Here is a 72089-nt window from a genome sequence, read left to right as displayed (position 1 = left end):
GTCAAATATAAAACATCATTTATGACCAAATCTTTATTAGTATGTGTTTGGATGAAAATACATATATTATAAATAAAATAAAAATATAAGGATAATATAAATTAATTATATACAACATCTTATTTGTTTTTTTTATTCTTTTAAAATTTTTCCCTCTCACTTTTTTGGTCTGTTAGTCAAAAGTCTTCACTATTATAGGAAGGCTTTTTTACGTTGGTTATTTTAAACTTTTTACATCAATTATGAGGGGATCATAAATATTTCCACGTGGGAGTGTAAATTTTCCACATCAGTTATGTAATGGATGTGAAGAAGACTTTCCATGTTGGTTGAATCAATAACCGATGTGGAAAGTATGACATTTCATATTAGTTTTTAGCAATAACTGAACTTCCCCCAAACTTCATCATAGTCCCTTAATTTTAAATTACATTCATAAAGAAATAGGAAGGTACAAGAAATATGAAACTAACATGGAGAAAAGTTATTGATTATAAACAATCTTATGGGATAGCATCTATATTCATAGTTCGTATGCCCAAATCGTGATCTCTCTAGAAAGAGAAATCAATAAATGAAGGAGTTACCATCAAAATTATAAAATGATAATTTTGGAAACCTTTGAAAAACGATGTTTACAATAACTAGAATAGTTTTGAGAGTCGATTGTGTGCGAAAAAGGTGTTAGGTATCCCACAACACCTGTTCGTGAGAACAATTACCCAAAATTGACTAAACAAAATTAATATTGCCTCAAATATAAATTAATTACCCTAAATAAAACAAGATAAAAAGAAAAGAAGGAAAATAATTAAATTAAAGAAAAATATTATTTATTTACAAGTTAAACTTAATATAGAATGAGAATTTAGGGCCTTTGTACCCTTTAAAAAGATCAAAAATCACATAGTTTAAAGGAATCAAAGTCCATATAATTTAAGAGTAAAAATGTGTATAAATTTGTTTGTATTCTTTGAAAAAAATTTTTTAATTTTGAAAATAATTTTTATATATGGTTTGTATGTTTGAATTTATAAAAGAGATTTCTTTATCGTTTGAAAAAAGATTTAGGAGGAAAAACTTTAGATTGAAATTCTTAAAGATTGTAAAAATTTCATGCAAATATTAATTATTTATACTTGCATAAATTAATCTCACATGGTATAAAATATTTTTTCCAATCTTTTTATTTATTTATTTTTATAAAATAAGATCTTTTTTTAAAAAAAAATACAAAGGAGACTCAAGACTTAAATACAAATTAAGCATTTTGATTGGTATATTTGTGGTAGTTCATTGCTACACACAACATACCAATTAACTATGTACTTGTAGAGATTCGCCAAATCTCACATGGTAAAAAAAAAATAAAGAAAATTATATTTGAAGAAAATGAAAGGAGAAGAAGGAACCAAATCTATCTATCACATCATTATTCTCTTGAATCAAATATAATAAAATTAAGGGAAATGCAGGAAACTCCATACCATATGATTCATGCATGCATTTGGATATAAAAATAATTAGGAAGAATAACAGAGAAGTTCCCTTAATTCAAATTAATTACTACGTATCAAACTTTAGAAATTTGCAAGTTTGACTTTCAATTTTACAAATTTATTATAATGAATTTACAATTTGTCTTTCAAATTTTAACAAGAAAAACAAACTTGTTTTTTTCTCAATCATGTTAAAATTTGAAAGGCAAGTTATAAATTTATTATAATAAAATTACAAAATTAAGAGACAAACTTATAAATTCTTTTAGTTTAATATTTTGGACCTAATTTGAATTAATTGGTAATCTTAGGACCTATCAGTCATTCACCCAAATAATTAAGTGATAAGCCAATAATTAAGTGATATAGAACTAACAAGCCAATACACAAATTCAAAGCCCATTACCGGACACATCTTCTGAATGCTTTCACTTATGTTAAATACACAAGAAACAAGGAAATCAAGCTGAATATAGAAACAAGGGAGAATACTATGGCAGCATGTTTCACGAGGAGGAGGATAGTACCATGCAATCTTGAAGAAGCAATTAACGAACCATAACATGGCAAACATTTAGCAAAGAAATTGGTGGGATAAAACAATAAATGACTATGAACACTCTTAGACAAGAAAAAGGAAAAGGAAGATATAGCTAGAACCTTAGAAACATTTGCCTCTACCTCTTTGGGATATTCATTGGCATGAGAAAGCATCTAAACAAATTATGGAAGGCATAATGGTTGCTTCCAACAAATTTACTGTTCCTCTCTTCACCTTTCCCTGTCTCAATTTCTTTCAACCTTCACGCCTCCTCTCTCTATTTTTTTTCCCCTTCTGTTTTCTCCTCTCTGTTTTTTTTTTTGGGTGTCTTTTTTCCTCTTTTTTTTCCCTCCTCCTCTTCTCTTCTTTGTATAGTCTTCCCAAGACCAAAGCCAAATCTCCCATTAAATGTCATACCCGTAAAATTATTTATTCGAATACGAGACCATTGATGCAAAAAAGATCTCCTAAGAATAAAATCCTAAATTTAATTTAACTAAGGAAAGAACGAAACCTTCCTACCACATCTTCTAGCAATTATGATAGAAATTATCATTTATTTCTTTTTCTAATCCGTGTCTTGGTGTTTGTCCTTATTTGACAGTCCCATCTATATTCATATAATCTTCAAGGTGTCTCTATTTAAATGTTAAGCGCCAATGGAATTGAAGTCTGTCCTTATTTTGATTCTTTGTCATGATCTATTCACAGATCTCACGGGACAGGAAATAAATTTGTAAGTAATAGGAAGGTTGGTGGAAAGAGTGAAACGTAGAAAACATCATTAAGAAATTAATGTGTGTTTGGTTTTCAATTTGCTAAAAATTCATTTAATAAAAGTCAGTTATTATAATAAAATTTATATTTGAATATATTTTTTTAAAAATCAGTTTAGTAAACTGAAAGTTGTTTGGAAGCACTTTTGAATATATAATGATAAAAAAAGACATTGATTTATCATAATTTATAATTTTTGTTATACAAATATAATATATTAAAAATGTGAAAAAAATTCAAAATAACATAAAATTTAGGGAAAATTAATCTTTTATTCCTTCAACTTTTAACTCACTTGTAACTCAGTCCTTCAACTATGACTCACTGCAACTTAGTCCCTCAACTATAACTCGCTACAACTCAGTCCTTCAACTTTTAATTTACTATAACTCGGTCCTTATTTTTTATTTTTTTAAGAAAATTTTATCAAATAAGAGGGATTAAAAAATGCTCATATATTATTTTAAAATACCCTCTTCTTATTCATTAATGTGAGATATAAGCTAATATGAAAAAAAAATTAACAAAGGTTAAGGGACTAATTTGTAAGTGATTCAAAAGTTGAAGGACTGAGTCATAAGTGAGTTATAGTTGAGGGACTGAGTCATAGTGAGTCATAGTTGAGAGACTGAGTTACAAGTGACTTAAAAGTTGGAGGACTAAAAGATTAATTTTTCTTAAAATTTAATATGTTAAATAATAAGAATAAAAAATGTAAAGTATAATATTAAAAAATTATAATAAATAATTCAACAATCATTAATATTGAATGGCATACCTTATAAATAAGATTAAAAATATTTTTTCTTTTCTTTTTCATATACAGAAGGTTTACAAAATTACCTCCTCATAAATCTATTTGCCCTTGTGGCTAGCACTAAATTCAAATTCTAATAAAACAGAGCGTGCAATAAGTACTGTAAGAAAATAAGGGCAGTATAGTAAGTTCAAAAACTCAACACTAGAAAGTCAATTTGAAAAACTCCAAAAAGTTGAGTTCTCAAATCCACATTTAACAATTTTCTCAATGTACATTTAAAAAGTCAATTTGCCCAATCATAAAATTTTTAAACAATATCCTACATCCTAAAAGTGTAAAAGTACATCCCGAAAGTCAAAAGTCATATATCCAAACAAGCTAATTATTATCTTTACAAACAGGCCTTAAAAAGTTTGAACTTTTTTGTTGTGCTTGCAAGTTAAATACTTCCCTTTCATAGTGATTGCAAACTCATACTTCATCTGGTAAAATATGGTAAAACTTTATCCGGTCCCATTCTTTTGTAGTGTTCTTTCATGCAAAATATTCGCCTTTTTTTTCGGTTGAGAAATTTGTAATTGATTTTTTTTAGAAAATTACATATAAATCTTGTGAACAGGACTTATTTATAAATAAGTCTCACAAAATTCAGAAACTACAATTAGATCCCTTGAGACTTGAGTGTAATTTAAAATTTGAATATATATGTTAAATATATGTACATTACATCAGTTAAATAATTTATAATTACTTCATCAGTAATTTATAATCATAACTTTAATTTTTTACAATGACAACTTCATATATTCAATAATTAAACTGATTAATTTAACTATTGAATATGTGAGTTACAATTGTAATATAATTGTAAATTATAGATGAAGTAGTTGTAAATAATTAACATAAAATTTTGTTAGTAACACATGATTAATTAACTATTAAATATATGAAGTTATAATTATAAAAATTTAAAATTATAGTTGTAAATAGCTGATGAAGTAGTTATAAATTAATTATTTGATGGATGTAATATATGTTTAATAAGGGTATTATTATCTTTACAAGCTAATTTTAAATTACACTCATGTCTCAAAAGACTTGGCTATAGTTTTCAAATTTTATATGACTTATTTGTGAATAAGTTTATTTCATGAGATTTATATGTAATTTTTCTTTCTTTTGTTTTGGTTTTTTTTTTTTTGGTTTTTGGTTGACTAGCTGATTTAATGAGTGAAGTTTGTGACCATGAGGGATGCACCGAGCTTCCTCTTATTTACCTTTTTTTTAAATAAAAATATATTTGCTAAATAATTTAAAAATAAAAAATATAGAAGAAGAAGAAAGAATGGAAAATCATAAATAAGGGCATAATAAGGCTTACAATTACTAATTCAGATCATGAAATAGTGAGATTCAATTTAAAGACCATGGTCCTACTATACAATTTAAAAAACTATTCTTCTGAATAAGACAGCCCTCACATCACTACTGCTATTCTACTCAGAACACTGGAATTGCGTAAAAAAATTTCTTAATATTTGGTTGAGAAATAATTCTAATTATATGGAAAGATCTCTTACACTAATCAGCGGGGCATTAATTATAAGAAACAAATTACCTAATTTAACACACGTCAAAAAAGTTAAGATTAGTTCATACCTGAAAATTAATTCCATTTTTTTTCCATGGTGCTTATCATCATTTCCATCTTTTCATCGGGCCAAATCTTTCTATTCATAAATTAGGAGTATTTTAGAGAAAAATTATTAATTATTAATGACTCCTAAAATTTTGTAAAATGCCTTATATAAAGGGCACCGCAACCTTTAAAAATTTACCCTGATGCTCCCTCTATCCTTATATGTAAAAAATCTTTTAAAATTTTTTTATCTTTAAATATAAAAGGTTATTAGCATATTTTTTAATAAATGGATCATTATATTCTTATTAAATTAAAAAGAGAAAAGAATAATTTCTCTCATTAATTTACTTTAAAAAAAGAGATTCATTTTTTATGTATAATAATTAGAGACAAAATTAAAATGTTACTATACTTTTAATTAGATAACTAACTTTTATTAATTTACGTGATTCGATTAAAAATATTTTATATTTAGAGATGAGGGGAATAACTTAGACTCGCCAAGCTTAACTAAAAAGAAGTACAAGTGCAGAATTATATTTTTTTTGATATTATTTATAAGTCACTTTCAGCCTGTTTTAAGAAAATTAAGGAAAATCTTAAATCTTATTAACTTTGTCTTAAAATTTAATAAATTTTTACCTTTACTTCTAATAAGTATTCTTAAATATCATTATTGGTAATTTAGAGCAGTTAATAAGGGCAAAAATATAAATAAAAATATTAAAAATTGACAAGTGCCTTATAAATAGAATTAAATTTTTCTCTCTCTTTATCTTATAAATTGAATCAGAGGAATATTTATTAAGCTAGAAACAAATACTTAATTCAACGCGAAGAGGAGAGGAAGATCTGCAATTTGGTCCATGCCTTCGAATATTCGTCTATTTTTACAAGTTTTTTTTTTTTGCTTATTTTTGGTAATCAAGTCATTTCTTAGAATTATGAAATAAATGGAGTTCCTGTTGCCCTCTCATTTTCCGAGAACATCGATCAGTAGATTATTTATAATCTTATCGGGTCCCATCTACTCATAGTGTTTAATTATTGTGTGTGCATAATGTTACAGTATATAAGTGCGTGCGTGTGTGTGTATTGTGATGAAAGATAAGCATCATCATTTGACTATAGTATATGTTGATGCAAGAGACGCCATTCCTAGAGCTTACAAAGAATAGTTTTGCAGTATTTAGCTGTAAAGTCAAACTAATTTGTTATAAAATTCAACGATCAAAAGTTATTTCAAATTTATGATATTTTACAGTATAATAGTGCTTAACATTCCTAATTATAATAATTATTCGAATTCAAATATTTCGGGCCTATAATTATAGATATGTACAGAAAAGAAAAGGCTAACCTGCAGGTCAACCAGAAAGATCCACGAAATGCAACAGGTAGGTCATAAATCTTTACATTTATTGAGAATTCAATATTTATGTACATATTCTATGATTTTAAACTTAATAATTAATTTTAGCTCTCTTGTATTTTCACTAGTCCTATATATTCACATTCTTAAAAAATTTTGTGTATATGAATCGCCTTCTAATTACCGTACATTATTTCTCAGTCACGATGAGTTCTACATATGCAGTGTTAGTGTGTGTGGTTAGTGCGCGCGTGTCGAAGAGCCACGCGCGTGTGTGTTGAAGAGCCTAACATGAATAACGGAATTTACAAGTTTGGAGGACTGCTTCACTTAATGTAGCACTTGCATGAAGAGACTTTCAGCAGTGAATTTCTCCGACAATCCTAAAAAGCTGCTGCTAATTACCAAACTTTTAATAATGATCATTGCAAGTCATCACTGAACAGTTTAAATTTGAGCAACAACATAAAGTTCACAATTAATGACAAATTTTTAGAGTCAGCACAAAAAGTAATACTTTTAATAATAATTTTAACTATTATTATAAAAAATCAGACTTTCAACACTGACTTTTAAAAAGTTATTACTAAAAAAAAAATAATAATAAATAATAATTAGACATTATCATCATAATTTTTTATTTTTTTATTTAATCCAATATGTAACATTTTAAGGCATTAATTTTGTTGTATTACTATAACTGTATGATGAATAAATAAAATAAGATAATTATTTTTTATTTTACACATTTTATGGTTAAATTAATACTTTAAAATGAAGAAATTATTTAAGATAAAGTTAAAGTACTATTTAATGCTAATGAGCTGGACTAAAGAATTGAATCCAACCATATTATTTCAAGTCACTTTTGGTTATCAAGTAATATTCAGTTTGATTCGATCTAATTATTTAGGCTAGTTTGATTCATAAGTTTTGGTCAAATAATATCGAATCTGATTAAATACATATCCCTATATAAAGTAATAAATTCGTTCAAAAACATATTATTTGATATTTTATTTTGAAATGCATATAATATGGTAGTTAAATTTATTTTCATTTGTTTTATGATTAAATTAATATTTTAAATAATAACACTATTTGTTTATAATACTTAAACAAGTGATAGTTAAATTTAGTCATCAATAGAATGATACTTCAACTAATATAATTTTTATATTTAAATTTTACATTTAATACCAATGATAACTTTGGTTTTTATGATTAAACTTTGAATTTTGATATTGGTTTATAAGTTTCTAGTTCAATTATTGATGATAGGGAAGAGAAAGATAAGAAAAAAATAAATGAGATATTCTAAAATTATACTTTTAATTTTTAGAATATATAAAATATATCTATATGATGCTATATGATTTTTTTTTATGGTATTTCGAGACATGAATATAAAAAAAATTAGATAATGTAGTGTATAATTTTCTTATAAAGTTATCATTTAAAAATAAAAAACTAATTAAAAAATTAAAATGCAATCTAAAATATGTCAATTACTTTACTTAAGATTTTATTGTTAATTAAAAGTAAAAATAAAATTTTGATTAAAACAAGCTAAAAAAATAAATAATTATGATCTAATGTATAATCATGTATAGTTTTATTATTTATTCTTAGATATTTTTATATATTATAATTATAAATATGAATATTAAAATAAATAACAATAACTTGAAGAAGTAAAAATATTAAATTAAAATAAATAATATAAATGATGTTGTATCAATTATATTTGTAATTTATTGTAGACAAAATAAATAATATAATTCAAAATTCTAATAAATTGAAAAATTAAATTAAAGTATTTAATGATACTAAAAATATTTTATAACATTTAATACTTAAGATATATGTGTGTAATTGAATTATATAACAAATATTATCTATTCATATGTGTGTCTGTTTAGTTTAATATTACATATTTAACTATGCAATAAAGATTGCAGATTCATTTTAGTTTAATGGCAAAAATGTGAGATACAAATGAAAGGAATTCATGAGTATGAACCATGTAAAAAATAATTTGTGAAATGAAAATATAAGTTAGTGACATAACACTGTTATGGCATCGAAAAGTGATATGAGGTGACAAGTGGCAAGGTTCACTGACATCACTTTTCAGTGTAATTGGAAACAAATGATGTCATTGATGCTCAACTTTTAGCATAACTAAAAAGTCACTCCTATTGGTTGTTTCTACAGCAACTATTCCTACAATAACATTTGTCACTATTGATTATAATACTCTACTTTTTAAAATCATTATTTAAACTCTATCGTGGTAATTAAAGATTAAACTTACCATTTAAAAAGGTTACAATAATTGTGACAACCATAAATTTTTAAGTTAAAATAATAATAAATGAATAAATGAAATAATTATGATAAATTATATATATATAGTAATTTGTTTTGAATGCATTTTATTAATGTTTGGAATAACTATAATAAGGAGGAGTGTTGGTATAGTGAAAGTGGACAAATAATGTAATAGCTAAAGAGTTTAAATTAAGATTAAAATTTATGATTGAGTACTTGATTATATTTTAATAATTTTTGGAATAACTATATCAAGAGGAATGTTAGTCTTGTGAAAACTGTGATAAAAAAATAAAAATAAAAATAATCCATTAGCTCTTTGATTTTTTTTTTAAAGTGCGTACGCATGAGAAGAGTTTTGTCTTGCGTTAGTTTTAGGAAATTGCCATTTTTTCTTAAAAAATTTAAAAGTAAAATTAAAACAAGTTATGTATATATATATATATATATGAACGTGGAGAGGAGAGATCAAGATTTTTCTTTCCTTCCTCTTCTCTTACTGAGACACGGGAGATTCGAGAGAGCTCATCCACCGCTTTTCTTCTTCCTCATTTCTTCTCACCTGTCATCGGCTATCGGGAGAGTCACCGTCCGTTCACTGTTGTGGCGGTTCAGGGAGCTTGCGATCTTCCTTCTTCATTTTCATGGTTGTTGACTTCCTCCCCTGTGCAGCTCGTCCATTAACTACTCTTTCTTCCATCCGGCGTCAGCGTCTGTAGGTGTGTGTTGGAGGCTTCATCTTCCTCCTCCATTCAAGCAGCTATGAGTGTGAGCTATAGTATCTTTCCCCTGCGTTGTGTTGCTGTGATTCACTGCTGTAGGAGCTTCGCCGGACACCAGCTCCTTCTTCCCCTGTTCACACATCGATTTCCCATTTCTCTGCGTCTCTCATCTCTTTTCTTCTCAGTGTTCGCTGTCACCTCTGTCACACATCTAATCGCCGGCCACCATGGAGTGTTCGTTATGGAGGCATGCGTGTCGTCTCTTTGTTCGCTGTTCTATCTTCTCTATTCGCTAAACCATTTTTCTTTGCCCTTGTCTGTGCTGATGGTGGCTGCGAGAAGCTACACTGCCGGGGAGGTAGAGCATGAAGGAGTTTTGAGTTGCTACTGTTGGAGGTTTTTATCAACCTTTTCTCTTTCTTTCTTCATTGTGGCAATAACCAAAATTCTTCCCTCCTCTGTTGAGCTTAAGTTTGGATTCTCCTTCCTTTTTCTGTCTTTAGTTGGCATTATGAGGTATAGAAGCTTCAAATCATTTTCTTTCTTCTCGTTCCGTGTATGTGTGTGTATGTATTATGATTGAGATGGTAATTCTTATTCTTGTCTGCTACTGTAAATGTGGAGTAGGGGTGATAATTTAAGTTGAAATTCTTAGTATTGAGGAGATGATAATAATTGATAGATATGAGTTTATGGGAGAAGATTTTTTGAGGTTTATATGTGGCTTGTGGCTTTTGGCTTGTGGTTTGGATTGAGAACTAAGGAAAGCATTATATTAATTTTTCTCTCTTGCATATAAAGTGTTTGAGTGAAAATTTTTATATAAATGAGTGCTTAAACTTGACCAAATTAATTCTAGTTAAATTTTAATGTTTAGGTCACTTGTTTTTTTGTTAATATATGAACTTGTTAATATGTGTTTTTCTGTGAGGATATTTATGTGGTTGGGATTGTAAATTTTTCTTTGTTATTTGTTCTGATCTTGTGTATACTTGAGTTACAAGAGGATTTGAATATAATGAAGGTGGTGTGGCTTGAGTTTTCCTCCCTTAAAATTAAGTTGATTCTTATTGCAGAATTTGATTGACAAAATAAGTTAATTATTTTTTTATAGCTTCGGAAAATCAAGAAGTTGGCTTAATGGTGTATAGGTTAGAATTTGAACATGTTAGGTGAAATTTTGAAATTTTTAGATTAGTTTGGTCTTGAGACACAAGGGAACCTCGAAGAACTTTGTTATACTTGATGACATTTATGATATTGAATTAAAGGGGCCATAAGATTAGTTGTGGTTGTGTAAGGTAAGAAATTGTACTGTTTTGAATAACGCGTATTTTGTGAAGAATTATTGAAGAGCCTTAAGGATAAATCATTTATTGGTTATTAAGGGAAGGAGGCATGGTAAAGATGAATAAATCATTATAGGTGGGAGAAATGAACAAAAAGAATATAAATCTTAAATACAGATGGTGGGTTAAAGACAAATAAGGATTGAGAATTTTAAAAATGTTCTAGATTACATATTGGGTTCACAAATGTCAGTTAGAAATATATGAATTGAATTTTTATTAAAAAAAGATGTTTATTCTTTTGGTCTAGGTAATAGCATAGCCAAAGGGAACTGGAGAGGTATTTAAAAAGCATGTTATTAATTTGAGAGTTATCAGGTAAGTGGATAGCGTCCCAACTAATTTATCAATTAATTTTCTTACTGAAATTTATTTTGTTACATTGATTATTTTAATAATAATTATGTTGATTGATGGATACTTTGTCAATTAAATTTTTTCATTTTTAAGTTTCAAGATGGTGGTGAAAAATGATTCATCATAGCATATGAATATTTTACCCTTATGAGATATCTTTTCAGGATTAATAAAATTACTTTTCATTAGCATTAGCAACTTTTGACTATTCAATAAATGGAAGCTGAGCATTGGATATGAAATTTGGTTCTGGTAAGTTTTAATACTTAAAAGTATTCATGCAAGTTTGATTTTGAAAATGAGAACTATATCTTAAAAGTAATGGTTTTCTCGCATGTTTGAAAATGAATTTGAAGGGAACTTTATACAAAACAACTGGTTGCTAACGATAGTTTCGTTAGCCCTTGGTGCGCCATGGTACACCTAGCTAGCAGGGTGTTTGTAGGAGGTGTTAACCTCATACGATAGCCAACGCACGTGGAACGGAAGGATGGTTGTTCGTGAGCATCGTACTCACGTTTGTTTCGTGGGCATTGTACCTATGTTTGATTCCATGGCCTAAGTCGCGTTTGGTTAGTATTACTCTCATGGACTATGTGTCCACATTTATTTTGTGGCTTCGACTGCGTTTGGTTACTTACCCTCGTGGACTGAGTATCTATGTTTATTTTCATGGCATAAGCCGTGTTTGGTTAGTTACTCTCGTGGATTGTGTGTCCACATTTGTTAATTATTCTGATAAGTCCCTATAATTATGAATCTAATCGTTTGATGATTTCATATTCTATTGATTTTTATTTAGTAATTTGTTCATAAATATTTATTTCATTCATGTGCTTTCTTGAAATCAAGTGATATTATCATTTTCTATGATAGTTCAATGATTTGAGATTTTATTTGAAATTTATATAGCCATTTTATTATGAAGTTTATAAAATTTTTATGAAAATTTTGTCTATTTAACTTACATAACTATTTCAAACTTTTCATTTTATTTGTGTTCTACTATTTATTATTGGGACGTTATTTACTGAAAAAATTTTGGTTTCAAATGGTATAGTTGAACTCGTGATTCGTGGTATCAATGAGGAGTTTTATTGTTGAAATTGAAGCAGAAGAATTATTTTAGTCAAATCCTAATTTGATGAAAAATTTAAACTTTATATCTACGTTGGCGTCTGGCCTCAAGTGCTTAACATAGATTACAAATAGGATCCTCACATTTCTTTTAAAATTGAACATCTGATTTAATATTGTAACAATTTCTAATTGCTCTATTAATATGTTTAATGTATTAATTTTAGAGTTTCTCCAATCACGGCTTAAGGGATATAAGTTTTGTGCTCATATCCGGTGCCAGTCACCCCTGATTTTTAGGGTGTGACAATAATAGAAAGAAATTTATTATGATAAAAAAATGTCAACCCTAATAAAAAAGAATCAAACTCAATTAAACAAATATTTCTATGGTAGAAAAAAAATTTCTTTAAATAAAAAAAACCATTTCGAAACCAACTATCATCATAGAAAGGATCCCATCATGATAGAAAAGCTTTACCTTAGTAAACAAAGACTGCCATGGTAAATAATAATTTACACTAGTACAAAAAAAAAAAAAACTTTCTAAACTAGTTAAAAAAGCCTTTTAGAAAGTCTGTCGCTTTCTAAAATGGTTTCACAATATTTCTAAACCAGTTGAAAGGTGCTAGAAAAGGAAAAAACATTTTTTAAGGAAAAAAAAATCATTTCTAAACCGTTATAAGTACAACGGTTTATAAATTAAAAGTGATATTTTTTATAAAAAACTATGAGCATTTTTTTGGAGTGGAATTTTTTCTCATGAAAAAAGAATATCGGCCTCCTGAGGAGTCAGTTTGTCCTAAAAAATTTAAACTTACAAGAAACAGCGGGGACATTAAGACCAGCTACACAGAATTTTCGCATCTTCTCCTTAGCATTTACAAAACACTTACAAAATCATTTTTAAAGAATATATCCAAATACACCTTTCACCATTCACTTACAATATAAATGGTCCAGTTAAATAAACCTAACTGAATCAACAATTTGCCAGCAAGGAACAATAGCAATAACAAATAGAATTCCGAAAGCACGACAAATGGCACAAAGAATGAAGAATTTGGAGGTGATAATCAATAATAATTTAGCAGAGCCTGCATTGGGAGAGCACGCCTCATTGCTTCTGCCTCACTATAAAAAGAAGAAACAAATCATGATGCTGATTTTGTGACCTCTAATTCTAAAATAACAACAAAAAGAAAAAGAAAAAGAAAAAGAAAAAGAAATAGTCAGAGTATATCAAAAACAAAGAAACAAAAAACCAGAGACAACATGATTTAATTGTCACCCCATCAAAGCTAATTAACATGATATATTTTCAATGAATCAAACATTTTACATCATATTTTAATTTGATGTCTAATGTCAAATGCAGATATATCTTAGTTGGCTTTAATAAGGTGTGTACATACTCCCACAGTTCCACCATAATCATTAAGCACAACAGCCATGTGAAGTTTCCATTTATTGGCAACCCAGAAAATCTCATAATAAGCCAATGCAGGATGAATGATATCTATTGGCTCAATATCCCTTTTTTCAAAGATAAAAGTACAACGGTGTGTCTACACATGCACTTAAGACTAACCCCTAGCCTGGTCTGGGAAAAAAAAACTAGAAATAGAAACTGATAGCTAGCATTCAAAACTTAGGTAGTTAATTTTATCTGTCGTTGTCTCATTCTGGAGAAGAGAGAAAAAATTTTAAACACTGCACATAACAAAGAATAAGTATTTGTGAAGCAGAAGCAAATCAAACTAGGTTAAAAAAAACTGAGATTATTGAAATCCAAAGAGAAGCATTCAACCTCAATTTTAAAGAATAACAAGAAGAGAAAAGCATTCAAATTGTACAGTCACGGGCTCAATGAATATTATGAATTACTGTTATGCATATTTTGCTGTCACTCTCTCCCATTCTCTCTTTCTGCCTTTATTTCTCTCATTTCATCCTCATTCTCACTTTCCTTTTCCATTTCTTGTTCAATGCCTAGTGTTACAGAGCAAGGTTCCCTTATTCCTTGCATGCTTTCATCATAAAAAATTAACCAAAATCTCAGCAGAATTGCCTCAAGCAAGAAAGCCTTCCAATTAATAGTGGAAGATACTATGACTTGTACGAAAATTAATAAACACAAAGCTCTTCTATGAACAAATCAAACGAGGAAAATTGCGAAGCAATGTATAGAATCCCAAGATATCTTAAGATTGTTTTTCGAAAAGGAGATCATAGAAGTACAGAAGTATTCTTATATGCTCGTATCATTTGTGGAATTAACCTGTGTTTCTACCAACTCACAAGATCATTTTGTTCACCAAGGGCCTACCAAGAATCAAGTTAGTAATTATCCCATACAATATCCAACTTGTGAGGGAGTGTCATTTGTCACATGGTTTTTGAAGATAAATCTTGATTTATTTTAGTTTTTAAGAAGATTAATTTCCATTCGATAGCCTCTAAATTTTCCAAATGAACTACATGGTTAGGTATATCTATGAGTTTATTCAGAATCAGAAACTGAAGTTTATTAAAAGGGACCATCAGAGGATTAAATTTACAAGAACTCTTTACCTCAGAACTGGGAAAAATTGTCTCCCCACCATTCTTAACATTGGACAAATACACCAGACCCATTCTTTGATTAACCTCATCATGAAAAAAATCAAAACCAGATATTGAGCCCTACATGCAAGCCCGTGTTTTCGCCAGTTAATCGGAAAGGCTTCCCCTCAGAATATGAAATCCATGAGGTTGGATTCCCCAGACAAAGCCACGATTCATTACTGGAAAGAGAGATACATGGACGACGATGCACAGAACGGAGCACCCATAGATGGCGCTCCAACTGACTAACGAAGACTTTGCTCCACGGAGGACGGCCACTTCGTGGATGGCTGAACGAATGGTGATTTCCAAAAGAGACGGTGGAGATGGGCACCCACAATCTCCAAAGAGGATGAGTAGGAAGTGAAGCCATGGAAGTTGATGCAGCGCACAAGAAGAGGAAGAAAGGGATCGGCACCGTGAAGAGGAGGACTGGGCGACGAGTTGGAGGTTGGAAGTTGGAGCATGTAAGGGGCTGGCGATTTGGGTCATGACAATCTAGGGTTCACGATCACGACAGAGGAACTCGATAGTGACGATAGAGAGGAGAGAACGCGTGGAGGGCTGATATAATAGCACCATGCCTACTTAATTACAAAAATGTTATTAGATCTAGACCGATTATAAAATCTAGACCATTAAATCTAGACCATTACTAAAACAAAATGGTTCAGCTAATGGGATCTCATTTTCAAACAAAGTTTAAAATCCAATTATTTTGACAAAACATAATCAATCTGAAATCAGAATCCCAAGGAGAAAATTTCATCTAAAGTATTACATCTCTTTCATAATAGTTATTCAACATAGTACTTCAAATGTCCACCCAAGACATCAAATATAAACATATATTGGCTCTGGTATGTTACATAATGCTTTCAACTATAAGCCTTAGCTTATGAAACCTATTTAGGGTCCAAACATCATTTTCCAAACTTTCAACACCGCAACACAAACCAAAGCCAAAAGTTAGGGTGAATAACTTGACCATATGACATTCATTTCAAACAATGCATACTAATCAAAATATCAATCTTGTATAATATAAAAATTACAGTTAGTCACAGCCACCCAATACAATTATATATGGATATTTAGTGAAATGACATCTCATCTTCAAAGCACAATTTAAATATGTTAAGTCAAATGAGGCCATGGGTGTCAAACACTAATATCATGGCTACAATTTAAGTGAATCTCACCAAAGTCAAAAGTTAACATTCTATAATTAAACACAATAAACCCTAAGGTAGCAAATATACATCTACTAACAAATGGAGGCATAACAAAGATAGATTTGTCCCTACACCAAATAATAGCCTCAGATGCTTCTCTAGCTATACTCGACATTGTAAAAACATTTACTATGGGAAATGAGATACAAAGGTCCTAATAACCAAAATTATTATATTATAATGTATGCCATATAACTAATCATGCGACTGCTAAAATGGATATGCAAAGCAATTTCCAACCAATTCTAAACATAACAAAAAAAAATGCAAGACTATATCACCTTATCTCCTCCTTTCTCTGGAACCAAAGTTTATACCTAATGCCTAACTCAGTCAAAAGTAAGTTAGTTCAAGTGATAAAGTGCCACTCATGAATCAAATCAGGGCATACCATGTGTTATATATGTATATATATATATTGAATAATAAGTCTCTCAAATAACCTCCCACAACATAATGATTCATGTATATATGATTTTCAAACAAATATGAATTTCAAATAGTGATACATTCTTTCAAACATGAAATTTTATACCAAACATAATTATATATATCAATATTTTTCATTCCTCTAGCAATTTATTTTCAAACAGTAATTATATATTTCTAAAACATATATTTTCTGAAAACACTTGATTAAAATAAAATAGACATAACTAATCACACAAAATGCACTACAACATTATATAGTAAAGGTTGCCTCTGCTCCCAGCAATTAAATTTACTCATATACGTAGCTCTTCACCATAATGATCACCAATGTTACAATCTACATACATAATAATACTAAATATAATTAATACCTGTGATTTAACACTAATCTTAAAGTTAGGTTAATTAATCTTATTAACCCAACACCCCTCTATACACTTTAAATCTTAAACTTAATAATTTCTATTGTTAATTCACTTGTAATACACTAAATTTAATCTTCCATTAATATAATTAACCTCTTGGAAGCCTTAATTTTGCATATAATAATTACCAAAGATCTAGGAATTGCTTCAAGTCATAAGTTATCATCCCAATACCTTACAAACATTTTCTTCAGCCCAAATAAACTCCTAATCATCACAAGAAAACCTCAATTTTCTTTAAACTTTGTTTTCTTTAAAAATTTCAATTTACTACTACAAATAAATTTCTCCATCTCAATTACATTCCTATAATTCAATAATCTCATTTCACTCACTAGAACTATTAAATAACAATAATTTTCCGAAGTCATCATAAATCTCACAATTACAACATTTATAATATCTAAAAAATTCACTAATATTCACATTCAATAATAATTCTCAAAACCAATCCATTTACTCATCAATATAACCTCCATTAACCCAAAAAACACAATTAAATTCAAAATATGTCACCACCAAAATTATAAATCACCAATTTTTCAGCTAAACGCTCACTTTAATTCTTGCAATCAGCTAATTGGGCAAAATCTAAATTATACAAACTCTCATTTCCATATCATTAACTCTATTAAAATCTAAATAGTAAGTAAAAACACCCCAAGTATTTGAAATCTATCGAATTCTAAAATTTTCTTATCAAGAAATTAGAAACTAGAAAAAGAAAAAATAACTGGAATAATATTCATGAAACTTACATAGTTTTATAATGCTAAAAATCATTCTTAGAATATCCTATTATGAAGCCTCTTCGGACAGCTCATTTAGTAGTGTGCTTATTTTTCTTCCCCTCTCCTTGCTCGCATAGCACAGGAATGAAGAAGGCGAAGGTACTGTTCTGTTTCCTTTTCCTTTATGTTGTGATTGGTAGGAAAGACAAGTGAGGGGAGAGAAAAGTAGGGGAAAACAACATTTTTTACTGTTTGGTTACGGAGAAAAAAAGTAGAGAGAAAATAATATGTGTGTCCCCCATATTTTTACCTCTAACTTTTCTCTCCAAATATGAGAAGATTTTGAAGAAAAAAATTTATTTTCAAATTTACCCACTAATTTTTTTATTATTTCCTTTTGCTACTCTCTATTTTTATCATGATATTTGAAGTGTAGTAACATTTTAATTATGAACTTTTGTTAAACAGTCAGTATATTTAATTTTTAGACTAATGAGACAAATGCTAATTCTAAATTTTCATTTAAATACCTTATATTTATTAAATTATTATATATTTAATAATTTAATAAATAAAATTTTAAATTGGATAAAATATCTTTCATTAGCATTGAATAAAATAATTTTAAATTATCTTTTTGTTTAGTCAATATTATATGGTAAAAATTTTATATACATAATATTTTAAAATATTAAATTTTATTGTATAAATATTTTATAAATAATAAGGTTATCATTGTCCATATAAAATTAACAACTTTTCTCTCATCCTGTTTTCTCATGCTTGGCTAAGCACAATGAGAGAAAATTGCATCTCTCCACTGTTCTCTCCTCTGCATAATCTCTCCTCATATTCTCTCTTTTTCATTTTTCCATGCGAACCAAGCGCAGCATTAATAATGTATGTGTGTAAAACTCATTCAAATAACAATTGAAGTGGGCCATGGGCCCATTATTCATAAATCCACCTTTCATCTATTTTTTTTCCTTATCTCTTTTTTTTTTCTTTTCTATTATTTCACTCCACTTATTCTTCTTTTGAATAATTTCCTCTATCTTTATAATGTAGTGTTTTGATCTTATAAATACAGGATTGATTTCATAATGTTGGTTGCTAAGGATAGTTTTATTAGCTCTTGGTGCATTGTAATTAAATCCTAGCTAGCCTAGTAATCGTGAGTATTATAGTCACACTTATTATTTGTGAGCTTAGTACTCACACTTATAATTTGTGGGCTTTATACCTGTGCTTGTTCCATGACTCTTATCATGCTTGTTTTATGGCTTTTAGCTTCGCTTGATTAGTTACTTATTCTCATGGATTGTGTGACCCCACTTGTTGGTTAGTTATTCTCATAAACTTTGTGTCCATGCTTGCTAATCATTCTAATTAAGTCTTACTAAAGAATGAGTTTTGAATTTTCTTAATTTGATATTGTTATGTAAATAGTTATTTAGATCTTATTTGGATTTTATTGAATCACATAATTCCTAAGTATTTAAATTTTTTGTTTAAATTTAAAAGTAGAACTTAACTATGCAACAGTCCTTACCTCATCCCACCGAGGGTCGTTTGAATTGGAGCCTTAACTACTTGCATAGCAAGCTCAGCTTTCTCTAAGGTGGTACTTGGGTTATTCCTCACCCTATCGAAGAGGTCTTTTGGAATCTTCCCAACTCAAACCTCCAATCTCTACCACCTTAAGGAAGTTGAGATGAAGTCTAGTACCATTGAGTCAAATTGGTTTAGAGGTACTAGGTTCAACCTCAACTTCATTAAGTAAGAGAGGTTGGAGGATCAAACCTAGGGAGGCTCTCCTTACAATATTTATCGCAAGAGAATAATCTTACATACTACTGTGAGGAAGCCTTGTCTCCTGACGCTCTCTTAAAAGGGGTTGTCCGGTGTGGGGCCTAAGGGGAGGTGTGTCCAGCATGGCAAAAGTCTGAGGGAAAAGGCCCTTGGTAAGCTGGGACTATTACAAACTATTTATTAGTTGTTACTGAAATTCATACATTCAATGCTTATGTATATAAATAAACGCTAATGTAGGAGGCATGAGTTTATATCATTTCAATTGGTTGTTTTGTTAAGTTATAATAATTTGTTAATGTATTCTCCATTATTGTCTTCAATTATAAATTAGAGTGTTATTCACTAAAAATTTATCTTTGGTCTTAGATACTTAGCTGAAGTTAAACTTCCTGTTGACCATTGAGGAGTTTATTATTGACTAGAAGTAGAGAAGTTATAACATCAAAAAATTTAATTAGGAATTTAATTAATTAATTAAGAGGGTTTGATTAATAAATTGGATTGATTAAGGGTTAATGATTAAGGCTAGAAAGGCCATTTAGGCCTATTAGGCCCTTAAGAAGGTTTAAAATAGGGTTTTAGTGGCTGTTAGGCTGAATTTAGGCCTAGGTTCTTGGGATTAGTGAAGCTGTCCATTTTGGGCTATTTGCCAAGGCAAACAATACTTATTGTCGAGATAAGTGTACTAGAATTTTAAATATCACAGAATATGATCAGTTTTCATTTGTTGAATCGCCTTACTACTATATTTATTAGGGGTTCATGATGCATTTCATGTCTCCCAATTGAAGAAATACAACCCTAATCCGTCTCATATCATCGAGTCAGAGGTGTTGAATTATGTGAAAACCTTACTTATCTGATAGAGCCAAAGTAGATCATGAATTACGAGGTTAAACAACTAAGGAATAAGTCAATCTGATTAGTAAAAGTGGCATGGAAGCGTATGACACTCAAGGATGCCACTTGGGAGACTGAGAATAAGGTGCGTCATCAATAACCGCATTAATTCAAGTAGGTAAACCTTGTTGTGTTGATTGGTGTATTGAATGCATTGTATGATCTATGCCATGATTGATTATATGTCATATGCTTCTGTGAATGTCTCGACTATGTTGTTTGCTAGAATTTATAGGGCGAAATTCTTATAAGAAGGGAGAGTTGTAACATTTCAAAATTTAATTAGGAATTAAATTAATTAATTATAGGGTTTGATTAATTAATTGGGTTGATGAGGGCTTAGTGATTTAGGCTATTTTAAGCAGTGCCTAATTAAATTAATTAATTATTAGGCCACTAAGAAGGTTTAAATTATCCTTTCTGAGGCTGTTGGGCCGAATTTGGGCATAAATTCTTAGGAGTAGAAAACCTACCCTTTTTGGATTGTTTGCCATGACAAGTGTGCCAGAATTTTAAAGATCATAGAATACAATCAGATTTCATTTAGAAGTAAGTTTTTAAGGGTTTTTGGCTGTTGGAAAACAAGGGGCTTTACTAGGCTTTCATTTTAGTGGATTCTAGAAGTTTTTGAAGCATAAAAGTCCCTGGGTAAGCTTCCTTATCCCTTAATCTCTCTTCTTCTTATCTATACTGCACTACGGCAATATTCAAACTTTAATTTTAATTACAACAATTACTATAACCTTAATGAGGTCTATGGAGGCTAATAAATGCCTCTAATATTAAGTTTGAATAGTTGGTAGTATTTAATACCATTAATGAGGGATTTAGAGTTAATCGTAATGTTAAAAATTGAGTTTAAGTTAATGAAAAGTATTGGCAATTATTATTAGACTCATTAAAGGTTGAATAAGCTAATAGAAGTTAGTTTTGAATTGAGATAGGCTTAATTATGCTCAGTTATAGATTAAGCCTTAATCATGAATAAAAGTTAATTAATGATGATTAGTCATTAATGATGTTTTATGACCTTATGTGTAGAGCATAGTGTTCCAAAGCATACCTTGGTAGGAGGCTCCCTTTGAAATCTAAAGCTGTACTCTTAGGGTGGTAAACCTAAGAGTGGAGGTAATTGAAAATCTTGTCATTGCATATAGTTGTGTCTGTAAGTATGATTAGTCTAACATGTAATTAATGATATGGGATGATTGGCATGGATTTGCTATTATAATATAACGTTGAGCATGTTGTACAAATTATGACATGCTTAATTACAAGGCTTGTTTTATAATTATATTTCTATTGACTATGTGGAAATATTATCCTAAGTAGTAGGCCTAGATTGGCTATAAATGGATGTTGATGTTATTGTATTGAAAAGCATGCTCAATTTGTATGTGTTTATATAATGTGGTAGAAAACTTGATTTATTGGCATGAAATATGGTTAGGTAAGTTCTATTGCTAGACTAAGTTGATTATGGTTTGTTACACAATGATTTCAACTATAAGCTTTAGCTCATAAAACCTATTTAGGGTCTAAACATTAGTTTCCAAAATTTTAACACCACAACATAAAACCAAAGGCAAAACTTAGAGTGAACAACTTGACCACATAACATTTGTTCCAAATAATGCTTGCCAATCAAAACATCAACCGTGTATAGTATAAAAATCACAATTAGATTACAGTCATCTAACACAACTATATATATATATATATATATTTAATAAAATGACATCTCATTTTCAAAGCATAATTTAAATACTTTAAATCAAACCAAATGAGGCCATGGGTGTCAAACACCAATCCCATGGCTACAGTTTAAATAAATCTCACCAAAGTCAAAAGTCAACTTGCTCTAACTAAACGCAATGAACCCTAAGATGGCAAATATACATCAACTAACAAATGGAGGCATAACAAAGATAGAATGGTATCCTTACACCAAATCAAAGCCTCTAGTGCTTCTTTGGCTAGACCCGCCCCTATAAAAATATTAACAATAGAAAATAAGACACAAAAGTCCCATTAACCAAAACTAATATGTCATAGCGCATGTCATGTAACTAATCATGTGACAACTATGTGGGATATGCAAAATAATAACCAATTTAATCAGAACAAATTCCAAACAATTTTGAATATAACCAAACAAAAATATGCAATACTACCACCTTATCTCCTCCTTTCTCTGGGACTAAAGTCCATGCTTGAGTCTAACTCACCCAGCTAAAGGTAAGCTAGTTTAAGCAACAAAATGCCACTCAAGAATCAGATGAAGGCATACCACATGGTATATTTATTTCCAAATAATAAGTCTCCCAAATAACCTCCCACAACAAAACAATTCATGCATATATGATTTTCGAACAAAAATTAATTTCGATAGTGATGCATTCTTCTAAACATGAAAATTTTATATTAAACATAATTATACATATCAATATTTTTCATCCCACTAGCAATTTATTTTCAAATAATAATTTTACATTTCTAAAACATACATTTTCTAAACAACACTTAATTCAAATAAAATACACACAACTAATCACACAACACGCACTATAACAAAGTAGTAAAGGTTACCTTTGCTCCCAACAATTAAATTTCCCCATGTATATAGCTCTTCATCACAATGATCATCAATATTATAATCTACATACATAATAATGCCAAATATGATTAATACTTGTGATTTGACACTAATTCCAAGGTTAGGTTAATCAATCTCTTTAACCCAACATCCTTTCATACACTTTAAATCTTAAACTTAATCATCTCTATTGTTAATTCACTTCTAATACAATCAGTTAATCTCTCATTAACAAAATGAACATCTTGGAAGCCTTAATTTCACACTTAATAATTACCAAAAATCTAGGGAATGCCTCAAGCCACAAATCATTATCCCTATACCTTACAAACATTTTCCTAAACCTAAATAAACTCCTAATCATCACAAGAAAACTTCAATTTTCTCTAAAATTTATTTTCATTAAAAATTCCAATTCACTACCACAAATAAATTTCTCCATTTAAATCACATTCCTATAATTCAATAACATCATTTCATATGTGTGGGTGTAAAACTCATTCAAATAAGAATTGAAATTGCTGGAAACAAAAAAAGAATTGAAATCAACCGTGGGCCTATTATTCATAAATCCACCATACATCTTTACTTTTCTCTTATCTCTGTTTTTTGTTTTCTTTTCTATTACTCCTTTTGTTTAAAAATAAAAGATATTTTTTGAGGAATTGAATGTTTAAAATATAAGGTATTTTTTATTTTTTGAGATGTAATTATTTTTTTTTTTTTAAAAGTACCGCTATTAATGATTGACTTTATATTTATTATAGGGTATTTAATAGAGCAAACATAAAAAGATATGGTTAGTTTAAAAGTAGGTAACTACTATATTAGGAGGTAAGATTCGGTTAAAAATGCCTTATATTTTTGAATAGAGAGTGTATTTCACTTCACTTATTCTTCTTTTCAATAATTTCCTCTATCTTTATAATATAGCATTTTGATGTTACAAATTCTCTAATCTTCTTTTATAAATCTTTCTAGAATAATTTTTTTTAATATAGTTCATATCCATTAAATTTAAATTGTATGATTAAATTATCTTTAGTCAAATAATCTCATGATAACTTCCAATTACTATAAAATATTATTTAGAGTTGGCAATATGGTTGCAGGTTGGCCAACAGTGAATTATAGGCTTGGTAAGGTGGGTTAATATAATTCACATCTTGTGTGGGTTGTATTTTTATCAACTCACTAACCCACAGTAGGTTGGTGGGTTAGCCCAATAAAAAAATTTTTATAAATATTTTTTTCTTGAAAAATTATAAATTTATGATAATATTAGAAGCTTTATCATTAATTATTAGCATCACGTGATTACATATAAAAATATAATTAATATGTAAAAGTCAGAAAGTAAAACAAAAAGAGATACTCTCATTTTATATAAAAAGAAGATAAATAAGCTTTCATTTGAACAATTAGGACAGCATAAAGAATGTACACAGTAAGAGACTGTGCCAGAACAGTGGCAGAGCTACCAAAGCACAGAGTTAATTTACGAAATTATATTTTAAAATGATTGCATCTTTTTCTAAACAATTACAACTGTGATTTTATATTTTTGAAGTTAATTTCTTTTAATCCAATTCAATTGATTTATTCACTTTATGTCATTTTTTAATGACATTTATATTTTTTTTATTACTAACATTATCTAGTTATAAGCTATTTTTTAATGGCATATACAATTTAAAATAAATGGGCTAACTTGTCAACTCGTGAATTAACCCATTGTTAGTTCAAATTATGCGAGACGGGCCAATGACTGACCCTCATAAAAATGAATCTATTTTTTTGGCTTAGCTTGACTTTTTTCGTGAGTCGATGGGTTGAGCCTGCTAGCTCTAACCATATTACCAACTTTAATATCATTATACCTTTAATTTTGTGTTTTTTTATAAAATAATAATTAGATGCTTCAAAAATATCATTAGAACCAACTTACCTTGATTAGAATATTTTTTTCTCAATTTCATATTATATCTCATTAAATCATAATCCTAGGTGGCTCTATATCTCAAATTATGTAAATTTAGCTACCCTAAACCATAATTTACTCAATTAATCATATTTTAATAATACTTGAATTCTATAATTAAAAATTTGGATATTGTATTGATTCTTAACTTTTAGTAGCGATAATTTTTCCTTTCCACAATGACATATATTGTTGCCGATTGTGTATTTTTAATAGTAATTTTTGTTGTCATTGCAGATAGAATCAATGACAGAAGATCTCATGGTGATATTGCAAAGTTAATATTTTTTTGGTAGTGTAGAATGTTTTAAAAGAAGTAGTGACATGATTATTAGATTTATGGTTTAAGGAAAATAGACTTTTCATGATTATATTTGTAGTGTAGTTACATTTTGATGGTGGAGACTATTGGACCTAGTTTTGATGATAACAAATTAAAAAAAATTGTTTAACAAGATTAAATAAGCTTAATGAATTGGTAATTAAGGTGTAAATGAGCTATGAGCGTTTATCTTTGACAATTTTTCTAAGTTCTACCGGTATTAACTCTTCTCTACCAGTATCAATATGAAACCTTAAAATTTTCTAAGCCTTTATTTCGCAAAACTTTTTGGTTGATGTGTTTGATACTCACCAAAAATTCCTTTTGAGGCTTACCTCAGCATATTCCCTAATTCCATTCATTTGGGAAAGCCTTTCACTAGGTATCGAGCTTCATTTGTTCAAAGTCGTTTGGGCATTAGAACTCTATACAGGTATAAAAGATTATGTAATGATTGGTTTCGAAGGAAGACAATGACGACATATAAATGCCTCTATTTTTACTTTATCCTTGTGCCTCTAAATTCTTTGTCATTACCATTACTAATCCCTCATGTTTTATGCGAGCATTAATACTGGTATATCTAGCCTTCTACCGATACTATTTATTCTACCCATACTCCCATTCCAGTACAAATTGGTTTTTGAGTTAATGTCTTTTTCATAAAAATCTTATGGTATTTCACATCTCTACCAGTGTCGTTTTTGGGCTTTCATTGTCTTGTCACTAGTACAAAAATAACTTTTTACAGCGATTAAAAATGACTTTTTACAGCGGCTAAAGATGTGATGTTGTTCTAAGGGATGTAGAAAGTCTATCTTTTTACATCGGTTATAAATCCGATGTAACAATTAAATTTTTTACATCGGTTACAAAGCCGATGTTGAAAATTATATACAAGAAAATAAAAAAAATTTACTTTAACTTTTAACACCGCCCAACCGGTGTAAAAAGTACACTTTTAACACCGGTTGGGACCATAACCAATGTAAAAAATATTATATTCTACAACAATTATGGTAATAACTGATGTACAAAGTATTTTATTTTTTTATACTATATTTATTTTATCAATTTTGCCCATTCTGTGCATAAAAATTGCCAAATCAGACAACTCAATTAATTTATAATTGTTTATCAAGTATTTATCAACTATACAAAGCTATTTAACTATTAAAAAAACTAATAATTGTCTAAATTGTCAAAATTGCCATTTCTATGCATAAAAATTGCCAAATCAGACAGCTTAATTCATTTACAATTGTTTATCAAGTATTTATCAACTATACAAAACTATTTAACTATTAGAAAAACTAATAATTGTCTAAATTGTGTCAACTATCAAAATTAAAACATGTCTAAAAGTAGCAAAAAACTCACAAGTTCTCCACAAAATAGGTTGCCCAACGTATGCGGATGTCTTTAATTTCAGCTTCAGAAAATGCATCCGAATTATCGAACATTAAAATTTGATTCATAAAATAGGCATATTAATCAATCTCAAATAACATAATAAAATAAAAATTTTAAAATATATTTACCTCTTTTGTAAATTCAGTTATGCCTAACATGATAATATTGAGCATGTGTCTCATGACATATAGACCGCACAAGTTCGTCCTCACCGGTTGTCTATGACTCTATATAAGAACAAATCATAAAAAATTAGTAAGAAATCTTAATAATTGAACATATTAATAAAGTATAGCATCACCTTTGGCTCAATTGATGTGGGATCCTTGAGCTCATATCCATGCTTTTGTAAGATTATATTTTGATATATTCTCATTGCCCTATGATCAAGATTACCAAGTTAGTAAAAATATTCAAAAAAAATAAATTAAATAGTTTAGTAAAAGTATTCTTACAAGTCTATCGTCTTCTTCATTTCTTTCCCAAGTTTGTAATGGAGGGAGCATAACAAGACGACAGTGTTGCTTTTCATTGAAAGAACAAATAACTACCAATGGTCCCTGCTAAATATGATACAAGTTAAAGTAAATCCATATTGAAAAACTATTAATTATAAATTGATCCTTACGAGTGCACATATGGAGCCATAAAAATGTCCTTTTTGACTTCACATATTCTTTGTTGGAGGAACGCGGCCCTTAACTCTGGAGTATTACCTTTCTCTGTCATGTGATGAGGGCAAAGGAATCCAAACTTATCACCTTTGCCTGATGTAATGCACAAATGATGAAGATACCTACAACAATGCAATTATATTAGTTTACTAAACTTGATGATTAAGTTTACTTACAATAATGCAATTATATTAAAGAAAAATATACTTATATCATAAATAGTTCAATGTGTGGTTTGGTAAGCTGATTATTCGATAGAAGTCGAACCAAATCTTCTCATTCAATTGTCATTATCATGTCTTTCTTACCCATAACCTCCAGATCTATTTCTAAACTCTTGAATTCGAATGATAAATCATACGCCATTAAGATCATTCCCTAATGTGGAGTCAACAAGGGTTGTGGAAGCTTTGGGGGATTCGACGAGGAAAGCTTCTACATAATAAAAAAGCAAGAAATAGTTAATAAAAAACATATATTAGGAAGTTGCTACATAATAAAAATTCATAAAATTACGTACCACAGTTTGAACTAGATTCACAAGTCTCTTGAGCCATAGGATAAAATTGCCAACAACTTCAACCACAGTCTTCACCTCATCAGTAGGGAATGGAACCAAAGCATCTGGCACTTTTAAATCTGCAACCACCACTCTTACTTCATTATCTTGAATTTGCTTGTGGTGGATAGTTGACGCCAAGCTGTAGATGCTACCAAGAGCAACCAAGCGTTTATTAGGATCTTCTAGAAATATCTCACATGGTTCACCAATGTTGTCACCAGAAGGACCCTCTGACACACACTCAAGAACATTATTGTACTATGAAATGCAAGAGACATATGAACTGGTTCAACAGTTGTCTCCTGTCGTGAGCTCATCATGCTCATCATCTCCTCCTTCATTTGCTCTTTCATTTGTAAAAGCCAATATGCAAATAAAGCTTCAAACTCATCTTTAGTCTGCTGCTTCATAGTGGATATCAATGTATCAAGCTCTTCTCTAGTCACTACACCTCTTGAATTGGGAAGTGCAAGTGCTCTAAAGTAGTCCTTAATGCCCACACCATATCCAACGCCCCTCACACGACTCGGATGCTCTGGCTTGCTTGTAGCAACTGTTAAGATATCATTTCTGCCCTCTGAAATGAAGCTTCCTTGGGCTTGTTGCTCTTTAAGAGCATCCTATAATATAAAAATAATAATATTAATTAATAATATATACAATTATATAGAAATTTAAAAGGATAAGGAATAATAATTTTACTTACAATCCTCTCAGTAATCTCCTAGGCTGTCTCACTTATATAGCCTCCATTCTTGTACTGATGTCCATATCTCCATTTCTCCTCTCAAGAGACAGGTGATGGTGGAGAAAGGAGTATGGAAGGATTAGACTTGGTTTCTTCTTCTCTCTTCTTCTGTTTCTCTGCCATCAGTATATCATCAACTCTAGCATAACCTCCACGAGACAGGGTGTGGGGGCATTGATTCTGCCGAGCAATTTCTCACCCTTTAGCTCATTTTTCCTGTTAATAAATTGAATTTTAGATTTTATAATTGAAGTAAATCTAAATAAAACTTAAATAAATTAAAAATCAACAAACCAAAGCCTTTTCAAAAGTTTGAATCTTGACAAATCCTTCCCAAGTATCTTCATCAAGGAACTAGTATGTATCAAGAGGATTAGGACGAGCCTGACCCTCTGGCACCTCGATAAAGATATATCTTCTAGCAAAATCAGTCTTAAAATTTCTCCAACGTGTTCTATAGTAAGAAATCAACTTGTGTTGACAATCTTGATTAGATGGAATATCGTATGTGAGCTACAATGAAGACATAAGATAATAATCAATAATTGCCTAATAATATATAACCATAAAAAAATTTTAATTTTTAATTATTTACCTGAATACTTTCCCAAATATATTCCTTCACACGTTCTGGCACATCAGGCCAATCCTCAAACACAATAGGAGGCTTGATACGCGATAGAAGGCTAAGAAAACTAACAAACTTGACTTTATGTGGCCCTATCGAATTCCATCTCTAGTCAAATTGAATTGGTAACCTACGCCCAGTACTCCTACTTAAAGTCAGATCTCTCAATCGTGTGCCACGTCTCCCCCTCCTCACAGACTGGCTCTGACTCGGCTCATCACTAGGGGTGCCTTGATTCGGCTCCCTACTAGGACCAATGTCACTAATTGATTGGCTTGTAGTGAGCTGGCTCTGAGTGTCATCACCTTGATTCTCCATATTCCTATTAATTCAAATAAATGAAATTAATTAAAAAATAATCAAAGATAAGATAATTAAGAAAAACAATCTCATAACATAAATTTAATTGAACTAAATTAACATACTTTAATTTCAAAACTAAACTCATATAGGGATATTCTCCCATATCCCTTCATGGTGATCACTTCTTATGGCATGTTCATCATCTACTTCATTTACCACATCCAAAATTGGTAGCCCATTTGAGAAGTTAAGAGTTTCATAGATATCAAAATTTGATTCATGATCGTCATTACTATCAATCATCTTTTTTCCTTTAAGTGCTATTGACCAATTTTTATTTGTTGGATCCGTGACATGGAAAACTTATTTAGCTTGGTTTGCCATAATAAATGACTCATCTCTAAAAGTTAGCTTTTTAAGATCAACCATTGTAAATCTAAACTTATCATCACGAATACTATTGACGTCGACCCACTTGCATTTAAAAACAGGAATTCTAAATTTTGTATAATCAACCTCCTAAATCTCTTCAATAATCCCAAAGTAAGTTCTGGATATTAGTTTAGGTTTCTTATCTTTTGAACTAGAGAAGTGTACGGCTTCAGCCATTATCATAACTCCACTATTTTGCACCGTACTCTTCTTATCTAAGGACTTTATATAAAAGGAATACCCATTAATATCATAGGCACTCCAACATATAACATCAAAGTTAGGACCTCTAACTAACCATTTAATTGTTTCAGAAACACCACTTTCATTCAAAATTTTCTACTTGAACCAATTCATAAAAGTCCTATTATGCTCTTTCAACAACTTTTGTTTTGTCATTCTTATTCGATAATTTTTTGCCTTTAAAAGTTCTTTATGAGAAGATATGTAATCTTTAACTTCATCAATATTATTTAAGATATATAAATGTACTTCTTGTAATTCATCATGATTCATGCTCTTTACTGATACTCCACGTGTGCCTTAACCATATTGCCTTTTCTCATAACGAGATTTAGGAATTCCAATTGGTTCTATACTTGACAAGTAATCAGAACAAAACTCCATAGCTTCTTCAGCAACATATTTCTCAACTATCGATGCTTCAGGTCGAAATGGATTTCTGACATACCCTTTTAGTATTTTCATGTATCTCTCAACTGGGTACATCTATCGCAAATAAATAGCGCCACACAATTTTACCTCCCTTACTAGATGCACTATTAAGTGAACTATAATGTTAAAAAAAATATAAGAAGAAAGTGCATCACAAGTTGGCACAAGATAGTACAAGCTTCTTGTTCTAACTCTTCCAGTTTATGGGGATCAATAACTTTACTGTATATAGCATTGAAAAAGAAACAAAGTCTAGTTATTGTAAGTCTTAAATCTTCTTTCAATATGCCTCGAATAGCCAAAGATAATAGCTATTGTATTAAGACATGGCAATCATGAGATTTTAAGCCTACCAGTTTCAACTCTTTCACAGATACAAGCTTCATAATATTTGAAGAATACCCCGCAGGAAATTTGATTCCATGTAAATACTCACAAAAACTTGTTTTCTCATATTTGCACAATGTATGAGAGGTTGGGGGATAATAAGTTCGTTTACCTTCTGGTCTTGGGTGTAAGTCTTCCCGTATTCCCATTTCTTTCAAATCCAATCTTGTATTCACACCATCCTTAATCTTACATGGTATGTTCAGAAGTGTTCCAATAATACTATCACACACGTTTTTCTCCACGTGCATAACATCAATACAATGCCTTACTTAAGATTGTGCCAATATGGGAGGTCAAAAAAGATAGATCTTTTTTTCCATATGCTTTTTACACCAGAATTCTTTTTAGTCTTACTGAAGACAATATTAATGTTTTTCACACATTCATATACTTGATCCCCAGTCAAAGCATCTAGAGCATCATTGTGTTCTTGGTGACCATGAAAAGCTTTCTTCAATCTACGATATGGGTGATCTCATTTAAGAAACCTCCGATGGTCAAGGTAGACTGTCTTCCTTCCATGTTGAAGTTGATGGTAGTTTGTACTTTCTTCATAAATTAGACAAGCTTTATGACCTTTCATGCTATAACCAGAAAAATTTCCATATGTAGGAAAATCATTTATAGTACAAAAGATCATAGCACGTAATTTAAAATTCTCCTTCTGATTTGCATCAAACACTTCCACACCTACCTCCCACAATACTTTCAAATCTTCAATCAAAGGTCTTAGGTAAATATCAATATCATTTCTCAGTTGTTTTGGTCTCAAAATCAACATGGATAGCATCATGTACATCCTTTTCATACACAACCTAGGTGATAGATTGTAAATCACCAAAAGAATAGGCCATGAGCTATGTATACTGTTAAGACTACCATAAGGATTCATTCCATCGGTAGAAAGTCCAAGCCTCAAGTTCCTTGACTCATTGCCAAATTCGGGAAACAATTGATCAATTTTCTTCCATTGAGGAGAATCAGCTGGATGTCGAAGCTTTCCATCAGATATCCTCTCATTTGCATGCCACATCGAGTTCTTTACATCATTAATATTTGCAACAAACGCTTGAACCTTGGTATAACTGGAAGATACCATAAGACCTTTATAGGAGCCCCCTTCTCTTTGTATCATGGTACCTCACATTTCGGACACTTCTCCTCCACTTCAAGCTCTTTTCTGTACAACACACAATCATTAGGACATGCGTGTATTTTTTTTATACTTCATACCCATTGGACACTAGATCTTCTTGGCATTATAACAATATTTGGTAGTGCATTGCCTTTCAAAAATTATTTAAAGTAACTCTAACAACCATGTGAAACTTTGGTCACTCCACCTAGCTCTTGCCTTTAAGGTAACTAGTTTTAACACCCTATATAACAAACTAAAATCAGTGCACCCTGGGTATAGAGGCTTCTCTGTGTCAGTGCACAAGTTATCATACATATGTGCTCGTTCAAAAGCCTCTTCCCCAACATCATGGATCATGTCCTCTAACCGATCTTCATTCATTTCTACTTCATCATCAAAATTATCAACTCCCACACATTGAGATGTGTTACTATAATTTTTCAATCATTCACCATGCCAAATCCATATTATATAATTTTTGCAAATCCTATCACAAACTAAGTGCTCTCTTATTTCGGCAACACCTAGTCTCCTCTCATTCAAACAATTAACACAAGGACAATAGAACCTTTTACTATTGTCAACAGTATTTTTCTTAGCAAATTCTAAAAATTCTTTAACCCCATTATCATACTCATCACTCGTTTGTCTAACATTCATCCAACTACGATCTATGTGTCACCTCCTAAAGAATATAACTAATGTTATTACCTTCAAACTATTTCAAAAAACTAAGTTCCTAATTAAATTAAGATTTGAAAAATTTTTGGCAGAGTCTCCCCTAAAAATTGGATCTCCCAAGACTTCTAAAAAAATTTACAAGAGAAAATTAACAATTTTAAACCAAATAAATGATCACATGTAACAACCTGAGGCCTTATGAAGCCACTAATAGCACTCCCAACAACAATTAATATCATTAAAAACTAAATTCAAGCATTATAAAATTTAAAAATTCATATTCAACACATATCTGGGTGGCGGCAACTGCAGCAATGGCTCAACACTAAGAGAGTAAGGAAGGGAGAAGGAGTGGTGGTAGGGCAGAGACACTGAGGAGGGGGGCAAGAGGGAGGGAGAGGGGGAGGGGGTGGTGAGGGAGGGTTTGGGGGAGGGGGCAATGGGACGAGGGGGATGGGGAGGGGGCAGGCAAGGGGACGAGGGGAGGGGGCGACCGAGAGAGGGGGAGGGGGCTGGGTGGATGAGGGAAAAGGGTGCCATCGAGGGAGTGGAGACGAGGGGGAGGGCGCGAGAGGGAGGAGAACTGAATAGAGGAAGGAGAGAAGGAATTTAAAAAACACTTTTTACACCGGGTGGCCAGTCACCCGATGTAAAAAGTATCAAATAATTCAATATAATTATAAAAATGCCATTGCCTTTATTTTTTACATCGTTTTCCTTCCACCGATGTAAAAAGTACCCCGTAAATTTTATATTTTGTACTAATGTATTGTTCTTGACAATACCAGTATTCTTAAATTTCTACTTGTACTAATATCAATAATGATGCTCTTATTTGTTCCAAAACTCATGAGCTTTAAATCAAACTTGTTTTTCATTCCTTTTACTTTATGTGAGTTGTGTTAGTCTTTTTACTCATCTAGAAAAATTCTCAACACATCCTTGGGTTGAATCAAACACGTCTTGACTATTAACCTCTTCTTTCTACTTGTATTGCATTTGATTCTACTAGGATTCATTACCTACCTTTGTCAAAGCAGTGCCAATAAATGTATATAGTAATAATTTCTTACTTGCCGTGAGCGCAAAACTCCACCAAAAAACTTTGTGCCATTGCCATACTTTCAAAGAAATCTAGCAGAAGAAAGAGAGGACAAGTCTAATAGCTAATTAAATGCGTTTAACAAATTATTTATCAACTCCAACTATAAATAGGCATATTTATAAAGACGGATGCAGAAGAGTTATTGCACAAACTTACACATTCAATTTTCAACCAACTTTCTATTATTTCATTCATTGTATTTGATCTTCATTAATTATTAATCCAATCATAGCAAGAAGTTATTAACAGTAGTTGTTTATTTTTAAATATACTTTGTTTATCCCTATTTCTTATAGTTAAAATAGAGCACTTAAGCTTGGAGAGCTTAAAAGGGGTATATATTACCTTTATAAGGGAGAGCGATTCAGATGTGAAATTTGAGATTGCGCTGTGATAACTAAGAGCATGAATTAATCTTTATAGAGTAAAGTGAAGAAAATCTCAAGTATAACTTAGGGATTACATGTAAGCTCAAATGATGAAATTGAATCAGGATAAATTCTAGTGCAAGCTTCTCTCTCTCACTCTCAGAATATTTGACATTGTTCATAACTTATCTCCTCGTGTTATGCATTATTTGTCAAAAAAAAAAGCCCAATTCACATTCTCTCTTAGGCAATTTTACAAAGGCTTTATCATACAAGCAAAGTATTTAATTTTAATTCTAAATTTTCAGATTTATTTCACTCAAGTGCCTTATTTGATTGTAGCTTAAAATTTTATATTACTATATATATTTAATAATGTTAGTTACAAGAAAAATTTAAAATTGAATAAAATAATCTGTAATTATATTTTATCCCATTAGTATGAAAAAGATAAAAGCATGAATTATTTTAGTCTTTTAATTTTATAAAGTGCTTTTTTATTCATTTAATCATGCAATAACCCAACAATTTGAATAAAAATAAAATTTATTACAATTATCTATTTTGGTTGAATTTTATTCAATTCTAGAAGACACACCTTCAAAACGGAACGTTAGCGCAGTGGAAATGGTGCTGACATTCACCCATTAGGTCTTGTGTTCGAATCCTAGAACGGCGAGAAAGGGGCTTTTTCTTTGTCTTTTTCCTGAATTTAATCTTTACAGTGAAATTACCATTGTGCCATTGACACAATCAGATGTTTTTTTCTTTCCGTTTCTTGCGCTCAGGTATCGTCTAGACGTTTCTCCATTATCTGACTTTCGATCTCTTCACCGTTCATTTCTGCCGCTGTCGCCGACGTGGGTGGGCACTGTTGCTGTTTCATAGAACTCGGCCCTTTCTTCCCTCCTCTGTTTCACGCCATCGGAGGTTGCCATCAACTTTGCCTTCTGCCCCCTCATTTTGTTGCCGTTGAATGTCCCCCTTTCCCTTCCTCCTCCTTCTTCTTCTTGTACTTCTTCTTCTTCAAGTTGATACTTGCTGCTGAGAGGCGGAGGAGCTGAAACATTTCCCTCTGTTTCTTTCCGTTTCCTGTGTCTTTGATTGGGATGAGAGTTCATGTTCTTTGTCCTGCCTCTTCGTACATTCGAAACCTCCTCCTTCCTGCTTCTATCATCGTTGAGATAAGAATTTGGAGTCTCTTCTCCATTGCTGTTTCCATGTGTGTTTAGTGGCTGAAGAATGGAATTTTATTTCCTTACTTAGTTGCTGTTTGTGATTTTTGTTAGAGGGGATTTGAGTAAAAATGAAATTTGAAGTTTAACAAAGCATTCCACCAAGTGGAGATGAATATGGATGTGGTTTGGTTTTTCCTTTGAGCTTAGAACGGAATTTTTTGTGCGTAAAGGATAGGATTTGAGAATCCTAACTGAACTAAATATTGTTATTGGAATTATTTTTTTTTATAATAATAGTATAGTATTGAGGAGAAAGAAGCTTGATATTGGCTTGAAATTTGATGCATGTAAAATGCTTGGTAGGAAGAACTTTAGTGTATGGTGGACAATAAATGTGATAATTGTATTGTTGATTATTAAATTGTTATGGGAGGTAATTATTTTCCATAAGGGAAGTTGAAATTTGAATTAAAGAATTTTAAAGAGAATATTTCTATTGGTAACTTAAGTACAAAAGTATATCTTGATCTCATATATATATATATATATATATATAGAATAATTGATTTACCATTTTAGGTATGCTGGAGTTAAGATTTATCTTTTTTATTTTGAGTTTATTTAAACTATAGATTTTGAATTGTAAATTGTGCATGCGCATATATCTTTGAATAGAATTTAGATATATGTGCTTGAGAATAAAATTTAAGAATTTAATTGATTACAGTGTTATTAATATTGGTATAGAAGTTATTAAATTTGAATAAATGTCAATAAATTTTCTTTTCATTGATTAGGGGGTTTAGAGGAAAAAAAATTTGATTAAAGCTCCAAAGGGTAAATTTTAAGTTTCGAGAACAGTGCAAGTAAGTGAATAGCGTCCTAACTGATTTATTAATAAAAATTTTTTCAAAAAAAATCTTTTACATAGATCATTTATCAACAATTACATTACGTATTTAATACTTTATTAATTAAATTATTTTTATCTTGAGAAATTGTAAAGAAATGTTGAAGGATATTTGAATTATGGCGCGAGTATGTGTTTTTTCCTTATGAAGGATGTTTTCAACATTGATGAGGTTATTTTATTAACTCTGGTTAATTTTGAGTCACTCAATAATGTCAAACATGAACATTAGTTACAAAATTTTATTTTGGCAAGTTTTTAATGCCCAAAATATACATACAAGTTTGACTTTGAGAATGGAAGTTATATTTTTACAGTGATAATTTTCTCACATTTTTGAAAATGAATTCGAAGGGAATTTTATACAGACAACTGGTTGCTAACAGTAGTCTCGTTAGCCTTAGCACGCCATGGTCAATGATTAGCTAGTTTGTTTTTGTGACCTCTATTCTCATATTTATTATTTATAGGTCTCATATTCTCGTTTGTTTTTATGGCTTCAAGTCACGTTTGGTTAGCATTACCCTTGTGGACTGTGTATCCACATTTGTTTCATAGTTCATGCTGCGTTTGGTTACTTATTCTTGTAGATTATATGTCTATGTTTGTGAATTATTCTAATAAATCTCTAAAAATATTAATTTTTAATTAGTTGGTGATTTCATATTTAATGGTGTTTTTTTCAATTTGTAAATATTGTTATCCTTTTCTATTATTTATTCATTTTGATTTATCAAGATCAAATATTAGATGTTGCTTTATCATTATAGATTTATAGTTTCTTGATAGTGACGTTTCATAGAACTTTTATTCCAAGTGTATAAATTTATTTATATTGAATTGCTTTTTTATTTAATTTATGCAACTATTGTATTGTATTCATTTTAATTATGTAAAATGTTATGATTAGGACGTTATTCACTTATAAGTACTTTTATTTGGTCTCAGATAGTATAGCTAATATGGTACCCCTGCTGACCTTTGACGGGTTTATTATTGAATTGACTGAAAGATTAGTTATGAAAATATCTTCCTTTTTATATAAATTCTAGAAATCTATGAAGTATATTTTGGAGATTATTAAGAGTGCTTCACATTGACTATAGTTAGAGTACTAAGTTTCTTTGGTTACATTGTCTATCTGTTGTTAAAGAACAGAGCTTTGCATTGCTAGCGATGTACAATGTAAAATTCTATTATAGATATTCTAGGAGCTCTTACTTTTACATGAGGTGTTGTTAAAATTTCTATAAAAAGTTTGAAATTTTAATGTATGTGAAAAGTAAAATTAAATACATATAATCATGCTGAAAATGTGTCAAATATATTAATTCAGAACTTTTTTTAATCGAGGCTCTAAGAATGTATGTTTATGTATATATTCGGTGTCAATCATATCTAATTTTGGGACATGACAAATCCTAACACTTAGTTTCATCAACAAAAAATTCATACATTAAACTTTTAAATATTGACATATTATATTTTTAAAAAAAATAGCAAAAATTAGCACAAAAAATAATTATTTAAAACTAATAGTATTAGTATTAAAGAATTGAAAATATATTTTATAAAATTAAGAGGTTAAAGTAACATATTATATAAAATTAGAGTATCAAAGCTATACTTAATTTTTTTTAAATAGGCTATGTACTAGGAGAGATGAAAAAATAATGAAAATTCACCTTTTCAGCACCCTTCATTCATGGCTCCATCTTCCTTCCTTTCTCTTGCATAGTGTTTCCTCCTTTTCTAGGCCAGCTGTTGCCTTCTCTTTCTCCTCTGGTATGTTTTGACTATATACATATACATATATATATATATATATATATATATTATAAGTAGCTAATTGTTGATATTAAAAAAAGGGAAAAGTATGTATATGTATCATGAAATAAACTTGTTCACAACTAAGTCCCACAAAATTTAGAAACTATAGTCAGGTCTTTAAGATCTGAGTATAATTTAAAATTGGGCTGCAAAGACAATAATACTCATATAAAACATACATTATATCAATCAAATAATTAATTTATAATTACTTTATTAGTAATTTACAATTACAATTTTAACTTTTTACATAGTAAGTTTACATAGTTAACAGTTAAATAATCATGTATTACTAATAAAGTTTAACATTAATTGTTTACAACTACGTCATCAGTAATTTTTGGCTATAATTTTAGCTTTTTACAACTGTAATTTTACATATTCAATAGTTAAATTGATCAGTTTAATTATTGGATATGTAAAATTACAGTTATGAAAAGTTAAAATCATAGATATAAATTACTAATGAAATAATTGTAAATTATTTGATTGATGTAATGTGTATATGTTTAATAGGGGCATTATTAACTTTTTACCTAAATTTTAAATTACATCCAAATCCCAAGGGACCTAATTGTGGTTCTAAATTTCATGAAATTTATTGGTAAATAAGTCAATTTCATGAGATCTATATATAATTTTTCTAAAAAAAATCATATTCCAGATGATAAATATAGTCATTATCCATTATGTCAATCTATTTATAGGTGGCAAAACATGAGGATGGGAGTTGAGGCCAAACTCTGATGTAAGTACTCTCAAGTCCCAATATTTAAGTAGTAAAACAAGTATCCAATTATTGATATTAAATCCATAATCATTTGAGAGCGAACATGATTAAGCGCAACCTATATTGATCACAAACTTTAGTTCACTTCCCCTGTCAACATATGTATTGCAAAATTGTTTATAATTCAATTAGTGGAAGCCCTGACTAAGAAACATGCCAATAAAATATCAACGAATGTTCAAAGATCACTAAAATACCTTGACGATGACTTGGGAGGCTCACTAAATGTTCAAAACGAATGTGACAAGAAACCTCTTCAACAATTCGTGGGACAACATCAATTTCTTCCCTGCTCAATTTACAAGTATCCATTAATATGCACAAAGTAAACAAGTCAAGATTTGAATACAGTGTTCCTTTTCATTTACAATAATATTCCTAGTTCTGATTTAAAAAAAGTAGAGGCATACCCTTTTTCTAAGCTCCAACCAAGCATGTGAGCTGCTTCAGACAAAGCCAACTCCCACTTCTCTAACTTTTCCATGTTATCCTTTAATCTGTCTTCATGCTTGGCCATTACTAATTTAAAACTTCCTGTTTGTTGTCTTATTGTTGAAGGGTCTATATTGTAGAAAACGGGCAAAACCAATTTGCTTTTCGTTTTCATACAATCAAGGATCATCACAAGTGCGTCAAGACAACATGCAGAATATGCATAGAATTCAGAAAATACAATAATTGAAATCCTAGACTCTTCAATTGCCCTGAGTGCAGTTGGGCCCAAATCTTCCCTCCATCCAAAACTCCCAACATATTTGAAAGCATTAATATTGCTCTCATGCAAAGCATCATATAGATTGTCCACGAAAATGTTTGAATCACTGCAGACTTCTTTAAAACTCAGGATCAATACATCATGTCTCAGTCCTTGCGCAAAAGAAGATGATATAAGTTTACAAACAAACACAATCCATACAATCATGTAATTTATGGATATGCATCTTTAGCGAATCAAATAAATTGCATGGAAACTTACTAGCCAATAGTCAATGCTTCAGTTATCATTACTAATTAATGTATTTGCTAAGCCAATAATGAAGAATCTTAAACTACCATATTAGTGATAGAATATTGGATAATGGATAGTTAGAATAATTAAGGTTAATTTAATATATTTGGATTATCCATTAAGAATATTTGAAAGAGGATATTTATCTATTAGTATTAAAATTTTGTTGCTTTATTTTATCATTATCTACGATTTATTTATCATTTCAAATAAAATAAGGTATCTAGATTAACTTGATATATACATTATTGTTATCTTTTGATTTTAGATAGATTACGATTTGAGTTTGAATTAAATTTAGATTTTTTTATTCTTTTATTATTTTAGATCTCTATAAATAGAACTAGGGTTAATTTTTTATTTGTATTTAGCTTTTTGTAGAATTTCTGAGAGTTTTTGCTTCCTCTCCTTTTTCTCTCTCTCTTCTCCTTTCTCCTTCTCCCTTTCCCCTTCCCTTCCCTCTCCCCATTTTACATCAATTGGCATCAGGGCTAGGTTCCATTTCTCTTCCCTATGTTACTCTTCTTATTTAAAATCCATAAAATACCTAGACCTTTCTTGAAACTACAGATCATCACAAATAATATTCAAGGGGAAATTTTTAAATTTATATTCATAATTTATTATGTTTTATTTCCATGACTACTCATGCAAGGAGTGCCAAAATTATTATTGCACCCCACCTAGATGTGTTTGACACCCACAATATCATGAAGGTTACTAGTAAAAAAAACATCAAAGATCTACACAATTATATCACAAGGTCTAGTATGAACAGTAGATGCTTGAGGATGAGAGATTTGATGCTACACTAGAAAGGCGAATAGTTGAATTTAAACATCATGGGGATAAATCCGACATTGAATTGGAATGTTAACTCCAACAAGGTGCACATCTAACTAAAATTAAATATAAAGAAGATTTTGTAACATATTACAAAATTACTTAGTCAACAAAATCTAGCTAGTAAGAAAATAGAGGTTGAAACTCATGCATTAGAATCAGAGGAGTCTAATCTAACTCTTATAGAACCTAATCATGAGAGTGATTTGATCACTCCAACACTTTTTAGAAGCTCCAGCAAAAGCTCCTTGACTTACTATACAAGTGGCACCTTTTGTAACATCCTAATTTTTACTTAGAAATTTAATTATGAAATTATGTTAATTCAAGGATCATTGATGATATGTAAATAATTAGGCACATGATTATGATTAAAACTAGGCTTAGGATCATGTATGACGGTTAATTGCAAAAATAGATATTGGGCCTAACAAATTGGGCTTAAGTGAGGCTGGTGCCTTTGTGCCATGAGTCGTGATGATGATCACAAACTATAATTTATTTTGGGCCATGAAACAAAATGCAAAAGGAGTGGTACTGAGGGGTTTTGGTGTGATTTTGAAGGCCCTCTACTAAGATTTGCTAAAGGCATCAATCCTACACATTTTATGGGCTCTAAATCATTAAGGTAACCCACTTAATCTTTCTCTTACCCTCTAATCCTCCTCTTGATCTAATTTAAGTTAGGAAAAAATGTGAGGGTTCATGATAAATTAAGGTTCTAGCTAAGGGTACAAACGTAAGGTTGTTTTGAGGTTATATGAGTGTTGTTTAGGCAGTTTTGATTATGTTTATGGTTATAGGATGCTTAAATCTGAAGCTCGATGAGATTTAATTAATGACAGTGTTAATTAATGGTTTAAAGGTTAAATAAGTAATGTTTAAGTTTAGTGATGATGAGAATGATTAAGTTTGATGATTAAAGTGTATGAGAGTGTACTGTGTCATGAGATTAAATAACCTAACCCTAAGGTTAGGTAATGATTAGTGATTAATCAAAATTATTAATTATGTTTAGCATTGTAATATATGTAGATTGTGGTATTGAAAATGTTGGTGGTGAGAATTCACTTATGGGGAAATTTGATTGCAAGGAATAAAGGTAACCTCTACTTTTATATTGTGGTATATGTTGTGTAATTAGTTGTGTGTGTTTTATTGAAAATAATTGTTGTTTGGAAAAGGCATGCTTGGAAATGTATAATTATTGGTTGGAAAAATGTACTACTAATGGAATCAAAATTCTATATGATTATGTTCAGTATGAAGCTATCATGTTTGGAAGCATGTTTAATTGTTTGAAAATTTTATTTGTTGAAAAAATTTTATATGCATAACTTGTTTGGGGTTTGGGATGGAAAGTGGGAGGTTATTGTGCAGAAATGAAGTTATTAACACATGATACGCCCTCAATTAGACGCAATAAGTAGCTTGTTATAGCTTGTGCTAGTTTTATGATCTTAGGTGAAAGGAGGAGATAAAGTTGATGGTCATCCATTCTTGTTTATTTTGTTTGGATTTGTTTTGAATAATTGTTTGAAAATTGTTTTGCATGCTTCATTTAGCAATCACGTGATTAATTGCATGGTATGTATTATGGTATATTAGTATCGATTACTAGGACCTTTATGGCTCATTTCTTGTTATTAACATTTTTAGAAGAAAAAGTTCTGCCAAAGAAACATTAGAGGCTTAGGTTGGTGTATGGGACATTTAACCTTCTTTTGTTGGCCTCACTTTGTTAGTTATGTAAAAGCCAACCTAAGAGCATAGTTTTGTATATTGAGCATATGACTCCATACTTTTGATTAAACTTGTATAAGTTAACTATGGGACTTGTTTTTGACTCTCATGGTCTCATTTGTCATGATTAAAGTATGATTTGGATATGAGAATGCTCTATGACAAATTATGCCAATTATTTGATATTATTATGTTGAGGTTGTAACCCATCGATAAATTTAAATTGTATGATCAATGTTGAGTTGTAAAACATTGTTTGAAATATTTTTAATGTGGTCAAGTTGTTCACACATGGCATTGGCTTTGGTGTTGGTTTTTGTGAATAAAATTCTCATATAAAGAATCTTTGTGCCAAACCAAAGTCATTTAGCTAGATTTTGTGACAAGCTTTATGTAAACACTTAAGTCACTTAATTTGAATATTTGTAAAGGAAGTTATACTCGCTTGAAAATTGTTGCTATTCATTATATCAAAAATTTCTTAACACATTGTGGTGTTGGTTACAGCCAACATTGCTTTGGCCTTGGCATGGATGACTCTTTGTCATCCGTCATAGCAAAAAAAGAATTTTTTGAAAAAGAAATAAGTCAAAAAGGGCTTTTTCTATATATTTTGCGTCATTTGCCATAGGTAACACACAATAGGTCGAACCATGGCAAACGATGCAAAAATTACAAAAATTCCCCTTTTGATTTATTTCTTTTTAGAAAAGCTCTTTTTGACTATTTTACCCCTTTTAGAACTTTGTTTAGACAATTTAGCCTTTAAAAACCTTGCTTCAACATTATTTGAGTTTTAATTCAATACTTTGAATTTGAAAATTTTATTTTATATGGGTTCCCATTTGGTAAACCACTTTGATTAGAAATTTTTTGTTACCATTTGGTATAATTTTATTATATTAGGAAACTTCCTAAATTACCACGGTAGGTCTATTTTGTAATGTTTAATCTTTTATACTATAGTAGCTCTCTTTTTTTACCATGGCAACTGACCTGAAATTAATTTTTATTTTTGAAAACCCATTTCTACCATGGTGATACTTTTCTAAGTTGGTTTGACTCTTAATTACTATGGTAGACTCCTTTCTACCATAGTATGGTTTTAAAATAATGATATCTTTGTCTTTTCTACCATGGTAGGGTGAAATACTTTTGACTCTTTCTATTAGGATAGTTACTTTTTTGCAAAGGTAAGTGTTTTGGAAGTTGAGTTTTGTCTAATTATTATTTTTATTAGGGAAAAATCAATTTGTAAATTTGGAGTGTTACACCTTCCCAAGTGGTGGCCAGCCAAAACCAACTTCATCTCGCTATAAATTCACCTAATCTAAAAGTTGTACTTACTAAAAATGTCCTATCACTTAATGGAAAGTTTCAACAGTATCTTATCTATTAGAAAGCTTTTCCAAAGATTCAAAATAATCAATTCCACATGATGCAATATATCATTATCTCAATTGTTGGAAAGGATTTCTAAATTAACATATCTACTAAAATTTTATCCTACCCATCCCTCCTCAATTCATGCATCAACATTAATTTGTCAAGAGATGAGTTCTTCAAGCAGGGGAGAAATGATGAAATATGGGATAATGAATAATTAGAATAATTAAAGTTAATTTAACATATTTGAGTTATTCATTAGGGATATTTGAATAAAGAATTTTATATTAATATTAGGATTTCTTGTTTTATTTTACCATTTTCTAGGATTTATTTATTATGTCAAATAAAATAAGATATTCAGACTAACTAGATACTTTATCCTTATCTTTTAATTTTAGATATATTATGATCCAAGTTTGAATTAGATTTAGATTTATTATTTTGTTGTTCTTTCATTATTTTAGAGCTTTACAAATAGAGTTAGAGTTCTTCATTTATATTCATCTTTTTGATAAATATTGAATAGAGTTTTCAAGAGTTTTAGCCTTTCTTTTCCTTTTCTTCTCTCTCTTCACTCGTTTCTCTTTCTCCCTTTTTCCCCTCCTCTCACCATTTACATCAATTAGTATTGGCATTTTTTGCTGCATTATTGATTGACTTGAACGAAAATTTAAAGATATAACTTAATCTTAAACTACAATATTTGCAAGTTAATAATGTGTTAAACTATAACAGACATAAACCAAGGAAACAGATATTGCCAGAGATTACTTGTGTAGAAAATTAAACAACCCACAATTTACTAGTAACTAAATAATAATTTGCAATTGATTTAAATATAAGAACCTTTAGCCTTTGATTGAAATTTTGAAATATTTAAATCTTGTATTATTATTAAATTATTATATTGATCCTTATCTTATTCATATCAAGTCCATAATTATTTGAGATGCTAACTTAAAAGGACTTAAACTTTAATAGGGTTTATCAGGAATTTGGATCCTCTACATATCCTCTCTCAAAGTAGGGCATTAAATCAAAGTATGTTTTAATATGAGAAAGAATATGAATGTTTACACAAAAAGAGGATGGAGGAAAAAATACCACGATGATCCATTGTGTTCCCAATTAACTCCATTGATTTTGTTAAATGTTCTAAATGAAGGCGACGAGAAACATCTTCAACAATGCGTGGGATAACATTATCCAGCTTTCGCCTACTCAATTGCAAGCATTCATCAAGAAGCACAAAGTAAATGAGTCAAAATTTGAATATAATAAAATGAGTTAAGAATGAAATTATGTAGTTATGTTTTTGAAAAACTCATAACAAACACTAAAAAAAAAATATTTCTTGGTTTCAAAGAAAGAATTCATAAAGACTTACCCTTTTCCTAAGTTCCAACCAAGCAAGTGAGCTACCTCAGACAAAGCCAACTTCCACCTTTGTACCTTTTTTATGTCATTCTTTAAATATTCTGCATGCTCAAACATTGCTAATCCAAATCTTCCTGATTGATGTCTTACTTCTGAAGGGTCTACTTCGTAGAAAATTGGGAAAACCAATTTGCACTTTGTCTTCATACAATCCATGATTATAGCAAGCGCGTCAAGACACCATGTGAAATCAGCATAGGATGAAGAGAATACGATAATTGAAATCCTAGCATCCTCAATTGCTCTAGCCATAGTTGGGAGAATACCTTCGTCCTTCTTAAATTTAGCATTGAAAGCCCTAATGTTGTTCTCACACAGGGCATCATATAACTTGTTCTTGAAAAAGCGGGAACGATGATCACTGGCTTGAAAACTTAGAAATACATCATGTCTCCATCCTTGTGCAAAAGATGATATATTATTATAGCCATTAATTATTATTGCTAATTTTAACAGTAAAACTATGTATTTTACAAGCAACAAATTAGTAGGCCAATATGATCATATCAAAGCTTCATAATTTTATAACCAAGGTAAAAGTGTATAAACATGTAATAGGCATATAGCTATGGTAAAGCATAAACTAATATGGACAAGAATAAATATACCTGGTTGCAAATTTTTCTCAAACTTAATGCCTTGTTCAGCTATGTTAGTTCCTAAATGAATTTGCGTATAACGACTATTATCTTTGATGGAAATTTCCACACAATTGCGGCCATTCCACTTGAATGATTGGGAAAGTTCAAGTTTAGCTTTGCTAATAATGCTGAATAGATCGAATATATATAAATGATTAACTTTTAATGTTGAGAACCACTGATCAGAAAGAACTTTTTGGCTAACACCATCAATCCTCACAGAGATATAAGGGTTGGTGTTGTTTATGGGTCTTTTTGCATTCATGTTATGGAAGCATTGAAACCTTCTTGGCTTGATTATCAAAATCCATATTAGAATCATTGAGAACTTTTCACAAATTGATAATGATAGAGGGGAATCGCTAACTTTGTTGAGCACTAACTCTTCTGGGAACTCTTTTTGTGGCAAAACATAGTTTAATTTTCCTTGTTTGGTGAAGACTGCCTGCCATACATTACAAAAATAATGATAAATGATACACAAGTAAAAAATATATATCATAATTGAAGAAACAAATAGAGACCTGATCCAATACTCTGCCTTTAGAAATCATAGTCAATGATTTGCAATTTATGGCACTAAATCTTTCTAGGTTTGGCGGCATCCCTAAAATATATCGAATATGCTCGCAATTATCCAGGTTAAGACTTTTCATTTTGCAACATTCTTCGATGCATGCAGGAAGAGTTGTGAATTCTCCATAACTTAGGTCTAATTGTATCAAATTTGGGAAGTAAGAAAGACACAGAGCAAGAGAGTCAGCACACAAATTGCAATTTGAAAAATAAAAATATTCCATTTTTGAAGACTCATTTCTTTCATCTATGCTCACTTCTTCTTCATCTGTCTTCAAATATCTCATCTCATGACAAAGACTTGTGCAAAGTGACCAAAGGTTTGGCAAAATGAAAATGCTAGCAGGTAGTTGCTTAAGCTGATGACACTCCTCCATGTTTAAAATTTCAAGCCCAACAAGTTTACAAATTGAAGATGGCAATTCTACGATGGCTGTCCTATCCAAATCAAGTGTTCTCATCTTTGTCATCTTCACTAATATTTCTGGGAAATATTGTAGATTTGAACATCCTAATAGGTTGAGATGTTCAAGAGACGCCATATTAAGCCCAGGTGGTAAAACCTTCAAGTTTTTGCATCGCATAGCACTTAATTTTTTGAGTTTACTTAAACTTCCAACAGAATCATGAATTTCAGTTAAGCTTGTACAATCATCAAGACACAACTCTGTTAAATTAGAAGCTCTTGATAAGTTTGGTATTTGTTGTAAGAACTTACAACTTTTAAAATCCATGTGTCTTAAACTCTCGAACTTCTGCAAAGCATTAGCAAACAATTATATTTAAAAATTACAAAAAAGAAACAAAGGCATTCTAATCAACCATTCTTACCATATCAAATGAGTGGAGCAATTCAACATAACTTGAGGACAAGTCCATATAGACAAGTTCCATTGGACAAAAATCAAGCGGTAAAAATCTAAAGGGGTACTTCTTCCACTCCAACCACCTTAAACTATTTGGGAGATATGCGAGGCCTTTAGAAAAACTTGCATTCTTTATCACAAGAATTTTGAGTTTCTTCATCTTCACGAATGCCTCTCCACTCCACTGTACTTCTTTGCCTTGAGGCAAGTCTAAAACTATGGCCTCAACTTTATTAGTTCCCTTTTAGAATGAAAAGCACACAATACATTTCAAACTTTGGAAATACATCAATAATGATTAAAGTTTTGAAAGAAATTAAAAATTCATGTTGTTGGTCTTACCGTGTCATGTTGTAAGACTTGAAGAATGTCTTTATAGAACCATAACCTGCTACGTTCACCAGGTTCATCTTGTGATTCTCGACGAACAATCTCTTTACCCATATCTTCTATCAAGTCATGCATTATCACACAATCTCCTTCAATCTTTATGAGGGATTTATCAATGAGTACTTTGATGGCATATTCTGGTTGGATTTCACGAAGGCATAGCAACCTACACTTAACATCACCCAATTTCTCACCATTAAAGAAACAAGCCAAGTCAAGGAAAACTTTTTTTTCAAACTCTCCTAAAGCATCATAGCTTAATTGGATGACTTCTAAAACTCTTTCATGTGGTATTGCTTTAAACTGATCCAAGGCAAGACTCCATTGATAGACTCCTTTACCACATAAATTAGAGCCAATAACTTCTAAAGCTAATGGGAAGCCACAAGAATAAAGTATTGCTCGATTGGAAACCTCTATGAAGTCAGACTCCACATTCTCTTTTTTAAAGGCATGCCAACTAAGCAGTTGAAGAGATTCCTCTTTATTTAATTTTCTAACTTCATAAATGCATTTAACATGAGTGTGACTTACTAACAATTGTTTATTCCTGGTTGTGATGACAAGTCTACTTCCTAAACCAAACCAATCACAGCTCCCAGCAAGTGCTTCTAATTGTACCAATTCATCAACATCATCAAGAATCAAAAGAATTTTTTTCCGACTAAGCCTACGTTTTATTATTGGTATTCCTTCATGAAAATCACCCAGTTTAAGATCCTTCTCCATGGCTAATTTATAGAGTAATGTCTCTTGAAGATGTGGCAAACCATTTGGCATTTGGAACTCTTTTCTCACATTAGAAAGAAAGCATAAGCCTTCAAAATGATGAGCTATTGAATTATACAAGGCTCTTGCAATTGTTGATTTACCTATTCCACCAGCCCCCCAGATCCCTACCATTTTAGTTTCCTTGGTAGACCAAAGTTCTAAAAGTGAGATCACTTCTTTCATGCGAGGCACAAGTCCAATTGGATAACGACTAATGTGTAAGAGATCATGATTAATCCTAGTAGAGACTTCACCAATGATCTTTGTGATACATTCGTGTTCTTTTGAAATCCTGAACAATTCATAAAAAATTCACCTTAGTCCAATAACAAATTATGATACTCTAATCTGATGAAAGAAAAAACTCTACCAGCTTCCCTTTTCCTACTAATAGAACAAGTTTTGTTCCTCATTTTCAATGATTAAACAGTAAATAAGTGTTGTGAAATTATTAGAAGTTCTCGATACTATAATTTCAAACACAAACCCAATTATTAGAAAAGTTAATTTTATCTAACAAGTGATAAATATATATGTAAGTATGATTACGTATAGATTTCTCTAGATTTCTCTAATTAATTGAATAGAACCTCTACATGTTGTGGTAAGAGTATAGGGCATGCGCAATTACTATTTCTATTATCAAAAAAGCACATTTTGCAAGGGCTATGTATGTATATTGTAAATGTGAAAATAATGGAACCAAACTGGCCAAGTCTTGATTATAATCTTGGATTTATAGTCTAGATGATATACAACTCAAGAGAGAGAACTCTCACTTTAAGAAAATACTCAAATTCAATTCTTCTATGATTAAATACAAGGAGTAAGGCCTTATTTATAATAATTCCAAGGGCCAAATGTCAAACAATAACATTAAAACTAAATAGGGGTTACACAATTTATGAAGATTATGAGAATTCATGAGGAGTTATGTAATTAATGAAAGAGTTATTAGAATTCATGGAGAGGTTATGGAGAGGCATTGAATTAAGTTTCTTGAATTCCATGGGATTTTTTAGTTTCATTCTCCTTAAGTTGGACGTGACTCACCCTCGAGTCAAATTTAGCATTATTATCAACATATGGAGATAGATCAACAACATTAAAGGTTGCAGAAATGCCATATGTACTAGGCAATTAAACTTTATATGCCTTATTATGGATCTTTTGCACAAATCTTGAATTGCCCATGAGCTCTACGTGACAACATGGCACTTGGTCGTTTAGAGAAGTGTTCATTCCTTAACTGAATCCAAGCCAAATATCCCACCATGTGTAAGCATGGTTCTTAAGCTTGATTGCAACAATTTTAACTTTTTGCTCCTTGAAAATCTCCTTATATTCAAATAATCATTCGATAGTGTGAAACCAAAATACGAACTTATTTGGTTGAAATTTCCCCTCAAATTTAGGACTTTCCACCTTGATGTTGTTAGAACAGAATTGTTGCCTTTGGTGCTTACGGTTGCTACTAGAAGAAGAATTGCTGGCGTCAAAGTCCCTTTGTCTATCTATTCTTTGGTTATTCAGTAGGGCTTGTTGAACTTCAACAATACCCTCTAATTCCTGAATTTGATGTCTCAGATCTTCAATCTCAACTTTATATGCATACTTCCATCTCTTAAAGGCAAATTGGACTAATAAGCAATGCTAGGAATCTTGGAGTAGAAAAAATAAATACTGCAATAAAGTACGAGCAGAATGGTAGTTTTAGAAAATTCTATAGTAGGAGTGCAATTCAAAAAATTCAAGGGCAAACTTGTAAATTTTGTAAAAGATTAGGGTTAGAAATGAAATTTTGGAAAATTCAAGGCTAATATGCAATTTCCACAAAGTGTAGCGGTCAAAGTGAAATTTTATAAAGCTAAGGGGTCAGTTGTAATTTCAGGAAATATTTGCTGACTAGACTATTGACATGGCAGGAATGATGGTGTCAGAATATGGTTGGTTGATGTGTTGCTAATTGGACACCTCAATGATGACGTGGCAATGATGAATACTAGATGCTGACAGGCACACAAGGACATGTGGCAGCTTATGAACGGATGACGTGTTGAAGTATGGCATGTGGCATATGACGTGGTCGTCTTCAACCTCCTATAGGCATGTGGCTTTTGGTGACAGCTGAACATGTTGGCGACATCGATTTGGTTAAAAAATGCCTGAAAGTTGGTGTTTCAAAAATGACAATGACCAGTACTCCTACTGTATACTTTGAAATCGTCAAACTTAACTAATTTTTCAAGTGTCCTCTGTCTCTGGGAACCTACTGTGATATTAAATCGGTATAGAACTCAAGACATAGAAATCTTTCTTTAAGAAAATATTCAAATTCAATTCTTCAATGATGAAATATAAGGAGTGAGGCCTTATTTATACTCATTCCTAGGGCCAAATTTCAAACAGCAACATTAAAACTAAATAGGGGTTATACAATTTATGAAGCTCATGAGAATTCATGAAGAGTTATGTAACTAATGAAAGAGCCACAGAATTCGGGAAGAGGTTATGGAGAGGCATGGAATTAACTTTCTAGAATTCCATGGAATTTTTTCGTTTCATTGGATAGATTGTTCTATATATGATAGTAATATTGTAATTAACCATGCATAAATTTTCCGTCTTATTAGATGCATGTCCTAGTTAAAATAATACCCAGAAGTTTTTTTTAAAAAAAAAGTAAACAAGAAAATGAGAGAAAAATATACTTGGGTTTGAGATGACAGCCTTTCAAGTTAGCAGCTTGGAACAAAGCCAATCTCCATTTTTTCACCTTCTCGTGATTGTCTTTGAATCGTCTCTCTAGTCTCGCCAATGCTTTTGCATAGCTTCCTCTTGGACGTCGAAGCTCCGATGGATCCACATAATAAAAGATTGGATATATCAGCCGACCTTCCTCCTTGTGGCACTCTAGAATCTTTGCAAGTTCTTCCAAGCAAAAGCTCGAGTTAGCAAAGTTTTTGGAGAAAACTATGATTGCTACTCTGGATTCTCGGATGGCTTGGAAAAGTGCAGGTGTGATTTCTTCTCCAGTTCTGATGCCTTCATCATCAATAAAGGCATGAATTCCTCTTTGGCGCAGAGCTTCGCGGAGATTGCCAATGAAACCTAAGCGAGTATCTTCGCCGTGAAAGCTGAGGAAGACGTCAAAAGTCCATTTGTAAGTGATGGAAGAAGATCCTGCTTGTTGTGTCATGATAATCTAATCATCAGACGCGCAGAGCTGAATGAAAATTAAATGGCAAAAGCGCAGAGCACAGTAAGAAGATCAAATCCCACTGGAATGAAATCTTAGGGAGCTGAGCGCATGATATTAGAGGAATTCTTAGAGATCAAGAAAATGGCGGAAGCCTTGAATAAAGCGAGAAGAGGTCTCCCAAGACTGTAAAGAAAATAAGTAGGCAGTTGGGAAACGTGAATTTTATCTTTTTTAAATTTATTAATTGCAATATAAATTTGAATTTTTTTTATTTAAATATAAACAAAATTAATTTTTTTAAATACATAATACCTTAATCACTTTACATTAATTTCGAGACTAGGAAAGAAGAAAATGTGAACCTGGGACGTGAGGAGAAGGAATTGATTGTATACAATATTATTAAAATGCCCTTCATGTCATTTGTTTACTTAAAATATATTTTTGTGTCATCTTTTTTAGCATTGATCTTGATTGTTCGTATCATTGACTAGGAAGCTTCCCAGAAGTTTCTTGCAAGCTGCATCATAAAGGATAAAGCTGTCATGAACCAATTCATACTTACTCCAATGGGAGGGTTAGATCGCAATGGTTACATGATGCGAAAGCTCCGCGAAGCTTCCTCGTATAGAAGGAGATCATAAGCACATGCATTTCAACACATACCTGCGTAATGGACAGGCTGGACACATAAATTCTCATTTTCACAAGTCTAGTTTCTCTAATTTTGACTATTTCTTGAAGCCTTGTTCTTATTCAAAGAGGTTCAGTAGCTCTTTAATTTAATCTTTTCTTTTTTTGCCAAAGTTCTTTAATTTAATCACAAAAGAAGAAGAATAGATGTATGAACAACATACTCCTAAAACTATCAACTTGAATGCCTGTAAAAACTAAAAAATTTTCCTTCACTATCAAATATATCCTGACACTTATTTAGGTTAAGTATTTTGCCTATATTTACCTACTCCACACAAATTAAACAAGTGATTTTATATATCAACTAAAAAATGCAATATTAATGATAATAGATAAAAAAATAAGATAAATATAACTTTTAGTCCTTGTACTTTACTCGCATCTTGCTTTTGATGCCTACATTTTTTTTAGTATTTTAAGTTCCTACACTTTTGTTTTTCATTATTTTCGGTCCCTTTATGAGCAAAGTATAGGGACCTTAAAAAGATCCAAAACAATAAAAAATAAAAGTGTAGATATTTAAAATATAAAAAAAACAGTATAAGGACCAAAAGCAAAATGCGAATAAAATACAAGGACCAAAAGTTATGTTTATCCAAAAAAAAATATAATTTAGTTTTCATGAAAAACAAGAATTCTCTCTCAAAGAACCAATGCCTATATTCAAAAGCTAAAAATATGAGATACTAAAATACTACTAAACACTTAAAACTTATAAATAAAGATAATAGAGCTTCTTAATCACTTTGTATATTAAATCCAATACTTTCCTTTTAAAGAGGGCATGTGAAGAGTACCAAATAGAGAACATAAAAATATTGATATATTCTTAATGTTAGAGGTTTTAAATTTTAAAGCCAAGTATATGTACTGAACTAGTATTGTTTTTTGTGGTATTCATACTAGGCATTTATGGAAGTCTCATGATGGTTTTTGCCATCCACTATTTCCCAATCAACACTATTTCACACATAATGTAAAAAAATTTAGCTAATAAAGAATAATTAAACGAACATAAACTTGTTTCTGAACTTAATGATTGAGGATGGATTCAATGAGAGGAGACTCAATATTCAAGAAAATAAGCAATACAAAGAATATTTGATTTTGAAAGAATTAATAAAATGTACACCACTTCCCAGTTATTCTTAATCTCGTCCAACCAAGTCCTCACTCACACCGCTAATTGCTCCTCTGTCGACGCCATCATCACAACACTTTAATTGTCTCTTTGTTTCTCTAGTTCTTCGATGAGGTTGTCTTTTTCAAAATCTGTCATCGCAACTCCCTCATACCTTAGACCATTGTTTCTCCTCCGTCGAATCCGTCCCTCACTATCAACCATTGCATAGCACTCTAATCCTCTTGTGGTTCTCTGAATCGTGTGAAGAAAGGAAGAAGAGAGGATGGTTTTCTTTTTCAAATTTCTTTGTTTAAGGTAGGGGCATTTTGGTCAAATGATGACATTGTTAAATAAATAAAAAATTAAGTTCAAGTATATTTGATCCCTAGAATCAATTTGTGTTCTAACAAGGTCTTTTTAACTAATTTTTTCTAATTAAAATCTTTTAAAAAGTAAAATATATAATACAAGTCTAAATCCTCAATTATATCATAAATATAAGTCAAGCTTTTATATGTTAATGATTTGAGATATGCATGTATAAGTTGTATATGGATAGGATTAGAGAATAGAAACTAGACATCCACCTAAGGAGCAACACCACGTGGCTTAACCATACTCTAGTCACGTTACTAATTTTTTGCTTTTCGGTTAGTTTCCAAGAAAATTGCAAAAGCCACTCATCATTTTGTCCACAGATGCATTGCCCCTTTGCGCGGATATATGTGTATATGTATAAATAATACATAGATAAGATAATAGAAACTAGATATCCACCTAGGGAGTATCACCACATGGCTCGATCATACTCCAGTCATATTACAAATTTTACTTTTTGGTTTGTTTCCAAGAAAATTGAAAAGGGGACCCACCATTTTGTCCACAGATGCATTATCAGCGCTATCAAACCAAAGACCAAGTTTTTGATCAATCAAATTTTCGTACATCAAATAAGCCTAGTTGATTTTCTTGGAAATGTTACTTTAAAAAAAAGAAAAGAAAAGAAAAGAAAACCATCAGCCAATGAAACCTATCTGCGCCGTGGAAAAGGAACGCTCCGTGTATAAGTGAATAAAGAAGATTCTGCTTGTTGTGCCATTATAGTGTGAAAGATTGAAGTGTGAAAGATTGAAGTGTGTGAAAGATTGAAGAAACGAAAGTGAGTGTGTGATAAGTGAGTGACGTGATAAGGAAAGAGAGTATTGAAGAAATCAAAGTGTGTGATAAGTGAGTGACGTGACAAGGAAAGAGAGTACTGAGGCTGTGTGGAAAGTCAAGAACAGAAGTGCGTAAATTATTGCTACAGTTTGCAATAAAATATTTCTTTCAGCTAGTCCGTCCTTTCTTGTCCAAGCTTAGACCAATTATTTAGTGATTCTATTACTCAAATTTCAACAAGAAGGATCAAAGTAAGGTTAAATTTACCCATTAAAGGAGCATTTGGATTGCTCAAGAGTGGTCATTATTGATAGAACATTTCAACATTGGGCCTTAAAATCAAGATATTTTAAAGTTCTGTCAGTGTATAGTCAAGGGCTCTTAATTCATCTGGCTAGAGTGTAACATTTTGAATTTTTAACTCAAAAATTTTAAATGTTTAGAAAAATAAATTGATCAAAATAAGTGATTTATGAATTAATAATGTTTATGAGTGACTAATGATGTTCATGAATGCATTGAAATAGGGTTAAGTTAGAGTTTGAGTAGATTAGAGTATAGAGAACGACTTAAGAGAGTTGAGTCGTTCCATGCCATACACCATGTCAGATGCACCATGCATCGTAAAGGATGTGCAAAAATATGATTTAACCAGATCGCGGGTAGAGGCTGAAACAGAGGGAGAAAGCATAAGAACGCAAGAGAGGCAACAAAGGGGTTGTGGGCTTTGCTAAGGCTTCACATTGAGGGCACTTTAGAGGCAATTTGAACTTGCTATATATTTGGGTAAGCTTCCTATCCTCCTCATTCCTTCTTTATGCAAAATTTATAAGATTTGAGTATTGTTGGGACTTGATTTCATTTTCTCTTGAGATTTGACCAAACTCCTTGGTTTAGTTAAGATCTTAGGAAGTTAGATCAAACTTTTAAATATAGGTTTATGGATTTTGATGCTCACAAATGTGTAATGAATTCCGCAAGTGTACGGGTTGTAAAATAGTAAATGATAAATCAAGGTCGATCTCACAGAGAATCAAGTTAATTGATAATTAGGCAATAAATTTTTCATTTTAATGTAAGTCAAGCTAAACAAAATTTGAATTTGATATTGAAAAATAAGAAATTAAAATTATATGTTTGGATTTGATATTGCAAAATAAGAAATTAAAATTATATGAATCCACTAAAATTAAAATTTCAACAACCACAAACAATTAAGGCAATATAGGATGGCTAATCCCTTTTTAATTCATAGAGCATATAATTATCCAAATAAATTAACTTAAAATTAATTTGTTAATCTAGAGTATTAATAAGAATAATTATCTTTTGATTAATTACACCCTTCTCTTGAATTAATATGTTATTCCTAACATAAACACCCAAGAGGCAACAAGGGATTATATGAATCTAATAGGTATATTCCTATTTTATTGGCATATTAGAATAAATTTTAATCCCATATTATTGAATCTAATAGTCTAATTCAAATTTTTCTCTTTCAAGGCAAAACCTAAACCTCTAAATTCACACTCAATGGTGGCCAAACATTAAGTAGACAAATATGCAGAAGATTAAGTAAACAAAACTAATATTAAGCTCAAATAAATAGTTTAAAAATGCTCTAATCCAATAATCAATTAATAGCTACCCTAGATTAAGAGAAAATCAGCCACACATAGCTTTCATGATTTTGTACATTAAAGTAAAGAGAAAAAAAAAAAGAGAAGAAAAGCTTAATCAAAAAAATCTTGAGTAAAACCCTTAATTTTTCACCAAACCCAAGCTTCTTCGACCCTCATTTGGTTCCTTTTGCTCTCCCTGAACGTTTTGCAGTAGATAGAGATCAGGAATGGTCAAAAATAAGGTGTTCAGACCTTAAAAGTTTGCTAAAGATCAAAACTGTGCGTTTTACTAAAATCACATTTCGCTGCAGTGAAACGTATTTTTTCATGACCTGTTTAGATTTTCTTTTCAAATTTAATTCTTTTAACTTGGGCTTTAAAATTTTCATCTTTGGGCCCATAAATTGAACCTTCCTACATGCATAAAATTCAAAATAAATGATAGAATTAGTTCACTAACTTGCAATCACATTTTCAAGTCTATTTTCACAAACAATCATTCACTTAATCATGTTTTTGCTAAAAATTTTAAATAAATGACTTTCAATTACATTAAAAATATCAATAAATTTAATAAAATATTGAAAGTAATCAAACCCTTACACTTGAATGTTTGCATGTCCTCAAGCAAAAGAAAATAACTACACAAAAATGGCAAAAGAAAATGTGAATATTTCATGGTCAAATGCAATTCAAACTTTCAAGAATTCAATTTAATTAGAAATCTTTCCTTTCTTCCAAAAATAATAGTAGCAAGGTAGTTAATTAAGTAAAGATTTTAATAGATTATCTCCCACCAGTCAAGTGTTTACACTCTACAATCAAGGTGTCTATGGGTTGTGTTTCACTCAATTTCACCTATTGTAACCCATCTACCATAGGCTTGTTTCTCATCTCAATCTCCACTAAATTAAACCATTGCACACACAAATTATAAGGACTTTTCAAAAGTTGAAATGTTTAAGAGAAGATAATGAAATGAAATTATTCAGTAGTTCAAAAAATACATACTCTAGTTAATGCTAAGCATATTAAATGAGAAGCAAGAAAATTGAAAGAGAAACCACAACTATTTAGAAGAGGTACTAATGAGGATTGACATCTTTCTTTTTCACTTGATTTTTTTTTTTGGTATTATCATCATTTTTTTAAACTTTCAATATTCTTATCTCTTCTTTCTTCATCTTCTCTTCTTTCGTTTCCTTTTCCTTTTTCTCTTGAACCATTTATAAAAACCTAACTAAATTTTAAATCCTTCATTTTCTTTTACGGATGTAACACTTAGCACTTACAGAAGTAGTAAATGAGAATAAAAATGGATGAAAAATGGGTAAATCTTAGCAAAAAGGCTTATGGTGAATTTTTTTTAATAAGGCCAAGTCTCAAATGGGTGAAACAATGAATTTATATGAAAATGATGATTATTTGGTCAAACTAGCTAAGAAAATAAATGCCTTAATCATTTTTATATATGCAAATGGCTATTACAAGTCTCAACAAAGAATTAAAACAAGTTCTAAAGATGAAATCACAATAAGTGTATTCTCTCTTAAAGGAAATGAACATTTAGGCTCAATTCTCACAAGCTTTTTGAATAAACTATAGTCAATTATTCAAACTTAATTCATTACCTATTTACTAAAATTCTAGGAAGGTAAGACCAGCTTCTAATCAAATTTAATTCTTTTAAGCTCAAATCAATCCAACCTCAGTCACATTCATAAGAAAAACAAACAAACAAAATAATCAAAACAAAATGTTTATGAGATTTCAAAATTTTCAATTTTTTAATCATTTTTTTAAAACTATGTACAATATTTACAACCAATACTTTAAAAAAATCAAAGACAAGAAAAATACCAAATATAAAAGCAAGTACGCCTTCCCCCACACTTGAATTAAACATTGTCCCTAGTGTTTAAAGACAAAAACCAAAGAAGGAGAGAGGGACACTAAAACTCATTTGACCAACAGACATGGCAAGTTGATAGGTAGAAAGACTTTAACAGAGGGATGAGAGTAACATATTCTCCAAAGAATACAGTACCTGCTAATCACATTAAATAGATAAGTGGATAAGTTGGAAATAAGAAGTTAGTTATAAATCATTGAGTAAAGAGTTATTAAATATCAGTTACAACTAAAAGAGTAAATGAAACCAAAATAGTAAATGAAACAGTCACAAAAATATCAAAATAACTAAACAAAACCAAAAGAAAAAGAACTAAAGACACAAAGCAAGAAAACACAAATCAAACAGAGTGAAAGCTCAATTCAATGGTGGGTTCAGCCTGAGAAGGATCCATAAATGGAGTATGAGAAGGTGCCACAGAATAACCAGGCACGTCTTGGCCCTATATGTGAAAATGCTGCAAGATGAGGCATAGATGCTCTTCCAACCTCTTAATGGCATCCACCAATGACTCCAATTATTGCTTAGCCCATACATTAAAAGGAGAAGAATGAATAGGATTGGGCTGATTGACTTCTTCCCCGTGTTCTATTGGAGACTCCTCTACCTAAGATGATTTAGCATGGATTTTGTGGTACTTGATGGGCTGATGGGGTTGCTATTGGTCCTCATCATTAGTAATGGGAACCTTGGTAGCAAGAAGTAACTTAATAATCAAATGAGGGAAGGTAAGTGCTCTCTTAGTATTGACATTGATACACAGCTTCATAAAATCATAAATAATAGCAGCTAGATCAACTGATTTTCTCTCCATGATCTAACAAATGAGAAAAAAGTGATCCTTATTCATTTTTGAAGCATTAAATGTGGGCATGACATTATGAGCCACAAAATGAAACTAAAGTGTGCTTTGCCTTATAAGTTTATCCCTCAATAGCCTTATTTGACAAAAGTTGCAGATTCAAAACATAAACGCTTGGTCACTACATACCAATCAAATGTAAAGGTGTTTATCTTGTATTAGCAGCAAAGATAGTCAATAGTAGAAGGAAAGCCATAATAATTTTGAATAACCTTGACATTAATTATGACTTCCTTGTCATGCACCTAGTATGTATCATTGCAATAGTGAAATGCATTAGCCTAAAATTCCCTAACTGGAGCAAGGAGATAATACTGGAATTTCTCATTTGATGAGTATACAGTCCATGTCCTTCACACCATAGTCTGAAAGGCAGCTTTGGAACACAAAATTTCACAATAAATTCTTGGACCCCATAAGAGAAAGAAATTTTTCATGGCATTCATTATTCTTGAATTTCTTATTATTGAATGGTTGCTTAGACTTCTTAGCAACTTTCTGAGCAGAAGAAGAAGGGCAGTCTTACATTTAGTTATACTCCTGCGACCTATTGCTAAAATATAAAGAAAAGACAAGCCACCATAAGTCATAATATTTAGCCACCACAATAGTAATCCCTTGCCAAAATTAAATAAAGACAACCAAGTAGAAATAAGAGCCATGCTAACATGTGAAAGTGGGTAATTCAAAATGTGGCCAAAAGAAAAAAAAACCCACTCAAACCATTAGAACGGCATGCCATCCATAAGTAGATGATAAAGTAAGAACAATCAACTTTCAACATAGGCAAACAAAAAATCAAGTTGTACAACTTAGTGCTAAAAAGTGATAAAGTCAAAGAATATTTAACTAAACTATTGTACCCTCAATGGTACAAATAAAGTGGTCCCCACCTTTAAAATTTTTACATGTCAACTATGCTTAATAACCATTATCCAAGAATCCGAAGCAGTGTACACAATATCCAAAGCATCTAACCATGAAAAATAAACAACGTACACAATATCCAAAGCACCTAACCATGAAAAATAAATTATCCACTCTAACAATTCAATTTAGTTCAATAGTAGATCACAAGGGCAATCTAACAAATAATCACTCAGACATAGAATGCCAGCAGGCGGTAAAAAAAAAAAAAATTCATAGAGCAAGTGCATTCAACCAACATGTGGCATAGACTAACTATCAACACCCACTTCAACTTTCGCATTAAATAAAAAAACTGCAACCTTCCTCACAGACCAGCAGAATGAAAAAAAAATTGCTGACCGTGAAGGAGCAGAATAAAAAAAAAAAAATAACGAAGCTTCAAAGGAGCAATGGCTGACTGTAGCAAGTTAATTGCAGGAGAAGGAGACTGTGGTGATGGAAGACGATGGCAAAGATGGCAGTAAAGTATGATGGTGGTCTATAAAGGGTGAAAATGAAGCTGGAATAGGGTTGGGGTGAAAATGACGTGGCCAACAAGGAGAAGATGATGAACAGGGGAAATGGTTGAAGAGAGATGGCTTCGGTGTGAGTGAGTTTCTGGAGTTAGGAAAGACAGAGCTCAGTAGAAAGACATGATGGAAGGTGAACCAAGGACTGTGAGCAGTGAAGAGAAGGGAGATGATGAATAGGGGAAAGGAAGAGCACGGATTGAAGCACGATGAAAATGAAAGCTGGACACGGTGGAGATACTAGAGTGAACCTAGTGACAGGCTGAACAGGGGAAAGACAGAGATGAATGCGAAGTGTTTGGTGCTGCTCAATGGAGAGGGAAGTTTGGCGCATACTGAGAGTGGCAGTGAGAATGGTTGACTGAAGTTAGAGGAGCTGAACATGACGGTGTGTAATGAATGTGGAGAATACGGTAGGGATGTGAGAGCTCACAGAAATCGACAGGCGAGAAGATTAAGTGAGGAAGCATGGAAATAGGATCTTTGGCAAACAGGAGGAATAAAACAAACAAAAAACAGAAGCATGGATGAGAGTGGTGAATGGAGGCATGACGGAGATGGAGGCGCTGCATATGGTGACGGTGGTCGAAGATAACTGGGCAAGAAGGACTATGTCACACCTTAAAAATAGATGATGACCAGCACGTTGCAAATCACAACACATATACTCCCGTAAGCCTCAGATGAAAAATACATTCCATTTCTAAAAAAAAAAAAATTGATTTATTTTGAAATTTTAATATTCTTGATAATAATCATTATAATAAAAAATTTAATATATTTTTTGTAGAAATTTTAACAGAACCTCCTGTATAAATAGAATCTCTCAAAAGTTCTACAATACATTGCCTCAAATGAATATCATATCATTTAAGAGTTTAACTTCTTCCAACCAACGGATGGAACATGCATCGAAATAAGGACCTAGTTATAGTATAAGTGAAGCATATAGAATTTAGTTCACAAAATACAATTTCATAATTCAAGTTTTTACATCAAAAGGTAGTTTAATCCACAGGTCCATCACTTCCCAATCATTGATAAACCCTTCAATAATTCGTAGGAGATTCAATGTCAGTTAATGAATTTGAGACAACAAAATTTTCAATGAATAACATCCCTAAAAATAAAATTTAAAAGTGCAAAATAATAAACTTAAACAATTATGTAAAATAATTGAAAAAGTGATAACTTAATATAATAAACTTAATAAATCTATAAATCTTAATTGTAACCATAAAATGAGAGTGAACTAAAAATTTCTTTATTCCATCATGCTTGAAGAAAATAAATTATTTATATGTAAATCAAAGAAGTACACTTATTAATTAAAAACCATTGAAATTTCAAATACACAATTTAAAAATTTAAAAATTTGAGGACTTAACAAACAGGTAACAAACGTGGACACACAATCCACGAGGGTAAATAACTGAAGGTGGCTTATGCCACAGAAACAAACGTGGTCATATAATCCACAAAGGTAAATAACTAAATGTAGCCTGAGCTATGAAACAAACGTAGATGCATAGTCAATGAGGGCAATGCTAACCAAACACAGCTAGAGCCATGAAACAAATGTGAGTACACAACTCACAAATAATAAATGTAAAAACAGAGCTCACAAAAATCAAACTGACTAGTCACTGACCATGGTACGTCAAGGGCTAATGGAATTGCCGTTAGCAACTAGTGTTCTTTGTAAAGTCTCCCTTCAAAATCATTTTCAAACATGTGAGAAAATCATTACTAGAAAAATATAATTTCCATTCTCAAAATTCAACTCGCATGAAGAACTTTGAGCATTAAAAGCTTGTCAGAATAAAATTTCATCACTGATGTCCATACTTGCATTTATTAGAAAACCAAAATTATAAAAATTTATAAAAATAATTTCATCAATCTTAAAAGTATCCTTCATAAGGAAAAAACATATACATGTCATAATTCAAATATTCTTCAACATTTCTTGACAATTTTTCAAGATAAAAATAATTTAATTAACAAAGTAACTGATATATATCATAGTTGTTATAAAAATAATATACATAAAAATGTAGTAATTTTAATAAAAAAATTTTATTGATAAATTAATTGAGGTGCTATTCACTTACTTGAGATATTTTTAATTACATAAATTACTCCTAACCCATTGCTTTTATAATATTGTCTGCTTCTTAATTTCCTAACACCTAAGTGATATCATCGTTATTTCTTTTATACATTTCACAGATCCAAAAATATATCACCCATTTTTTTTTATCAAACACCTTAGGTGTGTCTTTTAACAAGTCATAAAACAACATCATGGTTTATAAATCATTAATAATAAAATTCTCAACATTCAATTTGTTGCATGATGATTTCATAATCAATTTCATTTACAATTTTCAAGTTAACTACCATTAAATAGAACCCTCAAATTAATCATGCTTCTTATCATAATTAATAGAATTTTAAAAATACAAAAATCAAGCAAACTCTCCAAATAGAATTTTATCAAACCTTTCACAAGCATTATAATATTTAAATTTTAATACTAAGCTCTTCTCTTTAAATTTCATTCCAATAGATATCCAACCATTCTACAACATCAACTCATCATACTTTCCAATCAAATTTTCTTACCATTTCTCATAAATTCTTGAATATTAATCTATAAATTAACCCAGCCTCTTAGCATCACCTCTTCAACATAACTATTATTACACACACACACTCTCTCTCTCTCTCTCACACACACAGTTACACTTTGAAGAAAATCAAACCCTATTTATGAGATACAAGAAATCACAAAATTGGTGCATACAAGAAATCACAATCCACGCATACAAGAAATTGACGTAGGGGAGAAAAGAAATCCCTCACCTTAGATCATTAATGTTGGAAACAGCATGAAGGAAGGAAGAGGAGATGCAACGTGGAATAGGGAAAACTTAACACTGCTACATGTTTAGAGAAGAGGAAGAATCAATGGTACTATCACGGTCACTAACAGCGGACGGATGATAATAAAGGAAAAGGGAGAAGAAGATTAGAAGACCCACAATCACATGACCATAATGACAATGGCAGCAATGATGAACAGTAGAGGATGGTCCGATCTCTCTCTCTCTTTCTCTACCTCCCTCTCTCACACATATACGCTCCATGCACTCTCTTCAATGATGCACAGACGAACGAAAGGAAGTCCAAGACTAGACACACTCACACCCATAGACGCAATGACAACTCTGCACTTATGAAGGAGGAGAAGCTGTCACACGAGCAAGGAAGAATGGGGGAGAAATGAAGCAACTTCAAGGAGCATGCGTTAACTCATACATACTGTGTCGCTATGATGGAAGAGAAGCAGAGATGGAGAAGGAGGAAGATGAGAGAGAGGAGAGGATTTGGGTTCTTCTAATGAAGTAGAGTGTTAAGCCGGTGAGGGAGAGGTAAAAAAGAAAAGAGAAAAATATGAGGGAGGCAAGGGTAATTTATTAATTTCACAAGATTATATAAAAATAAACTCACATTTTTCCTTTATTAGTCAGAATCAAATTTAGGACCTAAGGGATAAACTATCTGTACACTTCCACTAAACCAATATTCCCCCTTATTGTAATTGCTCCCAACCATTAATAAAATACATTCAAAACAAATTATTATATTTGATTTATCCTTATTTTTATTAGTATTTATTTTTCATTATTATTATTTTTATTTCTTTAACTTATAATTCTATAGTTATTACAAACTGAGATGCGCGGACGAAGGAAAGGATGAATGAAGTGAAGGGGGGAAAAATAGGGTAAAATGGTAAAAATAAAAAGGAAAAACATATTTTTAATTTAAATTGATTTTTAAAAAACTGCATTATTCTGTGTTTCCTTTTTTAAAGTAATGTGCTTTTTTGTAAGTGTAATTAAAATAAAATAATATTTTAGTAATAAATTTTTTTAATTTTTTTAAGAAATATTTACAAATTTATTCTTATTAAACTAAAAAATTAATATTCTGAACTCAACTGAAGATTTCGCTCTAGCGAGGCAAAGTTTCGTTCCAGTGAATGTGCTCTCTGCAAATTGGTTAAACATTTCACAGAATAATCCATCGCTCTAGCAAAAGAAATTTTCACTTCAACAAAGGTCCTCTCTGGAACTGTGGTGAAAAGCCACAGAGGCATCTAATGTTAGAACAAAATGAGATTTTGATGCAATGAAAGTGTTCTCTGCAGTTTTGGACAAGAACATAGAGAGGGTAAAATCCTCTTTTGCTGAGGCAAACAAAACAAAAAATAAAAATACTCAATACCTTAGAAAAATATGCAAACAAAGCAAATACTCACAAAGAAAATAGCCTAAACACCTCCCAATCAACACAACCATTATACCAAACCCTCTTCGACACCTCTTAACATTTAATTAGCAACTTTCAATCTATATATTCATCAACAAAGACCTTGATCACATATAAATACATGTAAATATCATCAATGAAGCATAAGGATAGAATACTCCCTAAAAATATTATTGGTTTGTTCTTTGATCCTAAGACTTGGCTTTGAGCTTCCAAATTCTTCAAGAGCTCTGCAAAGACAAACCAAAGACAAAGAAAACAAAGAAACCAAACAGACAATTAAAGAGAAAATAAACTAGGGTTGCCTCCCAAAAAGATGGATTAGCTAAGTAGACAACAAACTTCAATCGCTCTATGTCATCTCCCCAATAATGCTTAAGTCTTTGTCTACTAACTTTGAAAGATCTACTCGTTCTTTCATCAAGAACCTCAATTGCTCCATGTGGTGCTACAGAAAGTACTTTAAAAGGGTTAAACCAATGAGATTTTAGCTTTCCAAGGAATAACCTTAATCTTGAGTTGAAAAGTAGTACCAATTATCCTAGCTCAAAGCTCCGATATAAGATATGTTGATCATGCCACCTCTTAGTTCTTTCTTTATAAAGTCTAGCACTTTCAAAAGCATGGAGTCTAAACTCTTCTAACTCATTCAACTATAGCATCCTTGAAGCACTAGCTTGCTTAGGGTTTATATTCAATTGTTTAATCGCCTACCAAGATTTATGCTCCAATTTAATGGCCAAGTGACATGCCTTCCCAAAAATCAAACAGTATGGTGACATTCCAATTGGTGTTCAAAAAGTTATGCCGTAAGCCTATAAAGCATCATGAAGCCAATCTTTTATAGTATGACCTATTGTCTCCTCAAGTATCTACTTGATCTTTCTGTTAGTTAGCACACAGAAACTATTAGTTTGTTGGCGATAAGTAAGGAACATCTAATGGTGGACTCCATACTTTAACAAGAGAGTTTTAAATTACTTGTTATTGAAGTGAGTACTTTATCAGTGATAATGGCTTGAGGAGTACCAAATCTTGTAAAGATGTTCTTCTTTAAAAACTAGATCATAATATTTCCATCATTTGATTGACATGCTATAGCCTTTGCCCACTTGTTCACATACTCTACAGTGGCAAATATGTATTGATTTTCTCTAAAAGAAGAAAATGGTCTCATGAAATCCATACCCTAAACATCAAATAGTTCTACTTCTAAAATCCCGAACTGAGGCATCATTTTTCCTGGAATACTCCCTGTCTTTTGACATCTATCACACTTAGTAATAAATTGGTGAGCATCTTTAAACAAAGAGGGCTAAAAAACCAAACTCAAGTACTTTAGATGCAATTCTTTGTCCCCTAGAATGCCCCTTATATGCAGATGCATGACATACATGTAAAATGGCTTCTTGTTCTATTTCAGAAAAACCTTTTTTAATGATCAAATCAGTATACATCTTTTAAACAAAAATGGTTCATTTCAAATATAAAAGTCAACATCATGTAAAAATTTCTTCTTTTGAAAAGGCTTTAAATCAGGAGGTAACACTCTACACACAATATAATTCACAATATCCACATACAATGGTAAATCACAAGTACCAATAGCAAATAATTACTTACTAAGAAAATTTTCAACAATTAACAAGTTATCACCACAATTAAAAACATGAACAAGTCTAGACAATTGATCAGTAACTTGGTTTTCAATCCCTTTCCTATCAACAATTTTCACATCAAACTCTTATAATAGTAAAACCCATTTAATGAGCCTAGGTTTAAATTTTTTCTTATTAAACAAATATCTAATAGCAATATGATCAGTATAAACAATAACCTTAGCACCCATAAGATAAACTCTAAATTTTTCAAAAGCAAAAACAATGGCAAGCATTTCCTTTTCAGTAGTTGAGTAATTTACCTGTGCATCAGCTAATGTTTTACTTACATAATAAATATGATGAAAGATATTTTCACACCTTTATCCAAGCATCGCATAGTCTCTTGCATCACGCATGACTTGAAAACGTAATGACCAATCAAATGATAGGGGTAGATGTTAATATACTATTCAACTCTTCAAAGGCCTTTATACACTCTTCATTAAAATTGAAGGGAATGTCTTTCTTAAGAAGTTGTGATAGAGGCTTTGAAATCTTAGAGAAGTCCTTGATGAATCAATGATAGAAACCAGTATGTTCTAAGAAACTCCTTACAGCCTTCATATTAATAGGCAGTGGTAACTGCTCAATAATTGAAGTCTTAGCTCAATCCACCTTAAGACCCTTCTTGGAGACTTTATGACCTAGAACAATACCTTTGGTTACCATAAAATGGTATTTTTTCTAATTAAACACTAGATTAGTCTCCTCACATCGTTTCAAGACTCTTGCCAAGTTAGACAGATAATTTCCAGATAAGTCCCCATAGATAGAGAACTTATCTATAAATACCTTTATAATTTCTTTAATCATATCAGAAAAGATGCTTATCATGCATTTTTAGAAGGTGGTAGATACATTGCAAAGATCAAATGGCATCCTTTGAAAAGGAAATGTGCCATAAAGACATGTGAAGGTAGTTTTCTCTTGATCTTCAAGAGCTATAGCAATTTGATTGTAACCTAAATAACTATCCAAAAAGCAAAAGAATTCCTTACCAGCTAATTAATCCAACATATGTTCAATAAAAGGAAGAGGAAAGTGATCCTTTCTTGTGGCATCATTTAACTTCCTAAAATGCATAAAAATATACCATCTAGTAACCGTTTGAGTTAAAATTAACTCATTTTGTTCATTGCTAACCACTGCCATTCCTCCTTTATTAGGAACACATTATACTGGGCTAACCTATGTACTATTAGAAATGGGATAGATTATCCTAGCATCTAATCACTTAAGTATTTTCTTTTTGACCACTTCTTTCATCGTAGGATTGAATCTTCTCTAATTTTGAACAGATTTCTTATGATCTTCCTTTAATAGAATCTTATGCATCATAATAGACGGGCTTGTCCCTTTGATGTCTGTAATTATCTACCCTAAAGCTTACTTTTGATCTTGAAGAACTTATAATAACCTCTCTTTTTGATCATCAGACAAAGTAGAAGAGATGATAGTAGGCAATGTCTCAGACTTGCCTAGAAAAGCATATGTAATGTATGGTAGTAAGGGTTTAAGCTCTAATGTTGGTGCTTGTTCAATTGAAGGCTTTAAAGAAGGAGCTTGCTTAGAGTCCAGCTCTAGAAATTTAAATACTCTTCTTAAATTGAGAAACTGAGGAGTTGCTTGAAATAATTTCTTGCATTCAGAAATATTATCATTTTAAACCACATCATTTCTCAATAAGATAGCATGTAGTGAGTCTTTCGACTCTAAAATTTCTTCAACTACCTCATCTAGAATATTTACTATATAAAAAATTTCAAATTCCTAGAATACTTCATTGCTTTATGCATGTTAAAGCTAACTTCTTTCATCATTTATTCTAAGTTTGATCTCTCCTCTCTCAACATCAATGAGAGCTCGTGCTATAGCTAAAAATGGTATACGCACAATGAGGGGGATATTTCTATCTTCATCACAATCTAAGACAATAAAATCAACAGGAAAAATAAATTTATTAACCTTGAACAACACATCCTTAATTTTTCCTTTAAGAAATGTCAAACTTTTATCAGCTAATTGAAGAGTTACTAAAGTAGGATTAGCTTCACCAAGTTGTAATTTTCAAAATATAGAAGGTGGCATCAAGTTGATACTTGAGCCTAAATCACATAATGCCCTACTTTGAAATTTATCTCCAATCACACAAGGAATTGAAAAACTACCTGGACCATGGCATTTTGGAGGTAATTTGTTTAAGAGAATAGCATTACACTCTTCAACAAGTACAACTATTTCACATTCACTTAACCTCCTCTTCTTACTCAATATCTCTTTCAAGAATTTAACATATTGAGGCATTTGTTCCAAATCTTCAATGAGAGATATGTTGATGTGCAATTACTTGAAGATGCCCAAGAACTTCTTATTTTGCTCTTCTAATGCCTTCTTTTGAAATTTTTAAGGGAATGGTAGTAGTGGCAACTAAGTAAGATGATCACTAGTCGGTCCCTTTTTCTTAGATTGTGTCATTGCCTCTTTTGAAGACTCCTTCTCAATGTCATATTCAACAATCACATCTTTAGCTTTTGTAGGTAGAGAAGATGCCTTTTGCTCAAATTGATCAACCTCAGGCATAGGTGCTAACTTAGATATAGGAGAGGAAATTTCAGATAACTACTTTTCACTTTTTAAGGTAATTTGTCCTTACACTCTTCATTTCTTTCTTTACAAAAATTAGTCTCCATATTTCTTGGCAATCCCCCTTTATGAAGTATAGTCACTGTAGTTACAATTTTGCCCTATTTGAACCTCAAGTTTCTTCAGGGATAATCAACTCTTGAATTAATGATAGTTTGTTCTTAATTGCTCTTGATTTGAGAGTTCATCAACGTGGCCATCATATCTTCTAAGTCAACTTTTGGTTCTTGAATAGGAATAGATCATTTTTTAACTTAAGGGAAACCTAATGGATTAGTTGGCCTTACATCAGAAGTAGATGCTTGGATGAGAGATGTACTACTCTTCTAAGAGAAATTAAGGTGATTTTGCCATGCAAGGTTGTAAGTATTTGAGCAAGGATTTCTTTATCCTCTTTGAAAATTCCCTTCATAATTCACTGTCTCAGCTTGCATAAACATAAGACATTAGTTAGGCATATGCATATCCCCACAATGATCACAAATCAATTGCATAGAAGTCACAGTCATCACATTATTTTTCTTTACTTGACTCTTTAACAAATCAAACTTCTTGTTGAGAGCAAACAAGATAGTGGCCAACTGAGCAAAATAGTTTTTGTTGTTGCTTGATTTTTGAGGAACCAGTTGTCTCTTATCCCCTTTATGCGACTAACTCTTTATTTAAGTGTTCAAGACCTGCATAACTTCATCAATAAGCCTTTGATCATAACTCCTATTCAGAATTGAAGTTAACATAGAATCAGATTGAGGATTCAATCCCGTGCAAAAATTCTAAATAATGGCACAATCATCCATCCCATGACTTGGGCATGCTCTCATCATTTTCTTGCACCTCTCCTATGCAGTATATGAGTACGTATCTTATAGTTGCATGAAATTGATGAAATCACGCCTAATCAGCAATCTTATTGTTTGGAATGAAGCAAGCTTGGAATTTCACTTCCAGGTCATCCCTTCTGGTAGATTGAGTAGCCACTCTTTGGCTTTGCCTTCAATAGAGATTGGAAATAATTAAAGCCTTAAAACATCCTTTGGTACTCCATTTTGCCTAAAGGAATCATACACATCCAAGAAAGACATGATGTGACAATTGGCATCTTGATGTAGAGTACCACTACATAGACCAATAATTTGAATAATAGTAATCATCATCGGCTTGATCTCAAAATTATTAGCTTGAAATTCTAGCATTATAATGCTAGGTTGAGTACTCTTCATGGTTTGCCCAATAAAATCATGAATTGACTGGTTGTGATTTTCATAAGCCATCTTTGTAACTACAATTTCTTTGTCCTTGTGAGATGAATTCAAGGGTGATGTTGCATCCAAGAGTTCTTCGATACTCTTCATTCTTATAGGTGTCTTTTTAGCTTTAGCTCTACGTGGCATAAAGCATGGTCTTGCAAGCACAAAGGAGCAAGATCGAGAATCTAACTAAGCAACACACAAATAAAATAAAATAAAATGCTTAATCAAAAATTACTAAAGGTCCTTTAATGCTAATCACCAATTGCCTTAATTCCTCGACAATGGTGCCAAATACTTGATGCTCACAAATATGTAATGAATTCCACAAGTGTACGAGCCATAAAATAGTAAGTGATAAATCAAGGTTGATCCTATAAAGAATCAAGTTAATTGATCATTAGGCAATAAATTTTTCATTTTTATTTAAGTCAGGTGAAATAAAATTTGGATTTGATATTGCAAAATAAGAAATTGAAATTATTTGAATCCACTAAGATTAAAATTCCAACAACCATAAATAATTAAGGCAACTTAGGGTGGTTAAACCCTTATTCAATTCATAGAGCATGTAATTACCTAAATAAATTTACTTAAAATTAATTTGTTAATCTAGAGTATTAATAAGAATAATTATCTTTTGATTAATTACACCCCTCTTTTGAATCATTATGCTATTCCTATCTTATTGGCAAATTAGAATAAATTATAATCCTACATTACTCATTCTAATGGTCTAATTTAAATTTCCTCTTCTAAGGCAAAACCTAAACTATCAAATTCACACTCAATGGTGGTCAAGCATTAAGCAGATAAATATGCACAATATTAAGTAAACAAAACTAATACTAAGCTTAAATAAATGGTTCGAACATGCTCTAGTCCAAGAATTAATTAATAGCTATCTAGATTAAGAGAAAATCAGCCACGCATAGCTTCCATGATAACGAAATCAACAATATATATATATATATATATATGAAAGTAAAGGGAAGAAGGAGAGGAAAAGTTTAGTCGAAGCAATCTTGTGCGAAATCTTAATTTTCTATTAAATCCAAGCTTCTCTAACCCTCTTTTGGCTCCTTTTGCTCTCCCTGAACATTCTACACCAACTAGAGATTAGGAATGGTTGAAAATGAGGTGTCCAAACTTTAAAAGTTTGCTGAAGATCAAAACTATGCATTTTACTAAAATCATGCTTTATTATAGCGAAACA

General features: G+C 31.0%; 1 protein-coding gene across 1 annotated transcript; it reads right to left on the bottom strand.

The window, feature by feature from the left end:
* Positions 1–35689: 35689 nt before the first annotated feature.
* LOC129289024 (TMV resistance protein N-like) lies at positions 35690–52332 on the bottom strand. Its single transcript, XM_054925855.1, has 11 exons — positions 51676–52332; positions 48146–49256; positions 47769–48044; positions 46886–47692; positions 46329–46806; positions 45671–46118; positions 45388–45500; positions 39710–40166; positions 39497–39588; positions 38365–38475; positions 35690–35826 (listed from the first exon to the last, which is right to left on the bottom strand). The coding sequence occupies exons 1-10, from the start codon at positions 52161–52163 to the stop codon at positions 38432–38434; spliced, it is 4314 nt and encodes a 1437-aa protein (XP_054781830.1). The 5' UTR covers positions 52164–52332; the 3' UTR covers positions 35690–35826; positions 38365–38431.
* Between the last annotated feature and the right edge of the window lie 19757 nt (positions 52333–72089).

The sequence above is a fragment of the Prosopis cineraria genome, unplaced genomic scaffold, assembly GCF_029017545.1.
Source record: "Prosopis cineraria cultivar Desert tree isolate PC_DT_omini unplaced genomic scaffold, ASM2901754v1 PC1, whole genome shotgun sequence".
Taxonomy (NCBI): domain Eukaryota; kingdom Viridiplantae; phylum Streptophyta; class Magnoliopsida; order Fabales; family Fabaceae; genus Prosopis; species Prosopis cineraria.
This window is presented reverse-complemented; position numbering and strand designations above follow the sequence as displayed.

Bases quoted from the DNA above. Each gene is read 5' to 3' on its own strand.
- LOC129289024 (XM_054925855.1), bottom strand. From the start codon at position 52,163: ATGACACAACAAGCAGGATCTTCTTCCATCACTTACAAATGGACTTTT. The intron at 49,257-51,675 runs GTATATTTTTCT...TGAATTGTTCAG, and splicing joins GGCTGTCATCTCAAACCCAA to GATTTCAAAAGAACACGAAT. The intron at 47,693-47,768 runs GTAAGAATGGTT...AATGCTTTGCAG, and splicing joins TGCTCCACTCATTTGATATG to AAGTTCGAGAGTTTAAGACA.